General features: G+C 43.0%; 3 protein-coding genes, 1 long non-coding RNA gene, 4 other non-coding genes and 1 pseudogene across 12 annotated transcripts; 6 read left to right on the forward strand and 3 right to left on the reverse strand.

Moving 5' to 3' along the window:
• Positions 1-3291: 3291 nt before the first annotated feature.
• On the reverse strand, positions 3292-5414 carry LOC132364372 (putative uncharacterized protein MSANTD5; annotated as a pseudogene).
• An 842-nt stretch (positions 5415-6256) lies between these two features.
• Positions 6257-10364, reverse strand: LOC132364709 (uncharacterized). Its single transcript, XR_009502885.1, has 4 exons — positions 9374-10364; positions 8263-8369; positions 7593-7654; positions 6257-6520 (listed from the first exon to the last, which is right to left on the reverse strand). It is a non-coding gene; the product is annotated as an uncharacterized LOC132364709 (long non-coding RNA).
• Positions 9950-16278, forward strand: EIF4A2 (eukaryotic translation initiation factor 4A2). 3 transcript variants are annotated; one of them, XR_009502884.1, is made up of 12 exons: positions 9957-10058; positions 10867-10915; positions 11008-11140; positions 11432-11571; positions 12321-12489; positions 12588-12697; positions 12944-13087; positions 13404-13541; positions 13789-13878; positions 14101-14180; positions 14632-14742; positions 15492-15582. XR_009502884.1 is itself a non-coding variant. In XM_059920742.1 (11 exons), exons 1-11 carry the CDS (start codon positions 10030-10032, stop codon positions 15634-15636), a joined length of 1224 nt encoding a protein of 407 aa, XP_059776725.1. In that variant the 5' UTR covers positions 9950-10029; the 3' UTR covers positions 15637-16278. The 3 variants fall into 3 exon arrangements, 2 of the variants coding, with proteins under 2 accessions (XP_059776725.1, XP_059776724.1); XM_059920742.1 differs by lacking the exon at positions 14632-14742 and having other exon boundaries at positions 9950-10058; positions 10870-10915; positions 15492-16278; XM_059920741.1 differs by lacking the exon at positions 14632-14742 and having other exon boundaries at positions 9958-10058; positions 15492-16278.
• LOC132365640 (small nucleolar RNA SNORD2) lies at positions 11262-11330 on the forward strand. Its single transcript, XR_009503165.1, has one exon. It is a non-coding gene; the product is annotated as a small nucleolar RNA SNORD2 (small nucleolar RNA).
• On the forward strand, positions 13134-13312 carry LOC132365636 (small nucleolar RNA SNORA81). The gene has a single exon (XR_009503161.1). It is a non-coding gene; the product is annotated as a small nucleolar RNA SNORA81 (small nucleolar RNA).
• LOC132365603 (small nucleolar RNA SNORA63) lies at positions 13593-13724 on the forward strand. The gene has a single exon (XR_009503133.1). It is a non-coding gene; the product is annotated as a small nucleolar RNA SNORA63 (small nucleolar RNA).
• Positions 13905-14044, forward strand: LOC132365617 (small nucleolar RNA SNORA4). Its single transcript, XR_009503145.1, has one exon. It is a non-coding gene; the product is annotated as a small nucleolar RNA SNORA4 (small nucleolar RNA).
• Positions 16279-16283: 5 nt separating the features above from the next.
• On the reverse strand, positions 16284-43125 carry RFC4 (replication factor C subunit 4). 3 transcript variants are annotated; one of them, XM_059920746.1, is made up of 12 exons: positions 42858-43125; positions 40211-40239; positions 27277-27419; positions 25686-25764; positions 22334-22413; positions 20309-20428; positions 18743-18886; positions 18429-18549; positions 17721-17846; positions 16708-16788; positions 16511-16627; positions 16284-16429 (listed from the first exon to the last, which is right to left on the reverse strand). In XM_059920746.1, the coding sequence occupies exons 3-12, from the start codon at positions 27405-27407 to the stop codon at positions 16334-16336; spliced, it is 1095 nt and encodes a 364-aa protein (XP_059776729.1). In that variant the 5' UTR covers positions 27408-27419; positions 40211-40239; positions 42858-43125; the 3' UTR covers positions 16284-16333. The 3 variants fall into 3 exon arrangements, with proteins under 3 accessions (XP_059776729.1, XP_059776728.1, XP_059776727.1); XM_059920745.1 differs by having other exon boundaries at positions 40211-40334; positions 42453-43125; XM_059920744.1 differs by lacking the exons at positions 40211-40239; positions 42858-43125 and adding an exon at positions 28788-29039.
• Positions 43126-64711: 21586 nt separating this feature from the next.
• On the forward strand, positions 64712-66347 carry ADIPOQ (adiponectin, C1Q and collagen domain containing). Its single transcript, XM_059922069.1, has 2 exons — positions 64712-64922; positions 65827-66347. The coding sequence occupies exons 1-2, from the start codon at positions 64712-64714 to the stop codon at positions 66345-66347; spliced, it is 732 nt and encodes a 243-aa protein (XP_059778052.1).
• Positions 66348-69974: the final 3627 nt, after the last annotated feature.

Here is a 69974-nt window from a genome sequence, read left to right on the forward strand (position 1 = left end):
AGCACTAGGGAAATAAGAGATGTGTATCATGATCTGTAGCCAATCACATCAATTCTTTCAAAATCTGTTGCCGACTAGTCACCGTGCATTTGTTATTCAGTATGCAGTTGCTGCTTTGTCTTCTAGTGATAAAGCCCACCTGACATTTTACAAAAATGAATGACTGAAAGAATTGTCCAAGAAAGATTAAAGTGCAGCACACACACACAAAAAAAGTAAAAGTGATATCGCTAGAAGTGAAGTGAAATTGGAAGTGACTAGAAGATACCGCTGGGGGAATGTTGACACCGCTGCCATTCTTGAGAGTCCAGGCATGCAGCCAGGGGAACTTTGTGAAGGTGAAATTAGCGACATAAATGAGGAAAGCGGTTGTGACACCAAGGATGAAGATGTGCCAGTGGAAGTGATGTCTGCAAAATCCTTCATGTTGAAGAATCCTCAGAGAGATTTCGTAACATAGAAATCACAAAAGATAAAATCTTGGAAGCAAAAATAAGTTGTCAAATTGTACTCCCCTGAGAGGGGGGAGCTATATAAGTGGATTGGTGGACTTTCAGGGAATTAGGAGCTGAAAAATTGTGTAGTAAGTTGGTAATATTTTAGTTCAGAGATTGTTGTTGTATCTCGTATAAGTTACTTTTGCTGATGGAAAATCAAGTCACAATCAAGCTAAGAAGAGGATTATAACCCGGGACACAGATTCGCAGAAGCTCTGACAACTGTTCCACTGGTCAAGAGTTAGAGGTGCAGTTTTATACATTCCTGAGACAGAATTTATGTATCACATTTACAGGTTAGCATTGTACGTCAAGTTCATCAGAGATGTTTTGGTCGGTTATGTGTGTACAGAGTGAGCCTTTGGTCAATGTGACCCCCTGTATGGGATGAGAAAGAAATATTAATCTTAAAATTACCATGCTGGTGTCTGAAGAAAAGGACCGTTTCTCTCAACAGTTGATTATATCGTCCTGGTTTGAGGAGGTCTGGTTAATGTATCACGCTGATGCACATTGCGCATTGGGAAAGGCCCACCGCAAAGAGGGGCGTTTTTCTTTCCATCTTAGTTTGATTGTCTTGTCATAGAAAATTTATGATTTTTCCTCATCACCTTTATTATCTAAAGTTTGATTTCTTTCTGGTTGTCATTCTCAGTAAGTTACTGGTCTGGTAATAAGTAATTATTGTCTTTTTTTTTCTGAAAGATATAAATACTTGTGAATTTTCTTTAGTAAGCTAGAATAGGATTTTTGGCTCTTCTCCCACATTTATGGTGGTTAAAAAGAAGGAAGGGGAGGAGAAAAAGGAGAGGACAAGGGAGGGGAGAGAGGGGGAGACTGGAGAAGAAGAGGTGCTCTGTTCACCCACCCATCCATCCCCCTTCCAGATTATTCTTTTATGGTATTTTGTCTTTTTCTTAGGTATTCAGTTATTCAATGTCTTAGTCATTTTAAATGTTCTATTTTGTGTTCTCTTTCAGATAGTCTTTCTAATACCAGAAGTTCATGGCCACTGAGTCCTACTGCTTGTTTTAAGTGCTGACTCTCAACAGGGTGAGTTGTTTCCACGTATGTTTCGATTATGATCAAAACATATGATCTGTAGCAGGGCTTGCTTTTTCCTGAGAGAAACCATTGTGCCCTGGGTGAAGAAGAGTCCTGGCAGATCCATTCTCTGTTGACTTCCAACAAGAGTCTTGGGATGTCACTGGGCTTGGACACATTTTTATATTAAATTCCCACCTTGGGGTTGGGGGACTTCATTGGTAAAAGAAATTCAATCTCCAAACCTCTATGAGAAACTGGACTCTAAGATGTTAACAATGGGGGAAACTGGGTAAGGGGTATATGGAGGAACTCTGTGTACTATCTTTGCAACTTTTCTGCAAACCTAAAATTATTCCAAAATAAAAAGGTGATTTTTCAGAAGGGAAGCCCCTAGGTTAGACCCTTAGGTAGCCATGGAGTCAGCTTGCATGCCTCCTGGTCCTGTGTTCATTTCCATCTTCATTCTGTGTGTCTGCAATATCCCTTTTGCCTTGCAAGTTCAGCTATGAATTTAAAATAATTTTGTTGTAATTCATCTAGCATATCTGAGAGTTATTACAGGTAGATTTTCAGATCATATCAGTCCACTGCACATGGAACTTAATTTCCTATTTTCTCTTTAATCCACACAAATTAGGCTTTTATCCCCACCAGTGAAACTGGTCCAGTCAACCTTACCAATAACATTCATCTTGCAAACCCAGTGGTAAATTCTTAGTAGTCAGATACTCAGTCTTTTGTTAGCATTTGAACAGTTGAGCATGCCTTCCTTGAAACCCTTTATTCTCTTGGTTTGTCACACCTTTCTCTTGTTTCTCGTACTTCAGTGGCCTCTCCTCAGACTTTTTTGTGGTCTCTCTCCTTTGCTGACCTTCAGATGTTGAGTGCCTCTGGACTCAGTCTTCCACTCAGTCTCCTATAATTCTGCACTCACTCCATGGGTGATATTATCCAGTACAGTGATTTTAAATATTCATATGCCACAACTCTCAAATTGAGATCTTAGGACCTGATGACCTGATTTCTTCTCCTACTCCTGCCCCCCTGCTTCAGGTCCCCAGACTCATTTATACAACTGCCTACTCAATATCCCTGCTTAATGTCAAATTTAATAAAGCCCAAACAGAACTCTCCATCTGGTGCCAAAAATAAGATATGTTGTTCGGTATATGCCTGTGGTAGGCCTTAACCAGGTCTGGCGATGTAGCAGCAAATAGAAAAGTAAATCACCATGGCATAGCAAAACCTCTTTATGGGGACTTCCCTGGCGGTCCACTGTTGAAGACTCCGTGCTCCCAATGCAGGGGCATGGGTTCGATCCCTGGTCAGGGAACTAAGATCTCGCATGCCGCAAAAAAAAAAAACCTCTTTATGGAGTAGTAGGTAGACCTTTGAGTGGGAACATGGCCCTTCCCCAATAATAGTATGAGATGGTAAAATCACAGTTCTCTACATTGACCACCAAATTTCAAGTATACCTTCATGAGGGCCTTCAATCCAGAGATCTACTATTTTATCAATACTATCTTTGGAGAGTAAACTTCTAGACTAGCCAGAGTAAAGGAGAGAAAGTTGCCTAACTACATGGCGTAGGGGAGGAATTCCTGAAGTCTGCTTTTTCTTTTTTCTTTTTTTCTCATTTAATTTCACATTTATTCTCATTGCACTGGGCTGGGAAAGGAAGGAGTTGTGAGTGTATAGAATTGCACTATTGCACTGTCTTTCAGACAGAATTGGGATCCAGGTTCTAACTTCCTTTGAGTTCAGGATCTGAATCAGAGTCAGAGGAGGTTGACTGCAGCTGGAGGCTGGGGGCTGCTAGGAAAAAGGCAGGGATCAGGAATGTACTTGACCTCTGAGAATTCCTGTTCCAGGGCTCCCATCCAGGTACCTGAGGATCCTTCATGTAGATCACATGTTGGGGTGGTGGGCACAGCAGCTCCCCAAAGGGAATATGACTGGCACAGGCCTGGGACTGGTATTCAGGAGGTGGGAGACTGGTCACATGTGCACAGGGAGGACCTGAGAAGACATTGTCCAACCATCTGTATCCCAGGATCCTGTGAAGGGGCCTCTCCATAAGGACAAGGCCAGGGCTTGCTCCTTGACCTCTGGTTGGCCTCATGAATAGTGGAGCATAAGTCATGCAAATTTATAAGCATTTGGAGACATTGTTGCCACTCTTCTTTATGCCCCTGTGCTTGCGACCCTGGGCAATTGCTTTTGGCTGTACATGAGTCTTCTTCTCACCACTTCACATTCAAGGAATTCCCATTCTTGTAGGAAACTTCTGATTTCCTGGTCACTCTAAGGTTTAATTAACTGGCCTGTTGGCTTTTCTGATCCCTGGGTTTATTTTTCCTTCTTTACTTCCTGGGGGGTTGCCAATGATTTCAGCCTGAAGTGTCTATTTTTTATTCCTGAGTTTTCTCTACAGCCACGGGGTTCTAATTCAGGGTCAGCAAAGAGCTGGTGTCCAGGGTCATTTGAGCATGGGCCACTGCCTGTACTCCTTGCTTGGCCCTTGCAGTAAACCTTTCTCTGCTCCAAACCCCGATGTTTCAGTTTGTTTGGCTTCACTGTGCATTGTGCACATGAACCTGGGTTCGGCAACACAGGCACTTACTCTGGCATGCTGGAATTCAGCAGAGCCTGGACGTGCCCGAGTATAGAAATGTGTTTGCTCCTCTCTGCTCTGGCAGTTTCTAACTGCTTTTTCAACAGACTTTCAACCAGTGTTCATGTTTTAATCTCACATCCCTACATCCAAAAAAACATGGTCCTACCAATTTCTGACTCTTTTGGTTGTTCTGCAATACAAATGAGGTTGCTTATCAGCTTTCCCCACTCTGAATTTAGGACTAAGCTTTCTCCCATCTGCTAATTTTCTCATCATTTTCTCATTTGCTTTCCAATTTAAGTTTTGTGAGCTGTTGTTTCTTTTCCAATTTTCTTGAGTGTTTAAGTCTTTTCAGCAAGACTTTTTACCATTATTTTAGTGGGCTTTCAAGAGATGGCAGAGGTTTAATATCAACCTTCTAACTTTAACCAAAATCAAGACTTTAATACATAGGGACAAAGGTCCCTATTTGAAGGAGGAGGGTGGGATGGAGCAAAGGCGGGGCCACTGATACCCTTAGGAACCTAACAATCCACCTAGATCCACAAACTATTCAGAGTTGCCTGGGAAGCTTTGAAACCTCAGTTCACACTAGTTAGCCCAGGGGGAATTCTCATCACAATTCTCTCAAGGAATGCATTCAAATGCAAGCATTTTGAAGTAAATCATTTAATCTCTATACAATCTCTGTACAATCTGTACAAATCTCTGTATAACCCCTCCACAGTTTTTTACCTCTAGGAACCAGGGTCACTGCAAAGAAGGAAGGCAACCCAAATTGGAAAATAGGTGCCCCAAAGGAAGACGTAGTACCTATTCCTCAATCTGTATTCTGTTGAGAGTCTAGCCCCTCAGTGATTCCCACCATCCACAAGTATCCATCTATCTTATCAGACAGCCTTTGGGCTGATTAATCTAAACTCATATAGAAATGCACTCCCTGACTCTACTTTTTAGCCTCAGAACTTCATTTAGTTCGTTTGATAGATTTTCCTTTCTTTGTCTGCTTCAGTGAGTCTAACAGATTGAACAGCTAATTCCAAATTCGAGAGAGCAGGAAAAACAGGAAGCTTCCCATTCAAGGCCCCAAAGGATCTTCTGCCTTTCCCCTCCTTGGGCAAGACAGGGAGCTCAGGCCCAAGCGTCTCCTTGCCTTCTGGAAGGAGTTTGCCAGCTGGCTTTACCATAGCACCACCTTGTCCAGGAACCAAGTTTTGAGGTGTGTTTAGAGTTAAATCTATTAGAATCATCTTTTGTGTTTTTGGTTTTTTTTACTTGCAGAGCCAGCAGAAAGACAGCTAAACACAGGGTCTGGGGTTTTTTCATCAACTAACAGACATCACCTTATAGAGAAAGATAGGTCATATAAAATCAAGGCTGTTAAAGTCAACTACAATTTAAGTGAACAAATTACATTTTCTACTGCAAACTCATTCTGCAGATTAAAGGAACACTGCAAAGTTATATTTGTTTTGCAATAGAAGGGAGTTTAAACATGAATGATCAGCTCAGGAAAAACAGCTAGTAGCAGTGGACATCTCAGGAAAATTTTCGGTGTTTCTATTGAACATCACAAGAGACAGAGCCTTACAAATTATAATTAAATTTATTTATTTATTTATTTATTTATTTATTTATTTTTGGCTGTGTTGGGTCTTTGTTTCTGTGCGAGGGCTTTCTCTAGATGCGGCGAGCGGGGGCCACTCTTCATCGCGGTGCGCGTGCCTCTCGCTATCGCGGCCTCTTTTGTTGCGGAGCACAGGCTCCAGACGCGCAGGCTCAGTAGTTGTGGCTCACGGGCCCAGTTGCTCCGCGGCATGTGGGATCTTCCCAGACCAGGGCTCGAACCCGTGTCCCCTGCATTGGCAGGCAGATTCTCAACCACTGCGCCACCAGGGAAGCCCTACAAATTATAATTAAATAAGACTTTTCCTCCACTGGTCTGGGCTGCTTATTCCTGATATCACCAGAGTGTACATATTCCTGGTTCTTGACTTCTGAGCTTACTGTGGAGGATAATACTTTGAAAATTTCAAGTATTTAACGTAATAGGTTTCTTGACCACCGCCCCCCGCCAAAAAATGACATTACAGCCCATATAATTTCTTTTATTTGGGTCAATTGTGAGTATAAAATTTTAAAGTTACTTTTCAAAGGAATTTTAAAGGAAAATAAAAATAGAAGCCTCTAGCAAGCAAAGGGGCACTATGCCTTGACCATCTTCTCTCTTCAGACACGAAGGCTTTCCCAAACAGAGGCAGTCTCAGGGAACACCAGCTAGTTATGCATCACCTCAGCCTTTCTACGGGAGTCAGGAAGATGGCAGAGTGCCCACCCCCTTTATTTTTTCGAAGTCCTATTAATATAATAAAAAAAAAGTTTTCATCAGAAACAACTGACAATATTTAGTTGGTTATTCACAGACTTTAGTTGGCCTATCATTCAGAATTCAGAACTGGAAACCAAGATCTAATTTGCCTCTGCCCTGGTCTGGCTAATGACTACAGATTTAGTAGGCCTACAATCCATCTGAAACAGTGTATCCCAAACAGAAAAGTTCAGATGAGCTATATTGACACACAGTATTTATTTTCATTTTTTTCGGTAATTACTTTAATCAGTATTAGAAAATACAAGAAATTAAACCTACGATTTCACTCAAGCGAAGTAAATGCAAATTGACTTAAAAATTAGGTAAATAATTCAGGTGGTACGATTTAGGTATGGCAAAAATCATGAAGCCTGAATAGTTGAAGAATGGCTGGATTTATTCCAAGGAAATGAGGTCCATAAACTGCCACTTCACTTCTACGTCTACTGCACCCCAGTTTCAGATGCAAGGAGTGGACCTAAGGACCACCACCACCCAGCCTATGCTCCAGGCCCACTTTCAAATGTGGGCAAATTCACCAAACAAAATTCACAAACAGCAACAGCAGAAGTAACAATACCAAAGCAACTGATGGAGCAGTGAAGAGGAGGAAAATGCTGAGCTTTTTTCCTTAATGTAGTAGGGTTAGGAGAAATTTTATTTTTAAAATGCCCTTTATTGTTTTTAAAGTATTGTTTGTGCAACAAAAAAGATAAAATCTTGCAAGTAGAACTCATTTTGTTTTACAGTCCAGACAGTCTAAAACAGCTTCTTCTTAAAAGTAGTACCTTTATGTAAATCGTCACTGTTTCAGTAAGTAAATGCAGGCCTACAAGTCCAGGGGATAAAAATGGTCACATAAGCTGAAGGGGACATCGGGATGTGTCCTTTTTTGAATATGAATAGCAGGAGTAGTTTTACTCTTTAAAAGAAATTAAAACAGCATATCAACAGTACAACTCACTGTAGGAAATAGATAATATCCCTTCATCTTTGTAGTTTTACTATTTATTCTTCTAGTTATTCACTCATTCATTCAAAACATTTAAGGGCTTACTATATGTCTAAGGAATTACTGCCAGCAGTGAAAAAATTCTTTTCCTCATCAGTCTGTTTGACCTAAGAATAAAAGAAGCAAAAACATCATTTTGCCATTTTTGGATTAAAATTCACAACTTCCTAGAAGCTATTCTGGATCAACTCTACTCTATGCTAACAATGCCTTTACTGTCTCTTCTTGGTTCTTACTTTATACACTATTCAACAAAGTTGATTGGTTGCTGTGGCAGGCAGAATAATGTTCCCCCCAAATAGGTTGGCTTACAATCGCTAGATGGCTTTACAATTGTCAGCGGAGGCTACTGGAGAGTAAAACTAAACTAGGTGGTCACACAGGGAAAGAAGCAGAGTTTTAGCATCATTTGCAGTATAAATGGCCTCACATGTTCCAGGTTAGCAAAGAAGCATTGTAGTTGACTTAGAGATGGCCATCTAATTTTAGATCTCAGGTAAGTGGAAAAGTTTCACAGTATGCTCTGTGTTGATATGCAAAACTTTGTTAATGTGTATGTTTTGTTTGGATCTTTATCTCATTTTTTACTTACTAATGCTATTTAGTAAGCACTTGAGAATGTGGTAAGCACAGCATTTATTAGAAATACATGGTAGAGTTGCTGGCAATGTGGGTCTGGATTTTTGCTGAATTTTGGATTAGGAAACTTTCTTACCTTGAAACCCCTTGAGCAATTGTGACTTCAACCAGAGTTTAGCCCTTGATTATTTCCTGTTAAGGGACTCTGGAAATCCTCCACAGCATGTAACAGTAGTGCTAAACCTAAAGAAAACACTCAACAATTAGGTGGTGTTGATTGATTTCACCCTATGGTTCATTGATTTCACCCTGTAGACTCAAGTGAGACTAAATTGTTGGCCATTTTTCTCATTTAGTATTTTCTTCAGTTTCCTGGATCCCGGGAGATTTTTAGTAGGTTTTGGACGAGCCAACAAGGATCTCTGACCTCCATTCTCAGAAAATGTCTGGCATTACCGCAAATCTGGATTTGAACATTATAAAGGGTAAATAGGGAGCATCATCACTAGACTGAGGGCCAAGTACACTGTCATCTTGGTATTAGTTTTTGTCACAGTTCCTAGCGTGATCATTTTCAAATAAATAAATGATTTTTGGAAAAAAATGTAGTATTTAGAACCAGATATCATGTTGAATACACAAATATAGAAAATTAAGTCATTTTTTCCCCGTTATCAGACTTTAGGTTGGCCTTCTGAATTAAGGAGAAAATGTTTTCTTGAGTATTCGTGTTATCTTGCAGGGTGGGTAGGACTGTATTTTAAAGTTAAATGACTAAAAATACTATTTTTGATTTTTATTAACGAGCCTGGGTTAGGGCTACAGTTGAAAACCTCTGGAGCTTTACGAATCATGCAGTTTATTTAAGCAGCAAGGGTTGTATTGCTCTCAATTTCAATAAATCAACATTCATTATGTATAAACAAAGCGCAAAAAGCCTTTAAAAAAAAAAAAAAAGACCATAACCCAAACCTGTGTAGTCCCAAAGCAGCATGGAGCTGTACAGGCCGGAAGCATCCATTTAAATTCCTGAGTTACAAGGCACATTACCCCTACATTAGCAAAAGTTTACAATGATTTTATCAGGCATTTCTCACACCTGTTAAAATTATAAGCATTAATTTAAAAAGAGAGCGAGAGAAGACCAGAAGCAACATGAGAATGGAGTTGGCTACTCCAGAGACATCTGCAGAGGACATTACATATTTCTTCTCGCCCTGCACGTTGGACGGTAAACCGGATCTTACGGGACTTGCTGGGTAGCCGACATTTTCCGTAGCAGGAGTTTCACTGTCAAGGTCTGAAGGATGTTAAACGCTCGTGCCAAAGGCCAGGCGGCTCTCTACCGTCAAGATAAGTAGCGGTGGGAACGAGCGGAACAGACCGATTCCCCTCCAGTGCAGAGTGTGGACGTGCCTACCCCTCCGGCACCGAGCACTGCGGGACCGGCGAGCCTGGTCCCACTCGCCGGCGGGAAAGCCAGAGCTGCCAACCGTCCGGCGCGCCCCAGCCTTCCGCCTCCCGGTCCAGCCCGGCGGCCCGGCCGCCTCTGCTTCGGGGACGCGGAAACCCCGTAGGAGCAGGGCGGGCGGGGAACGCGGGTCTGCCCACCGCTTGCTGCAATATTCTTCCGCCGCAGAGCAAAGAGTCCCAACATCCCCCCCCAGGGTCTTGGGATGTTCAGCAACGCTGTAAGATCGACAGATAACTAAATTTGGGTTTTCCCACCGATTTGCTTAGGATATTTTCTGAGATAAGCACCCCACGATCACAATTTTGTGGCTTGTCGTAGAACGACGGGAAAATTCCTCCGCAGAAAACGGGTCCCGGCCGCGAGCCTATAAAAAACGGGTGGTGCGGCTCCTCTGTCTTTCCAGTCGGGCACTGAGTGGTTTTTTGGATCATGTCTGGTAGCTCCGCGGATTATAACAGGTATGCCGCTTTTTCGGTGGTGGTGGTGCTCTGTGGCACAGGTTCTAAGGCGCCGGAGGAGGTTGTAATAGATGGAGAGGAGGCAGGGAACCCCGGGTTCATAGGCGTGGCTTTGGGGTACAGTACTCCTGTGTTTTTCGAGAATCTTCCATGATAGGTAGGGCCCGGATTGTGGGGAGACGGGTAAGAAAACGGGCTGGTGAAAGAGTGTGTTTTCCCGAAGACGCCTTGAAATCGCGGCCGCTTCTCCTGCCCGTACGGAGCCCGGCATTTAGTGGCAGCCGTGGCGCAGTCCGCAGTCGGTACGGTGTAACTGGGTTGTCTAAAGCTTTATTCGCGGCCAGCGGCGCGGTTTGGGAGCGCTAGGCAGTAGGTTGGGTGGGGGCAGGACGGCAGCGGCGGCCGGAGGCCGGATGGGGCCGGGCCGGCAACGGGGTCCCGGTGAACCGTTGGCAAGGCCTCGCCGGGCCTAGGCCCGCGTCAATCACTACGGCTTGCGCATTGTTAGGGGCGGAGCTCGGCGCGTGGAGTTCTCGCGAGACGGTGCACTGCCGAGAGGGGAGCGCCTGGCGCTCAGGCTTGGGGGGAAGGGCCGGCGTCCGTGAGGTCTTTCCGGGCGTCCCCGGTTCCTAACCTTTGAGCGGCGGCGCAGTACATCGTGTGCCCTGCGGCACCAGCTGCCTTTGCTCGTTTGGGAAGTGTACACGTGCGGGGGAGAGCGACCGGATGAGAAAGGGCTTCTCTCCCCCTCAATGTGCAATTGCAGGGGTTTGGGGAAGGGACGTTCTAACAGCAGTATTTTTGTCAGCAGAGAACATGGCGGCCCAGAGGGAATGGAGCCCGATGGTGTCATCGAGGTAAGAAATGGGAGTGGAATTTGGAACTTTGGAAAGGTGAGTTTGTTCATCCGTTTATTCCTTTTTTTTTTTTTTTTTTTTTAAACTTTCAGAGCAACTGGAATGAAATTGTTGATAACTTTGATGATATGAATTTAAAGGAGTCTCTTCTTCGAGGCATCTATGCTTATGGTTTTGAGAAGCCATCAGCTATTCAGCAGAGAGCTATTATCCCGTGTATTAAAGGTAAAAGAACTCGTTGGCGCCTCTTAAAAGTGAATTCCCTGTTCTGCATAGACCTGCCCCTTTTTCTCTTTAATATGGGAAAATTACCTTCTGGGGGACTAGTACCTATTTGTATTCCTTAAAGTGAAATGATGGCAATCATCTTTCGGGACTGACCTGAAATGAAGAGAATACTCATTGCTGATCACTTGATTATTTGGGCGTAATTCACGTTCCAAATGGAATACGTGGTGTAAACTAGAAGTGGCGGTTTGATGTGGGATCGGTAAATGTGTATCCTACTTTTTTTAGGGTATGATGTGATTGCTCAAGCTCAGTCAGGTACTGGCAAGACAGCCACATTTGCTATTTCCATCCTGCAACAGTTGGAGATTGAGTTCAAGGAGACCCAAGCACTAGTATTGGCCCCCACCAGAGAACTGGCTCAACAGGTATTGATAGTGTAGTTCACAAAAACTGCTTGCGTGTTGTACAGGTTTCAGGTTTCACAATTGTGAAGAATTTAAAGCTTAGTATAAATTTGTCCTACAGAGCCTTCTTTTTAACTGTCCGTGCATGCAGGGAGTTTCTGTTGAAAGCTAAACAGTCAAACGGGAACTGGGTGTGCAGGTATGGTTTGCAGGGTTGTGTAACAGATTGAGAAACTGAAGTTTTTGTTCAGGGTGGACTAGACCTGTTCTCATTTTCAAGTTTGAATGCAGTTGTGCAACATGAAAACTGCAGTGACATGTTATTTGACTGTCTTAGTAGTTTGTGCTGTATCTGTTCATGCTGTGTTTTCAGAGCTCACTGCCATATTGGTTTGAAGGAAAACCTTGCTAATACATCTGTAGGGTTTATTAAAGCCAAGATTATATACGTCGCAGCACTGCGGGAAAAATTACTGTTTTTACCACTGTTTACACTTTTCTACACAATGAAGAATAACAGTAGGAAATGTTTTTAGTTACGTAGCTGGTACCTGGGGCAATAGGATCTCAAGTTTGATAAGGCACAAGATGTTTTCAGGGAAGTTTATCTTGAGGCATTTAGATTGGTCTGCATTTTAAGCTCGGAAGTAGTTAAGTGCTCTGCATGCATTGAAGCTGTTTGTAGACCAGATATTTGCCATTATGCTTTGGAAGTTAAGTCACAGAACCAGTAATTCTGCTGGATAATAATTAAGGCTTTTGGCTTTCAGATCCAAAAGGTAATTCTGGCACTTGGAGACTATATGGGGGCAACTTGTCATGCCTGCATTGGTGGAACCAATGTTCGAAATGAAATGCAAAAACTTCAGGCTGAAGCACCACATATTGTTGTTGGTACACCAGGGAGAGTGTTTGATATGTTAAACAGAAGATACCTGTGTAAGTATTGCTGTTGAGTATAGTTTGGTTTTACTATTATAAATAAAGTAGCATGCCTGCGAACCTAGAGATGATAGTATGACTTTATTTTTAAACAGCTCCAAAATGGATCAAAATGTTTGTTTTGGATGAAGCAGATGAAATGCTGAGCCGAGGGTTTAAGGATCAAATCTATGAGATTTTCCAAAAATTAAATACAAGTATTCAGGTGAGCTTTGTTTCACTCCCACTCTTAAAATAGCTGGAGGTTAGGTTTAATGCAGGTAATATTACAACACAACTGAAGTGTTCTATTGCCGTTCCCCCTGCTTAAATCAAAAGCAACTGATGCATAACTCTCTGTCACAATTCCATGCTCAGACAGAGACGCTTGGCCTCAAAGATTTTTTGTCCTCGAGTATTGTGCAGGTTGTGCTGTGTGATGTGTGACACCATAATCAATTTTTTTTTTAAGGTGGTGTTGCTTTCTGCCACAATGCCAACGGATGTGTTGGAAGTGACCAAAAAATTCATGAGAGATCCCATTCGAATTCTGGTGAAAAAGGAAGAATTGACCCTTGAAGGAATTAAACAGTTTTATATTAATGTTGAAAGAGAGGTAATTTGTCTAATTGTCAAACCTAAAAATGTAGCCAGGTTTTTTTACCTTCTTGTATAAGCACTGTGCTAAAATTACAGAAACTAGGATCACATCTTGGTTTTTGTAATAATGCTAGCAGAGTACACACAAGAAGAAGAGTAACTGCACTAGGTTGTAAAGGACTGGGGTGGACCTCTTTCTTAATGTCCAATGTCCTTTGTCTTAAGACTTGGTGCAATATGTCTTTAGACCAATCTTATAATGAGTTTCTAATGAATGTAAGTTGGAAACAATCATGTTAATTACTGTTACCTTTCTCTTTGAAATACTGTAGGAATGGAAGTTGGATACACTTTGTGACTTGTATGAGACACTGACGATTACACAGGCTGTTATTTTTCTCAATACAAGGCGTAAGGTGGACTGGCTCACTGAGAAAATGCATGCCAGGGATTTCACAGTTTCTGCTCTGGTAAGAGGTATTCTAATCTAGTAATGGTAACTGAAGTTTGTACCTTAATTAAAGCAGGATTTAGACTACAATATAGCTGCTAAGTGCTGTGTTGTCGTTCCCCCTGCTCAAAATAAAGTTGTTTCTTAACTATACCTGTCTGCTGTACTCCTGTAGCAGCCAGGGACGCTTGGTCTCATACATGCTGATAAAATTAAATGTTGATTTGATTGGTGATTCTTGAATTAATAGGTTTGTTCCTTCGCAGCATGGTGACATGGACCAGAAGGAAAGAGATGTTATCATGAGGGAATTCCGATCAGGGTCAAGCCGTGTTCTGATCACTACCGACTTGTTGGTGAGTCTCTCACTGCTCTTCTTAATTCACCAAAAGTTTGTTTGGGGGGAAGGTTTTTTAATAACCTTTACCAATTTTGGGCTATTTGGGAGAATAAAGAAAAGACCACACTCCACAGTGAGCTATACCACTTAGTATAGTTCATTACTATTTTGTGGCCTACATTACATAGGTGTCTAGTTTTTCAATTAGAATTTGAACATCGTCGTCATTGTATTTCAGGCTCGTGGGATTGATGTGCAACAAGTGTCATTGGTTATAAACTATGATCTACCTACCAATCGTGAAAACTATATTCACAGGTAAGTAAATGGCATCTTGACTTTACTGGACTGGTAAAATTCATATTTTGCTTTTCTACTGACTGATTTGTCTGAAAGGTAACCTCAAATCAGGGAATTGAGTAATATGACATAGTAACTTGGTAGGGTGTAATTAAAATTGTACTTGGGAAGATTGGTCATACACAGTGGGAAAACAGTTGTGAATGTTGCCCAAATTGTGGACTCTATACATACAGATATGGTTGTTTTAGATCGGTTGGTCTTAGCTTATTGTTGAGCTGTATTTTTTAGTGATGCTCGTGTCCGTGTCCATGCGCTTTCTTGGTGATTCCTCTATAGTTGGGATTTTCTTGGTGTCATCTGGTAGCAATTTGAGCAGTCCCTGGTTTAGTTATAGTGGCTTTATCCCTAAATAAATTGAATTGTACTTTGTTATATGATGTAAAAAAAGACTTTTTAAAAAATACAGGGGTCGATAGCAGCAGTTGATGACGAGATGGCGCTCAGAAACGGCGTTGACGTTATTTAGGACGTGGAATCATAAGCGAAACAGCACACTGTTTGAATAAAGAGCGAGTCGGTATTTATATTTGTTTTTCTTTTGTCATGATTATTTGATATTTTAAGATGCTCCAGCCAAGGCATTTTGTATACTAGCCTATTAGGTGGTTTGTATTGTCTGGTTTCTATCAGGAAGGTTAGAAAGCTGTTTTTGGAGGTAAACACGTTTGAGTAATTTGAGTTATATAACGTGTGAAACTGAGCAAAAAAGCAGTGATGAGTTTGGGTCACCATACCAAATATTTGTTTTCCCACTGGAAAAAGTTGTAAGTTTTAGACAATAGTTAACCTTGCAGCATTTGTATTTGCAGTTTACAGTTCCAGAAGTGCGTCGAAATGGATTACATAACTGTTCTTTTTGTTTTATCCCTGGTGTTTTACATCTGTCCCAGGCTGACATCTGCTCTTGGCTGGCCCACTTTGGTATGGGCTTTAAATTCACTACCCCAAACACAATACTGTCATCTGCTTTAAAAAAACAAAACAAAAAAAAACACAATACTGTCATCTGCTTTAAAAAAAAGAAAATAAATAATGCTCAAGATACTTGATAAAATCTCATTTTGCAGCCAGACAAGCCTTGAATCCTTTTGGCACTAACTGCAAAGGAAGATTTTTTTCTCTAGATATTGATTAGCAGCTAGTGCTCCAATTAGAAGCACGAACTATAACCTTGATAAGTAAACAGCAGCTGATGGTTAACAAGTGGATCATCATGCAGCATGTGAAGTAGTATATTCTAATTGCTGATTTCTTTTTCTTACACAGAATTGGCAGAGGGGGTCGATTTGGGAGGAAAGGTGTGGCTATAAACTTTGTTACTGAAGAAGACAAGAGGATTCTTCGTGACATTGAGACTTTCTACAATACTACAGTGGAGGAAATGCCAATGAATGTGGCTGACCTTATTTAATTCCTGGGATGAGATAGTTTTGAATGCAGTGCTCGCTGTTGCTGAATAGGCGATCACAACGTGCATTGTGCTTCTTTCTTTGGGAATATTTGAATCTTGTCTCAATGCTCATAACGGATCAGAAATACAGATTTTGATAGCAGAGCGACATTAGTCGTGAGCTCTTGTGAGGAAAGTCGTTGGCTTTATCCTCTTTAGAGTTAGACTGTTGGGGTGGGTATAAAAGATGGGGTCTGTAAAATCTTTCTTTCTTAGAAATTTATTTCCTAGTTCTGTAGAAATGGTTGTATTAGATGTTCTCTATCATTTAATAATATACTTGTGGACTAAAAGATATAAGTGCTGTATAAAATCAGCCAATTATGTTAAACTAGCATATCTGCCTTTATTGTGTTTGTCATTAGCCTGAATAGAAAGGCCTTTAAAATTGATTTTTTTAGAAAGCATTTGAATGCATTTTGTTTGGTATTATATTTATTCAATAAAGTATTTAATTAGTGCTAAGTGTGAACTGGACCCTGTTGCTAAGCCCCAGCAAGCAATCATCCTAGATAGGGTTAAACGTTTACCCCAGTAAAATTGCCATATTGCACATGTCTTAATGAAGTTTGAATGTTAAATAAATTGTATATTCACTTTAAAGGTGCTTTAGTCATTTTATTTTAAATTGTTCACAAAAATACATACTGAATATATTTTAACAGTTCTGAGTTAACTGCTGCATGACAGTTGCACAGAGGCCGATCAGCTGTAGATGTTCATCAGCACCATCTGCTAAGCATTTATCAACTTCCTACGAGAAAATGAAAGATTAGTAAGTAATTTCCCTTTCAGGTGTGTATGCTGTGCTGAAATGTAGAAGATGTCTACTTACAGCAAGTTTTTCTGTAATAACAGACTTCTGTTTATCAGAAAGGTTATCATTTTCTACAACCCCATCATGAAGTTGATTTACAAGCTGAGTTGCTGCATGACCCTCATCTATTAAGTCCTGTAGCAGAAAAAAAAAAAAAAGATTTTGGTATGATTTCCATCCCTCCCCGCCACCCCAGGTTAGTAAAGTGTCTTTACCTTTACCACAGCTTCTAGTTTGTCAAAAGAGCCACTCTGACATGCAGCAAATACTCCATCAATTGTTTCAGCTGGTATTACCTAAAATAAAGAATTAAAGAATTAATAAAGAATAAAAATAAAGTTTCTGGGTGAAGACGGTTGACTTGTTTCTCTGCCAAGCCTGTGCAAACTCCCTGGTGGTCTGTGCTACAGGACATGTGCCACTTCAAGTGTGGAACTGTTACCTGATGCTGAATCCACACATACAGAGTTGGGAGGGCAAAGAACTGAAAAAGGGTCAGCTTTAAGCCTTATGCTCATCTGGTCTCCAGATACGTGATGCAGAAAGCTACTGGACCTGAAACAAACTCTGGAAACATCCTATTTCTAAGATGCCACTAACAAAATGCAGAGATTGGTTGGTTTATGTTTCATTACAATACAAAATGAAATCTGAAGACAAGGGTGTGGCACAAGAGAATTCCTTTAATGATTTAATTATAAGTTGGATATGACCCTTTTTCCTTTATAAGAAAAGGGGTATCTGTTACCTATTTTAACTGCCACATCCCTGCCTGCCTGAAGCATTCTGATACTCCCAGAATGGTATAAATGTTTATATTCCCTCAAAATTCATGTTAAAAATCCCTAATGTATTTGGAGGTGGCACCTTTGGCAGGTGATAGGAGAGTGGAGCCCTCATGAATGGGATTAGTGCCCTTATAAAAGGCTCAGAAAGCTTTTTGCCACAGGACGGTGCAGGGAGGTAAAGGCCATCCGTGAACTAGGAGTCTACTCAACTAGGAAGTGTGTCCTCAGGCGCTGAATCTGGGGGCACCTTGATCTTGGATTCCCAGCCTCTAGAACTGTGATATTTTTGTTTATAAGCCACGCAGCCTATGGCATTTGTTAACAGCAGCCTGAATGGGACTAAGCACATAATAAGCATTCCATATATATATCTGAATTAAAAATTTTCTAGAAGCCACAAAAGAGCCAACTAAAAATTTAAGAATATCCAGTGCTCTTACCCCAGCAATGTCTGTGATCACCTTTCCTGTGACCTCCTTTCCACCTGTTAATCGAGTAGCACTTTGAAGAAATGTAATGGCTTTCCTTAAGTCTCCTTCTGACACTTTAACAAGATGAGCTAGTCCCTGAAGAGAGAAAAGTTCTTTAACCTGTTATGGCCAATTAAGGCTGACTTTAATAAAAAATGAAAAGCACTGTGTTAGCCTAGAGTTATGGGGAAAAACAAAATCTATTTCCATTTTTGAGGGAATGTCAGTTCTATAGTGGCAGAATTCATGGAGACAGCCTTGATTACATACAGCAAGGAGAATTCAAATTAGTTAAGTTCTGTTATAATGAATAAGGGCCTATACATTCTATCACTGTGCCAGAATTTCATCATACCAAATTAGTCCTTGCAGTGGAGTATGGGTAATGACAAGTGGAGTACGCTGTCGTGCAGAGATTGGCTGTTGCAGAATTTGCATCCTAACATGAAATCTGCCTCAGCTTTGGGTCTCTGAAGTATTGACAGATAATAAACTTCTAATAGCAACAGAAAGGCTGAACCAGTAATTCCTAGACATTCTGTTTATTTAGCTTAACTTTGCCTGAAGAATCGGCATCAGAAATTGAAGCAACACAAATTTGACTTTCGGGAAGGGCCTCTTCATAGGCATTCATCAAAGGAATTAGTAATTTACAATAATTGTAATAATAGTGATTACCTCATTGCTGATTTTGATATGTTCTTTATCAGCGATGTCTAGTAATCGCTGCTGTTGAACTTTATCTGACAGAGGTTTGAAGCGGAATTTAGAACATCTAGAGGTCAGAGGTTCAATTATTCTGTAAAATATTGGAAAAAACAAGTCAGTGGCTAAAGAAGAAACTCCCCCGAAGAACTCATTTTTGTCAAGGACAAATCAAGATTTTGATGGAGAAACTAATGTAGCCTTGAAACATTAAAATTTTTTCTCTCCCTATTTGGGGCTATCAAAATAAGGGTGCCTAGCATCCACCTTCAGGGCGTTACACATACCGACTGACGTAGTTACAGATGAGACAGAATCGGGTGGTTTTAGACTCTTTCTCCATGGTACGTCTTAAAGCTGCCTGAGCAGCTGAGGTCATAGAATCTGCTTCATCCAGGATCACAATTTTAAAAGGAGGACATGGCTTCCCGCTGATTCAGAGAAACACAAAGGAGTTATAATTCACACATCATTATCACAATCTAATTTTTAGAACATTCTCATCACCCCAAAAGGAAGCCCTGTGACCCTTAGGAGTCATTTCTTTTTTCTCTCCCAACTGTCCCAGCCGTAGGCAATCAGGAATCTACTTTCTGTTTCCACAGATTTGTCTATTCTGGACACTTCATATAAATGGAACCACATGTTGTCAACTTAATACATTGTCTTTTGTGATTGGCTTCTTTCGCTTAATGTAATGTTTTTAAGGTTCATCCATGTTGTAGTATATCATTACTTCATTTCTTTTTATTGTCAAATACTATGGCAAATGGATGGATATACTACGTTTCATCCATTCTTTAGTTGATGGATGTTGGGTTGTTTCCATGTTTTGACTACTATGAATAATGCTGCTATGAACATTTGTGTACATGTATGTATGTTTTCATTTCTTGTCAGTATATATTCTAGGACTGGAATTGCTGGGTCATATGGTAACTCATAGGGGAACTGCCAAACTGTTTTCAAGATGGCTGCACCATTTTACATTCCAACCAGCGATGTATAAGGGTTCCAATTTCTCCACATCCGTGCTAATACTTATTTTCTGTCTTTTTGCATCCTAGTGGGTATAAAGTGGTATTTTCATCATGGGTTTGATTTGCGTTTCTCTAATGGCTCATGATGTTGATGAGCATGTTTTGATATGCTTATTGACCACTTGTGTATTTTCCTTAGAGTAATGTCTATTCAGATCCTTTGCCCATTTTTAAATTGGGTTGTCTTATTATTATTGAGTTGTAAGGGTTCTTTATTCTTGATCTAAGTCCCTTATCATGTATGTGATTTATATACATTGTCAATCCAAGGTGGATATCAAAAATTGAATTATTCACTTTCTACAAATCCCTAAGTGTGCTCTGATATAAATTTAAATATATGCCAGGTACCAAAAATTTAACCTTGGAACTTTGCCACCTAAGGAGTATACACAGTTGCGTAAACATCCTTATTGAATTATTATTAGTAACAACTCCTTTTTCACTCTAAAAGTGTCCCAGTTTGGATAAGGTTTTACATTGTCACCAACTATGAAATATACTGAAGCTTAAGATATATGATAGGACTTCTAAAAAATAATATAATAGCAAAAATCAGGATTTTTATTATGAGTGTACGACCAAACCATCACATTTGATTAATAAATACTCCTTAGACAAATATCGATTAAAAACCCTTGACAGCTAAACAACTTAAAATTAGTTACTATAATGGAAAGGTCATTTCTAGGTTTAAATAATTTAGATAAAAATACAATCTAACATGAAAAAGAAGTTGAAAATCTGGCAGAAACATGTTTTTTAAACAAATACAATGACATGGTATAGAGAAGGGAAGGTGAGCTTACTTACTCTGAACGGCTTCCTGTCACAGTTAACTGGGCAAAATTCTTCACTTTCTCTCTAACTACTTGTATTCCACGTTCATCAGATGCATTTAACTCAAGAACTCTTAATCGAAAAAGTTCAGGCCTATGTCAAAATGGAAAAAAATTATGAAACATCATAGAGCATAAAGTAACCCAGGTTTAAACCATATTTTAACATTTGTACATTTTTCAGTAGTTTAAAATACACCTAGTAAACAATATGAATAGAAGGTATACAATTCATTCTGTATTTTCTCTTTTGCAAAGGCATACAGTTAACATTCTGGCTTTTTCCCATGCATTTAAAAAAAAAGGTAGATGATACCACATAATGTACTAAATTTTAAATCAATTTTCCACTTTGGACTGTATCATAAGCATCTTGCCATGTCATGATAAACACTGTAAAAAACCATTTTAATAGCTATATGACTTTCTAACCTAAGATTGTACCATCATTTACTTAGCATCCTTCTGTTGTTAGACATTTAGATAGTTTTAGAGATGTTACAATTTTAAATAATGCTGCAATGTAGCATATTTTGAATTATTTCCATAAAGTAGTTTGCTATAAGGAAAATTACTGGATCAAAAATGAACAGTTAATTTTTAAGTGAGTTTTTTAAAAAAATTATTAAAAGTAACTCTCTGTAGGAAAATCTGAGAACTCAAAAGAAAATAAAAATACCTGGCACACACTGCCAAACCCTGTTTTGAAGACTTCCTTCTAGTTATTTTTTTATATATGTGTGTATATTTTTTTTAATAGAAAAAAAACAAGAGTTGGGATTTCGTCTTTATTTTTCCTAAATAGCATGATATCCTACGCATTTTTCTACGGGCATAAACATCTAGAAAGCTCTGTGCATGTATTTTCTATTTTAAAACCACATATTACTATTAAAGGTGGAATTTATAGTTAAGTCCTTTTAGGTCTATCAAGACAAACATTATTTAAAAAAAATATTTTACAAGTTATATAATTTGGACTAACCTACTGTAGAACAACTAATAATAAACTATACTTAACAGTTTCATGATGACTACATTGCTAAGGATGATTCAGACTGGATCTGATTGAGTTGTAAAATAATCAAAAAAGCTCTCTTAAAATTTCCTTGGGAAAATGAAAGTTGCTGTCAAATAAAATCCTCGGTTCAGAGCAGCTTCCTCTTTTGTCCTCCACATTTCAACAGAACTGATTATCCTCATATATTTGGTGGTTTCAGAGGCATCTAATTATCTTCATGTGTAGGATTTCAGATGTACCCTTAGGCCATATGCCTGATATTAAAATTCTGGATTAATTAAAGATAGCCTTTGTTATGTTGGTGCATGTTGCATAGATATCAGACATGGCTGATACGTATCTTTTAACCTTAAGTAAAGGGTTCCTCTACTACAACAGTTGGCTAAGCAGAGACAGTCAGTCTAGGACTGACTAAGAAGGTGGCTCACAGAGATTTTCTGCTGTACCTGGAATCATACTGCCTCAACTACTACACACTCTGTTTATACTCAGGATACTTGAGGGCAAGGAGCTGGCCCAGCCACTCCAGAGGCAGGCCCTGGCAAGTCCAGAGCAAGAAGGAACTCAAGAAGGGGTGGTGTGCGTCAGTAGCATCAAACAGCAAATTCTATGACAGATGTGAACACGACCATTAAAAGTCATGAAACTATCAGCATGACCGGAGATAGGGTCTTCTGGTTTCCAAAATCATAATGAAAGAGTTAAAAGTGATGAAAAAAAATCACAAGGCTCCTTGTAGTACATTCAAACATTTGAACAAGGTTCAGAATAAAGGTTACAAAAGATAACAGGCAAGCTAATTTATTAGAGGGGAGGAACTGGAAATGGGCCAGCTGGATTATTAAAAAATTCAGAACAAAAATAAACCCAACAACCTCACAGAAAAATCAAATGCAAAGTTTTAGAGAATGAAAAGCAGTACCAGAGATTCTTAGTGTCAAGTCTTTAAAAAAGAGAGAGAGAGAGGTTTCAACTTACCCAAAGAGTTCCCTAGCTGCTGCCAAAATAGTGGATGTTTTTCCAGTTCCAGGTGGCCCGTAAAACAAGAGATTAGGGAGCTGTAGAAGTTAAATTTTATTTTTTTAAAAATTGTATTCTGGCACAAATAGGTGAAAGTGACTGAAAATGTCTATGGAATAGTGCAATGACTTCCCTAATAGGGCATATATATCTGAATACAAGGATTTCTTAATATAACTGCTATCATAGTAATAACAGTACTAAATCCTGCTTTTTCACAAACACTATCATTTTTCCCTAAGAGGTCTTTCTAATATCTTAAGCTGAATCAATATTTATGATTGTTCTACACCTAATCTAATACTTAGGTGGGATTTTCAAAGCTGGAATTAAAACCCTCTTATTTCTGAAGGGAATACTAGGCTTCTGTCAGTTCCCTATCCCACACCTAGGCTCAGGACTGGGCAAGATTTTATATTTTATAAAGATGTCAGTTGCTTCAAAAGGGACACAGACCAAATTGGATTTGGCCAATACTGAGGAAAAAGGAGTGAAAATGGCATACTGGGGCTTTGCATGAGCTAAAGTTCTAAGAACAGAAATATTAAAAAAACCAAGCATCTTTTAAGTGCCAGGCCGTGGTCCACATCATGATTACGTACCCTGCCTGTAGGGATACCCGCATGTATCAGGGAGATTTCATCAGTGGAAGACAGGATAAGATTAAATACCTAGTTATCTTCTTTTATACCTTAAGTCTAGCTGGCTTGGTGCCTACCAAATAGGCAACTGATCTGTGGTACAGATTAACAAATGTACTAAACTCTAATGAGCACTGTTATGAAACTGTACATTCTTTTTTCTTTTTATTTCATATTGGAGTACAGCTGATTTACAATGTTGTGTTAATTTCAGGTGTACAGCAGAGTGATTCAGTTATACATATATCTATTCTTTTTCAAATTCTTTTCCCATTTAGGTTATTACAGAGTATTGAGCAGAGTTCCTTATGCTATACAGCACGTCCTTGTTGGTTATCTATTTTAAACATAGCAATGTGTACATGTCAACCCTAAACTCCCAATCTATCCCCCAACAACGCTTCCCCCCTGGTAACCATTAAGTTTGTTCACTAATTCTGTGAGTCTGTTTCTGTTTTGTAAATAAGTTCATTTGTATCATTTTCTTTCAGATAACGAATATAAGCGATATATATTTGTCTTTCTCCGTGAAACTATACATTTCTTTCATGTACGGAAATCACTGCACATAGGAAACTAAGCAGTATGATTTATTTGCTTCCACTCTTGCCTAACCTTCCCCCTTCCCATCCATTCATTCTTCACCCAAATCAGATGCCACTCTGCTTGCTACTTAAAGCTATTCACTGTATTCATACTCCACTTAGAAAAACAAAACAGACAAAAAAAATCACCCTGCTTACCATAACCTACAAGGATGTCCATGATCTGCTCACCACCTCTCTCACTTTCTAGGTTCCAACTTAGAATGGCCTCCAACAGCTAAGAACTTTCTGGCCTGCACGTATGCTGTCCCCCATGAGCTGGGGTCTGACTCCATTCTTCTGTTTGGCAACTCCTACTGCATTACAAGTCAGAAGCCTTCCCTGACCACCCAATCTAAAGAGGGTCTCCTCTGTTATCCTCTCACTGGTCTTTGTTGCACTTGATATAATTTCCAATTATTTATTGTTATTTATGTAACTGTTGGGTTTAATTGTAAAATACCCATTCACCTCACTATATGAGAAGCTTGAGAAGATCAAGAACCTTATTTGTTCTATTCACATCTATATTCTCAGCATCTCCCACAGTACTCAGTATGCACCAAGTAAATAAACCAACATATAAATGTATTAGTTAAAAGACTACTACTGTTACACTGGTAACATACAGCTTAGGATACAAACTATGAGATACACTATTTAAAAACAAAAGCAAAAGCAAAACCTCCTAGGCTTCTTCATTTTTAAGGTTGTAACTGTTATTTTGATCCAACTACCTCAGTAGTTGTAATGATTCATCCAGTCAACTATTACAATAATTTAAATTCTTTAAAACATGGTTAAATTACTCAACCCTACATTATGTAACAGTCTGATATATATATATATATATATATATATATATATATATATATATATATATATGCATTCAAGAACTGTACATGGACCAGCAGTTCTAAAAATTGATTTCTGAAAAATCTCTTATAATTCTACTGTAAAACCCTTTAATATAAATGAAGGAATGAATTTTTTCCTTTACTCTTTAGAGTTAAAAAAATTACTTCAACTTTAAGTTTCAAAAAGTTTAAGTCTGAAAAGAAACAAGTCATTAAACAAGTGGATAAATAAGAAAGTTCTTAGTTCAGCCTCATAAATTAGATGGTATAAAGTAAAGAACTGGATCATTATCCCACTACATTTGCCTAAAGAGTTGAGAATCCCAGCAATTAAAATACATCATGTCCTGCAATCTGTGTAAATATTACCATGCAATTTAAATTGTATAGTATTATAAAATTAAAAGCTAAAGATATTTGGATCAAATCAAAACAAATACTGGTAAAGAAAAAGATTTTCAACACTTTTATAAATATAACTTCTTTCAAACTATATACTGTTTCAGTGTAATTCCAGGAAGAGACCAATGGCAGCAAAAACCAAAGAACCTCTAATTCAAAGCAGCCAGGTTGAGAGGAGGGAAGAAAATCTTGGGAATAAAGTAAAAACCACATCCCACTTTCACCTGCAACTGTTTCCTTTCCTCCACTAAGCTCTTAAAACACTTTATCATATACAATTTTAAATTGCTAATTCTTCATATGGTTTGTCTCTGAATTAATCTAAAATGCAAGTCACTCAAGGACATTTTATCCCACATATCACAGCAGGCGACATGATGCCAAAAGCAGAACTAAAGGCTCAATTTTTTTTTTGTATTGTAGTTCAAACCACATCCTAAAATTAGGTGAGCAATCATACGGTCAAAGAATCTTTGACTCTCCCTTATAGTGCCTATCATTATCTATAATTCTCATATTTATTTTGCTTACATGTTTATTCTTCTGTGTCTCTCCCCACCAAAATAAAAGCTCACGAGCAAAGGGACCTAGCCTGTCTTGCTCAATGATCTCCACTTGAGTACCATATAACAATCCCATAGGACAGAAAAGGAGATGCACAACAAATATTTGTTGAACTAATCATCCATTGTACAAATAGTAATCAAGAGCCTACTGTATATACAGGATAGTATTTAAAGGGGGCCGGAGGCTATAAAGGAAGGAAGAGGGTGAATAAATTAAGTCTTAAATCTCCCAATGACTTTAGACAGCATCTGCTACTCACATCAGCTCCTTCTAAAGACTTTTTTAGCACTGCAACCACTTCTTCCTGGAAAGCAACTTCATCCACATATTTTGGCCGACTGGAGAAAAAGAAAAGAGAGAAGTTATTCAGTGTATTATAGTAGCCACAGAAGTCTCTCCCTTTGCTAAAATACCAATGATAACTCTCTCATATCAGTAATGAAATGAGAAACTTTCATAATTGGATGTGGAAACCCCATCTATATTTACTTTAGGCAAATATATACTGAGGAATGAATAATTTTTCACTTTTCCAGATGCACTGCTTGTATCTGTTGTGCTTACAAAAACTATGCAAAAGGATTTTCTAACATCACAGATGCCAACTGGTTCAAAATGTAAAATGAACATTTGCCTAGAAAGTAATATTATGTTTTGACAACATGCCCCTAAACTGAAAAGGGAGACCTATTTAGCAACCTCAAGATAGGTAACAAAGTTACATATATGTTACATGTTGTTAATTGGTTAATATCAATTTCTCCTATCACCTAACTGCACAAAAAAATGCATACCTATTCACTTCATTGAGGGTTAACAAAATAACAAGCTTAACCAATATGGAGTATAATTTTTGTCTTACACTGTTAACTAATGATGTTAAACGAAGTTATACTCCCAACCCTAAGTTAGGCTCTGTGCTTAGCTAACTAAACAGAAGTTTTTCTTTGATTTATACTTTTCTAACTAATCAGGCCAACACCAGGCAGATATTTTATGTCAGATAATGTTATCTTGGAAAACCAGTGTATATTATAAACCAGGGTTTCATATTCAAATACCTGCAGAGTCCAGGCAGATAACAAGAGTGAAGAATTCGAGTGTAAGACAAGAGACACTAGTAGGGACTATGGTGAAGTGAGGAACATATGACCTTTCCAAAATGAGTAGTACACACATCCATCTAAGTGTTTTCAGGTGAGAACTTGAATCTAGTGCTGCCTAGTCTCCTGAGTCTGAAAATCTAGGTTTCCCCCCTTGTCTAATTTATTTAATGAAAAGTTTCTAGACTTTTATGTGAAATTTCCCATTTTTAAAAGCATTGTTGGTGCCAAACAAAACTTATGAGGGCCTTACTTGGCTTATAAGTAATCTGCAATCCTTTGGTAATAACTGAGGGTACACCAGGGGTTCCGACTACTTGTTATAATATCACTTAGCTGACTGAAATTCAAGAGCCACTTCAGGTGCTGTTTTTGCCAAAAATGTATAAACAAAAACTCAACAATTTTCAGCTATCAGTAATGAAAAGAGGAACAGATTATTTGGACTTAAGTCGAACTCCTAAGAGCTTATAGAAACTCTGTTTTCTTCACTGCTGTATTCCAGCCCCCAAAACCGTAGACCTGAGTTACAGAGAAGGCTGTAGTTCATTCAGAAAATACGTGAATTCAACTAGATTATTCTAGGTACATTTCAGTTCCAAGGTTCTATGACTTATATAATTGGGTGATTTTTAAGGCAACATTTAAACAGGCAAATCATCCTCCTCTTAAAAAAAAAAAAGGTGATCAAAACTGGTCAGAGAGATAATTTATTAACTATTTCAACAAAAACAAAAGCATTCTTACTATTTTTCCACCCACGGAACAGGTTTGGCTTTCTTGTTCTCTCCACTACTTCTGGCAGTGGCGGCTACTCCTCGATCCTTAGTCAATGGTGGTTTACTGCTGATAGATGTGCCTTTTAGAAATGCCTGCATGGTTACTTCACCCTGACCAGGTGCAAGACAGAAACGGAAAAGCTCTTTTGAAACCATCATGAGGAAGTACAGCCTGAAAGCACACTTAACCTTATGCAAAGATGTTCAAAAAATATTAAATGAAGGACATCACCCCATGGCCTAGCATCCTCTGAATGCATTCTACTGAGGCCTACAGGGACATAAAAGAGGCCAAAGTGCTGAAGGAGCTTAAAATGTACTTATAGGGACTTCCCTGGTGGCACAGTGGGTAAGACCCCGAGCTCCCAATGCAGGGGGCCCGGGTTCGAACCCTGGTCGGGGAATTCGATCCCGCATGCATGCCACGAGCCAAAGATCCTGTGCCAAAGATCCTGTGCGCTGCAACGAAGATCCTGCGTGCTGCAACTAAGACCCGGCACAGCCAAAATCTATAAATAAATATTTTTAAAAAATCTACTTATAGTGAGGGACTTACAGAACAAAGTTCTATAACTTTAACAAGCTTTTTGATAAATATGATGGCATTAATGCCCAAACTGTACATGGGTCTCAACAGTCTCTTCCGTCATGGGCCTAACTCTAGCTCAGACCCTGGAATGGACTCAGCAATTAGGAGGAGTACTAGGACCACAAATGAGAACCTCCACTTCTCTTGGGCCTAGAGCTCCACTGGAGAGCCTATTTTATGGGCAGAGCCCGTGCCTGCCTTCAGACAGAAGCTTCTGTGGGGAGGGGAAGGCGGGGGGAGGCGAGACACTTGTTAAAATGGAAACAACTGTTTTTCTCATAGCATGCTCATTTGAAGAAACCAAAACAATTCGGAAAAGCATGAGTAGTTTTAAAAATTCAAAATCTCACCCAGAAGATAAGCACTATTAACATTCACGTAAACATTCTCCCAGGCAAGAAAAGGCTGTTTTTAGGGATAGTTTGTCTGAAAATCCCCAGCATTAATGGCAATTCTATTTTTTCACTGCTGTGTCTCCAGTGCCTGGTACAGGATAGATGCTCCATAAGATTTGGTGACTGAATTACCACTTATCAGACTCAGTTTCGCCTTCTGTAAAAGAAGCTAAGGCCCATTTCATAAGGCAACTGGGTCAAATAAAAGAATCGTGCAAACACACAGCTCTGTGCTTGGCATATGGGTATAATCAATAAATAAAATAAACTGTTAACGTCTGTAAACAACTAAGGTTTTTAACGTTATTGGATTACTCAATCCCTGCCACAGGCTGCCAAACAATAATACCGCCCAAAGCAGGACTCTGAAGGATGCTGGATTGAGCCACCCGTACACCAAGGGGTGCGCAAGAGGTGAAAGACATCACAGGGGCATCGAGGGCACAGGAGGAGAGGAAAGCGAAGGCAGCCCTCGCAATTTCTCCGGCTGGTCACCTGTTCTCCCCGGCTCCCCGCGTGTGTCCCCGGGCACTGCCTGGGCCTTTTAGCCGCTCGTCTTGAGAGCTAGGACGCCACCGGCTCGTTCCTGAGGTTTCCGCGGCAGGGAAAGGGCGAGGTGGTCGCGAAGTCTTAGCCCCGTTCCCCAAGCGGAGACTCTCAGGCCCACGAAGCCCCGAGCCGCCAAAAGGGGAGGGAACCGTTAAGGTAGCCGCGGTCAACAAGCAACCCGAGTTCCCGCCACCGAACAGCGGCGAAGGGCAGGGCGGGAACACGCCGCACGTCAAACGTCACTTCCGCTCCGCTGCGCGCGCCCCGCCTTAAGGGAGCCGTATCCTCCTATTCTGTGGTGTTTAAGCTGATGAGACACGCGGACTTTCGGGGATGCTGGGGCTGGATGGGAATGAGTCCGGAGGTGTAAATAAAGCTCCATCCTGTCCCGACGTAGCCCTCCGACTAGAGGCTGCGGAGCAAGGGAACTTGAGAGCGGCCGTCTGTAGGAGAGGCTGGGGCCGAGGACACGCGTGCTCAGCGGACAGGGGCGGGGAGGGCTCCGCGAGCGCTGACCCGCTAGGGAGGTTGAGGAGGGGCTTGTGGGCCTCGAATCGCGGAGGTCCGCTCTCTTTTGTAGGTACGAGCCTGCAGAACCTGTAATTCATTGGCAGTCATGGGCATGTCACTGGCATTTCTGCGGCGACACAATTCGGCTTGTAACCTGCTTCACCCCAAAGAAGGCCGGGGATTGGGGAGGGTGGAGTCTATCCTTCGCCAGAAGAGGGCGCCGTGAAGATCCCTGTCCTCTCCCTGCGGCTTGGTCGTCGCGGAGCAAACCGTGTGTGCTTTAAGGGCGGAGACGTCGGAAGAAGATGACTTTCCTTGCCCTTTTGGGTGCATGTGGCTTATATCTCTATTAGTGTCTGCCCGTTGGTGAGAGGGAGGGCCTTGCCGCGCAGCTATGGTCAGCTAATCTCAGGGCCCTGTCCAGAAATCTGGTGGTGCAGACGCTCAATAAAAGTTACAAGATTGATAATGTTAACGCCACCAGGGTACATGCAATGTGTGCTCTAGGCAAGTGTTTGAGGCCACCCTTTTAATCTTTACCCACTGCTTGTCTTAGCTCTGGATTTTTCCTAAATGTTATTGAAATCTGAGCCTTTTGAAATGCTGCCTTCGCTGCAGACCTTTACTAATTACCCTAACCCACAGGGTTGATCTGGGTCTTCTCCAGATGAATGACTTTGATTTGGCACATACTCATCATGATACTCATTGTTAACTTTACATGTTCATTTGTCTTTCAACGAATGCTTATGGAGTGCCCATACCTACACTGCGAGGTGCTGGGGATACGGCAGAGAACAAGCTGGAAGGTCTTGCCCTCAGGAGAGTGACAGTGTGATTTGTTATGCAGAGGAAGTAGGGGCTCTGAATATATACATCCCAGGCCTAAACTAATCCAGGGGTTAATCAGATTAAGGGTGCTTTGTGCTACTTTGTAACTCCCACAGGCAGGGCCTGGTACAATCTCTGGACAGTATAAAAAGCACACAGTTTACCTATCTGGTCACTGGTTTACATTGTCAAAACTCATCACAGTGTACATTTAATGTTTGTACATTTTATGTAAATTATACCTAAATAAAGTTGATAAAACAAAGATCTGTGAAGGTAGGTGGCATTCATTTGCTACCTGAACACCACAACCACACAGAGGGAGATATAATCCCATTTTACAAAGGAGACTCAACCTTAGATGGATAAGGTTAACAGCAAATAAGCAGCAAAGCCAGAATCCACATCTAGGACTGTCTGACTCTGGAGTTAAAGCTTGTAATTAGTCACGAGGCAGGTCCAAGGCTGGCATAGAGGTGCCTTTATCCTAAGTAGAAAAAAAGAGACCTGAATGGTAGCCTGTTAGGGCAATTGGTTTAGAAAAAGTCCCACGTTCCTTCAGTATAGTCAGCCCTATGATGGGGTGAAAGTCTTGGTGATTAGAGGTTGGGCTGGATTTCGGCCTCCACTTGCTGTTCCATTCAGCTGGCCGTTCCATTCTTTTTTTTTTTTTTCTTTTTCTTTTTTTTCTAATTTAGGGAAGGCTCTTTTATTTATTTATTTATTTTTATATTTATTTTTGGCTGTGTTGGGTCCTCGTTTCTGTGCGAGGGCTTCCTCTAGTTGCGGCAAGCGGGGGCCACTCTTCATCGCGGTGCGCGGGCCTCTTCACTATCGCGGCCTCTCTTGTTGCGGAGCACAGGCTCCAGACGCGCAGGCTCAGTAGTTGTGGCTCACGGGCCCAGTTGCTCCGCGGCATGTGGGATCCTCCCAGACCAGGGCTCGAACCCGTGTCCCCTGCATTAGCAGGCAGATTCTCAACCACTGCGCCACCAGGGAAGCCCCCGTTCCATTCTTGAACACAACTATAGGTAGCATCCTAATCCAGGTATTTCGTGAGTTTATGTGTGCACCAAGTACTGTCTCTGTCACCAGAACAAGAAATGTCATTATATAAATACATAACATTTTTTTGTATTATACATGGGTGCTCATGTGATCAAACCAGTTACTAAATTTATAATAGCTTTTATTATTTTTAAATGGATATTCATTTAGTTACTATTATGGTACTATAATGTGGAAATTTGTGAAGTTTTTCAATGTTAAAAGAGGGCTTTCAAAATTTGAGTACAACTCTACTTAGTATGTTGCCAAGACAGTACTGTACCTGGATTATGATTTATGGGTCCATTAGAAAAGAAAAAGACTTGGATGGAAATTAAGATTGCTGTCAGGTGTGGGAAGAACTAGACAGTGGATGGCCGTGTCAATTTTAAAATCAGGAAATGCAGGTGTAGTGGATGTTCTGGTGTGCCACCTTTCAGGACTGAGACACTCACTCCTGTAGTTGCTTTGAGTGTCAACAGCTGACAGCTCTCAGCTGAGTCCTCTCCAGCAATTGTCCTCAGCCAAACACAGCCACTTTGCCCAGAGTCACTTTCCTTCCTTGGGGCAGCCCACCTCCAAGGACAAATCTAGGAGAGTTATAAAGGCTAAGCCATTTTGCCTTATGTGGCACAACTCATGGATTGTCCCAGCCCCAGATCTCTGTGCACTTGCATCACAGTACAGCCTCTGCCCAGTCCTGCTTCCCTGACCCCTCTCAGGTGTTGGTCTCTAGAGTACCACTTAATTAAAAACCTACATGCAAGTCTCAGAATCTGTCTTCCTAAGGAATTCAACCCATATGGTTGCTACAAAAAGTAGTCCTAGAAAAAGATCCTAAGATGAAATTTTGAAGTTGGATCACCTTCCAGCCTTCTGGTAATGAGAACCCCATCTCCAGTGATAGTGGGGACTGATAGCCCCTGGAATGGTATGGCAATTGTTAAAATTTTCACCAGTGGAAGACTGGAATGGGATGCCAGTGGAAGGGAATGTACCAACAGAGGCAAAATCCCAGATGTTTTAGGGAAAAGCAATTATAAGAACTTTGGAGTTGGATGGCCACTGGGCGATGGGGGGCTCGTTAATTTATTAAATGAAAGACTGATGGTGATTAATTGCCAATTTCAGCCCAAGTGAGAAAGCCAGAGGATCTATTTGACAGCTTATAAAATGATTCACATATCCTGCAGCCAGAGGGCAAAAAAATCTGGGGCCGGACCAAAAAACTAAATTTTAGGAGTATCAGAGTTCCAGAGAAGTTTAAATTCTCAGCCTCACCAAGTCTGCTACACTAAGGTCAAGGCATTGACTGGGAGAAAAATGGGATGCTGATACTTGAAATGAAGTCACCTGGGTTGATGCATTTGAAAATCTTAAATTTCCCTATTTCCCTGAATGTTTTTGATCTATAGAAGTAGCTCATTCTTCCCTGTTAGAGGCTGATGCTAGTCTCTTGGGGATGTCTGTATATGCTTGATGATGTAGAGGCTTCTGCCTTGTACACGTCTGCCCTTACCCCCAACCATCTATTCCACTTTCCACTCGCAACCACCAGAATGATAGCCAGGATTAAGTCACAGTGTAGCCCACCTGGGGAAATGCTGTGACGGCTCAAGGTAGAAAAGGACCATATGGAGGAGCTGCAGGACTGCAACGTGAACTGGCAAAGCAGGAGAGCATATATGGGACCGCGCTGGATGAAGAGGAACAGAATACACAGTTGGAAAAGGGAGATAAACCTACAACACAGGATTTAATAGCTTGGCAAAGACCCCAGGTAATAGTATTTGGTTGGCCCTTGGAAGCTTGGAAAAAGAAACAGCCCACACTAAATAGGTAGAAATGCCAGAACTACAGTGGGAAACACTGGGGGAAGAGGTCAAAAGACTCACAGAAGTAGGATATACTATGTAAGGCCAAAAAACCACTAGCCAACTCAGTTCTTGGGATATAGTGTTCTTGTCCAAAGTGATAAGGATCGTGCTGATGAGGAGGCCTCCAGCGTCGTAAAGAAGCTCAGTGGTGGGCTGTCCTCTGTAGGCCAAGGCTGCTGGTAGCAGATGCTGGGACAGAGCAGGATTTTCTGATAGCCATGGAGACAATAGACTTCCAAAATAACAGAGGCCAGATGGCAATGCTTAACTCTCAAAAACAAGATAGGTGCAATTGTCATCATGAGTGGCGAGGTCAGAGGCAGTCAGGGAGTTCTGACTCACAGAGAGCTCGGGAGGTGGTTGATACAGCACCACATCCCAAGGGACATGACAGATGGGCAGCAAATGAGACTATTGCTCAGTCTATACAACCAAAGCAAGGAGGCTGAATGCAGCCACGATAATAAAAAGTCATGATCACTTTCTAAGTTTCCAGACCTGAGCCAGTTCTCTGACCCAAATTCCACTGACTGATGGAGAAACAAGGTCCTTATGAATCGCGGCATGCGTGTAACTGAGCAGGACCGTTTGAGGTCTTCCCAGAATAGACCCCCACCCATGTCCTCCGCCTGCATTTTGTCTGCAGAAAAACTTTAGTTAAAGAATAAATTTAATCAAAGAAGTGAGGAAATGCAGAAAGAAAGGAAAACAGTCAAGCAAGACAAAATAATAATACTTTAGCCATTAAACAAAGTCAAGGACTTTAGTTCTTAAGGACTATAGATAATATTCTGAGCCATGTCCTTTGAGCTGTTTTGCAAATACTGAAACCCCTACCAGGTGGAAGAAGTTAACTGTATGCTGCCCACAAGCATGTAGACCCCAGACCAGTTGGAAAGAGAAGGTTGATGTTGGCTCCCAAATACTTCACCTCCAGCCAATCAGCAGAATGTCCACGAGCTGATCGTGCCCTGCTTCTTGAACACTATGAGACTGCCCACTATCCCCTCCAGGGTGGGACACACAGTCCTGAGGGCATTAGTCCATTGTGGCCCCCTTTGCCTGGCAAAGCAATAAAGCTATTTCTTTCTACTTCACCCAAAACTCTGTCTCCAAGATTTAATCCACCGCCTGTGTACGGAGGCCGAATTTCGGCAACCTGAGTAGAGGTTTCTTCAGTCCTTGCCCAAAGCCATTTATTCATGAGACTATACACTGGGGGGGAAAGAAGGATACAAAAACCTTTCAAGGACAGTTGGATACAAGGTGTGAGTTGAGGAATCCAGGGACCCAACGCATCCTCATAACTCCCTTGTTGGAATGGGTGGATAAGGGGTCAGGTAGTAAATGGAGTTTGGACTCAGGTCTGGCTCATGGTAGGTCACTGGCTCCACAGACACACTCACTGATCATTTCTTGGTTCTCAAAGGAATAACTGGACTAGCCATACTTAGGTACTGGCAATAACCACATCGGTTCCTTGTCCTGTGCAGTACGGGCTAGTAGCGAAAACCAAGTAGAAGCCTTTGAAACCCCCTTACCCTCCCCAGCCAAGATGGTAAATCCAAAACAATACCATATGAAGTATATGGCAAATATTAGCGCCACCCCACCCCCACTTAAACACCAGAGTCGGCAGGAATGGTGGTCCTCATCACACGCCTTTTCTATTCATCAGTATGGCCCCTATAAAAACTAGATATATCCTGGAGGATAGCAGTGGGTTACCATAAACTCAACCAAGTAGTAGTCTCCCAATTACAGCTGTGAGCTAGATATTGTATCTTTGCTAGATCAGGTTAAAATGGCCTTAAATATATAGTATACGGCCATCAATCTGATAAACGTATTCTTTTCCATCCTTATCAGAGGACCGAAGCAGTTCACATCCTCATAGGACAGGACACAGTATCAACTCACAGTGTTGCCTGGAAGCTAAATCTGCCCTTTGCCCTAATATAGTCTTAAGGACCTGGGCCATCTGGACACTCTGCAGAAGATCACATTGTTTACTATATTAAATGGTCAAATGAGAAAGAAGTGGCAAATGCACTGGAAGACTGGATAAGACACATGCATTCCGGAGGGCAGAATAAAGGCTAGATGAAGATTCAGGGGGTCACGACTTCAGTGAAGTTTTTAGAGATCCAGTGGTTTGGGGCAAGCTGGAACATATCCTCCCATCCCCACCGCATTAGGACAAATCGTTATCTCATATCTCACACAACTAAGAAGAAAGCACGATGCCTGGCAGGCCTTTTGGATTCTGGAGGCAGCATGTTCCATATTTAGAAATACTGCTCTCACTTATTTCCTTAGTGACAAGGAAAACTGCCAACAGGAACGGGTTGTGTAGCAGATCTAGGCTGAGATGCAAGCATCCCTGCTCCTGGGGAATTCAACCAGTGGGCTACACAACCAGGTAGACTCTATGGGACTAGAGTTATCTGGGGTGAGAAAAGATGCCATGTGGAGGAGAGCAGAATCACAGCATAAGGCCCTGGGGTCCTGACGCAAATCTATGCCATCTGCGGCGAAGAATCATTCAGAAAAGAGATGCTTCTCTGCTAATGGGCCCTGGTAGAGATTATGCACCTAACCATGGGACATGAAGTGACCGAGTGTCCAGATTTGCCATCAGGAGCTGGGTTCTGTCACATTCACCAGGCTTTAAGGCCCAGGAGGAGTCTGCAGCATTCCATCACAAGGTGGAGGTGGAGGTGGAGGTGGAGGTCTGGGAACAGCCATGCATAGGACCAGAGAATACAAGCAAGCTGCATGAGCAGGTGGCCCAGGCTCCCGTGTCACCTACACTTTGTACCAGTGCCTGTCTCTCAGCTCATATGTATGATTGTGTATTGGTTTTCTATTGCTGCATAGCAATATTATAAACTTAGCAGCTTACATTAGTACGTACTTACTACTTCCCAGTTTTTGTGGGTCAGGACTCGGGCATGACTTAGTTGGCTCCTCCAGGTTCTCACAAAGCTGCAATTGAGACATTGACTGGGGCTGTGATATTATCTGAGGATCACCTGGGGAGCTATTCACTCCCAGCCTCATGTGCTTATTGTCAGAATCCAGTTCCTTGCCCATGGCCACATTGAGGGGTTTAGTTTCTTGTTGTCTGTTGGAGAGATGCCCCCTTCAGCTCCTGGTTCCCGGTTCCTTTCCATATGGCAGCTCATAACACAGTCACTTGGTTCTTCAAAGCAAACAAGTCACGGGGAGTGCCCTTGTGAGATGGGCCCTACCATCTTATGTCATGTATCATGTACACATTCTCATGTTCATCCCATCACCTTTGCCATATTCCACTGATGAGAAGCAAGTCAGAGAACCTTCCCACACTGAAGAGGAGGGGATTACCTAAGAGAGTGAACACCAGAAGGCAGGGGTCCTGGGGGCCGCTCTAGAATCTGCCTGCCTCAGACCGCATGAAGACAAGCTGACAGAGGAGGAAAAGCTAAGCTTGGTTCACAGATGGGTCAGTTGGTATGTGGGTGCAAGACAAAAATGGATTGCAACTGCTCTGCACCCTCACTTGGGGTGGCTCCTTTGGCCTGCAGGAGACAGTTTCCTCCTAACGACAGCTACAGGCAGTGCCTCTGGTCATCCACTTGGTGAAGAAAGAGACGATGCCTGGGGCAAGGATGCCCAGAGACTCATGGGCGGTGGTCATGCTGGCTGGTTGGCCAGAGACTTGAAAGGAGAAAGACGGGAAGACTGGGGATGAAGGTGTCTGGGGAAGAGGTGTGTGGCAATGTGGACCAAAGCAGTGGGCTTGGAATGTGAACATCTTTGTAATATATGTTAACACCCAGCAGGGAGCATCTCCCACGGGAGAGGCACTAATCAACCAAACAGAGTGACTTCCAGGGGTCCTGAGCCAGCCTCTGCCCTTGGCCACCCTAGCGTTGGCACAATAATTTCATGAACAGAGAGGACACGGTGGCAGAGATGTAGGCTATGCATGAGTCCAGCAGCATGGGCTGTTCTAGCTTCTGCACTGCTCGAAGTCCAGCCTGACGTTTACAGAAACCAACGCGCACGCCTCTCCGCTCAAGCACCGCCTCTCAAGGATGCCTACCACCCTGTTCCTCATAAAGAAAGAAAACGTCACAGAAACAAATTTCTACTCTCTAGATTGTCCTGGAGATCCTTTCTCCCTAGAGTAATGTTTCTCAGGACCATAGCTTCAGAATTACTTGGGCTTGTCACTACTGTGGATTTCCAGACCCCACCCAACCTACTGAAACAGAATCTCTAGATTGGGTGCCTGGGAATCTGCATTTGTGGAATATGGAGGGTTTAGTCAGTGGCCTTTGACTACAATTCAGTATCCTAGCTAAATTTCTCCCAGAAAACAATCCAATTGTTATGAGATGGGGAAAGAAAATATAAGCTTAGGAGTGTCAAATTGAAAAATCACTTCACCATATTAGTAGGACAAACCCGTTATTCAGTCGCCAATTTAGAAACACATTTATAGGGTCCCTCTGAGCCTGGAACTGTGCTCTAGGTTGTGGTGGGAACGAAGAGCATAAAGTTCAGATAAGAAGGAAAACGTCTACACACATAAAACCTCAGAATTGGAGGACAGCCCCAGAGGTGTGGTCCCAGCCCCTTCCTTTCACAGGCAGGCCAACTGAGGGTCAATTTCACACAGCTTTCCTGCAGCAGGACCAGGTCTCCTGAGCCTGGCTCACCAAGCAGGGTCTGATGAAATGTCACTGCGAGTGATGCCCACAGCAAGGGCTCTAGGAATTCAGAAGGGCCTCCGCGCCCTGTGGGTGAGTGAGCGGGAGCGGGGCCTTGGGCTGGTCCCCGAGAGATGAGACTCCAGGGCAGAACGCAGACTCAGGGGCATCAGGCGACAGGGGAGGGAGGCTTCAGAGGTTGCCAGATCAGGAGCATCAGGACCTCACCTCTGCCCAGCACTCACACAGCTCTGACACCCACGCATTATCGCCCCAGTTCATTCCTACACCGCCCGACCCCACCTTCAGCCACCGGGACTGCTGGGCACGATAACTCCGGGACCTCTGGGAAAGGCCTCCGGGCCCCCAGCGACGAGGGCCTCTAAGGCGACAGGACGGGCCCTGGGAGCCGCTGAGGGGGTGGAGACAGGGCCTCTGGAGACAGCCAGGCAGAAGGGGCCTGTGCCCAGAGGCAGTTACAGAGTCAGAGAGGCTCTGGGCTGGGAAGAGAAGAGCGTAACCCGACGCGTGGGACATGGCGGTGCAAGTCAAGGAGGGCGGCAGGCCCTGTGGCTTGGGACAGCCTCCTCCCGTGTGGCCTGACCCCATGTGACAGGGAGGCCTAGGGACACTGGGAGATGAGGCTCACCGGGCAGGGGCTCTGGCGGCAGGCGGCTTCGCAGGGGCAGCACGGCGCGTGGTACAAGGCAAAGCCCCTTTGTGGCACAAGGCATCGTACAAGGCCGCAGGCCCATCCTAGCAACTGGGCAGCTCGTGCCGTCACATGCGTAATAAAGGTGGACCCACGAACCTTTGAAATCACCGAGCTGCCGTCAAGGGAGCATGTTCAGTGATGACTTGGAGCCTGGCTTGAGAGGTTCATGGGTAGAGTGGAAGGAAATGAGGTTGAGAGAGAAGGAGGTAAGCCTCGAGCATCAGGCTGAGGTGGACAACACCTGAACAGAGAACGTGATCACTGACCCAGGGATGTTTAAGTTTGCCCCACCAACTTACACAGTTTGGGCTCATCTATGTTCTCTTTTGGTACACATAGGGAAGAATGGAGCATGGTGGGAGCACTGCTATTACTTATTCAGTATTAACAGAGCTAACTGTCACAACTTGGAAGGACCGAGAGTCAAGGCATGCAGGGAACACAGCAGGATGGGCTGAGAAGTGGGAGAGGATGCCAGGACCAAGTGAGCCAGGACTGTAGAAATGTCTTCTGAATGTATGAGAGGAAGAAAAGATCAAATGCATGCATTCATATACATTTAAGTCTGTGGTTATAATGTTTTATGTGTGTGGTGGCCTTGTTCCTTTAATACTTGCTTACCCGTATGTGTGTGTGCATGTGTGTGTGTGTGTAAAATAAATGAAAACTGGCTTCACTGCATAGAACAGGGAGATCAGCTCAGTGCTTTGCGACCATCTAGAGGGGTGGGATAGAGGGGGTGAGAGGGAGACGCAAGAGGGAGGAGATATGGGCATATATGTATATGTATAGTTGATTCACTTTGTTATAAAGCAGAAACTAACACACCATTGTAAAGCAATTATACTCCAATAAAGATGTTAAAAAAACCCAAACACTGGCTTCAATTTGAGTGCCGATTTTTTTTTCTTTCAGCCTGAAATCAGCTTCTGTATGAAGCATGCAAAAAATTGCTGGCTTGGGTAAATACTATTTTTATATTTAAAAGAAGTATCATATTTTGAGAGTTCATGTTGATTACTGATTTTCTTAGCTTACTGCAAGGAATTTTTGATGTTTATAAGAACGATACCAATGCCCTCTCAGTGATTATTAGTAACTCTGATTCCTCTTGGTTCTACACTGGTTTGAAAAGGAAATACACACTTCAGAGATATACTGGTCTAAATGTACAAGCTTAAACTCTGGTTTGCAGAGCAAAACTTTGCAAAAGGTCCTAACCTAGCCTAGTAACCTACACTCATCCTGAGACTCCTTCCTTCCTGAGATCTAGGTACTATTAGGGCAGATTAGGCAGAAACTAGCCCTGTGAGTTAACACCCACCGGGCAGCAGTCACTTAGGTGGCAGTATCACAGGGTTAAGTGCAAGTGCTCAAGCCAGCTCTGCTCCTTTGGTCAAGTTAACTAATCTCAACGTGCCTTAAATTCTTAATCTTTAATTTTACAAAATGGGGGGGGACACCTTGCAGTCTCCCTGTGAAGATTCAGGGAGATGGAGCTCTTAGCACAGCACCTGGCTCAGGTAGTACTTACCTTCACATTATCACAATGGTACCGTCCAATATTTCTTTCTCCAAAGGCAGGGAAGCAAGTTCCCGGGCTTCTTTAAGGCAACTCCAGCCCCCTAGTCAAAATGACTCTGTTGATATGCTAGAAACGGTACTAAATTTTGCATATACAATGCTTACCTTCCTTTTCCATTAGACAAAAGAAAAATCTGGAAGGAACCAAAACATAGTTTAACCATTTAAAATCTGTGCAGGAAGAGCTGCCTCCCAACCAGCAGGATCCAGAGTGGTTTCGTTCTGCCATCTAGAGGACAGGAAGGGAAAAGAGAAATTTCAAACAAAATAATTGCTCTTAGATTTTTGTTGTCAACATCCGTAATTTACCAAAAAAGTATTTTCTTTCGTCTTTTTTTAACTATAAAACATAATAGTTAGCATTTTTTAAAGGCTTACAGTCTGCCAGAGGCATGCTGAAATCTTTATAGGTATTTCGCTTATCACTACATTAACCCCATGAAATATTGATAGGTCCCATATCTCATTCCTATTTTGGAAATTAGGTAAGAGAGGAACAGAGAGGTGAAGGAACTTGCCCCAAATTATACAGTAAGAAGTGGAAGAATAAAAAAGTGTTTTCTGAATAGTGTAACTTAAACTCTCTTCTGAGTTCACTTATCAATAAATTCATTTAACTTTTTAAAAGCAAAACAACAACCCAGTATTCTAAACATTAGGCATTAAAACTAAGTCCCCCCAAATGTTCATATTTACAAAGTGTGAGTTTCAACTATTGTCTGTGGAAGGAAGAGAATGCTCTCAAGTTCTTATCATCGTGAATTTTTCTGGCCACCGTTCCCATTTATTAGACCCATTTCTGCAAAGCACTCTGCATTTATTTTGGCACACAGACTGGGAGTAGCCCAGAGCCTCTGAGGTTTATGTCTTTCCCAAAATACTGGGTGAAATCAGTGGGGAAATAAAATAGTTCCATTCATGTAAAAAATGTACACTAACATAAAATGTTGGTGTAACCAAGACGAATATTTGTTAAGGCCCGTGTGTTTGAATTAGTTTTTTGCTGGTGTATGTATGCACAAATTTCCTGTTTTTATTTCTAAAGTCATTTCCTTAGGTGTCTATGAGGATTTCTATCTTGTCTGGGATGAAGACGTTGGCAGCCAAACTGCCCCCAAAATTTAGTGACAGCAGCATACCTGAAGTGGCCGGTGCTGTTCCGAGACTGTTTTTCACTCCTGTTACTACTAACAATAATAGCAGGTGCTATTTACTAAGCTTCTATGATGTGTCAGGCACCATTCTTGATGGATATACATAATGCTAATCCTCCCACTAAACCTCTAAAGTAAATATTGTTGTCTTCACTTTGGATGAAAAACTGATGCTTGTGACCCGCCATGAGCAAATCCTGACTGTGCCCAGGGCCTGACTGTAGTGAATAATCACTGACTGGCTGGCTGACCCTTCGAGGTCAGTTTCTTCCCCTGGAAAATGAGAAGATTTGACTAAGAGATGTTCTCTCAGGTTTTGCCTGATTCTAAAGAATTCCTCTGTTAGGAGCTGTGGGGTTTTCAGAAGTGAAAAGATTTTGTCCCTGCCACCAAGTAGCCCAGGGTCCAATGAAGTGCTGAGGGCACACACACAGTGGGATGTTGTGTAAGAGCAGATGGCCTCAAAAGGACATCATGGCAGGCATCTGTGTGACCTCCCACCACCTCTCACACACCCCCTTCTTCATTCTGTCCTCGTCTTCTTTCTCTGTTCTTCCTTTCCTGTGTCCCTACCATTTCCCTTCTGCTCCTCTTTCTTTTCTTTCTCCCTCTGCCTTGCCCTAGAAAGGTGTTTTTCTCACTGTGGGTTTTAACTCATTAGTAGATCATAAAATCAACTCAGCGGGTCTGGACCAGCATTAATAAAAATGAATGAACACGATACAAAACTGTTAAAGAGTATCAATCACAGTGAGGGTAATAGTGTGTATAACTTGTTTTAACCTGTCTGTCTGCACGTGCGTGTACACTGTATCAAGATGTAAACTTTACATCTTATTTTACCACATTAGGAAAACCCTGCTCTAGACTAAAATGGGGGCCCCCACCCCCAGCTGTGCCCTCTCCAGTGAGGAGCCCACGTGCACTGACGGTCCCCAGCAGGGAGGTGGCATCTGGGTCTTGATATTGCTCGGAGGATTGGTCCTCTTTCCAGCTCAGGCAGATCCTTACCTGGAGGCAGGGGATGATAGCCTGGCTGACCCTGAAATAATGCAGTCAACGCGTGGCCAAGTGTGTGAGGGCCCCTCTGTGCCAGCCCTGTGCCTGGCTGAAGGCCCTCACCCTCCCCATCCTGCAGGGTCCACAGGAGAGAGGGGAAAGCAGCCCCGGCACCAGGTCATCATTTCACTTACCTCGAGGAATGGCTGGAACTCGTCCTCACGTCTTTCAGTTCCCACGTTGCCACCCGCCCCACTACCACCCCGGGCTCCTCCCAGCGGGCGGCTCTGGGGTCCCTGGCACCCGGCATTGCCTGGGGCACTGAGGCCACGGCCCCTGGAGACGCAGCTCTTCTATTCACGCAGGGGGTGGTCAAGGGCGCAACTGCTCCTGCTCTGTTCCTCCCTAAGAGCCTTCCAGCAAGACCGCCATCCCTCCGTCCTCACTGTCTGCTCCTGGTCTAAGGGGACCCACGCTGGATGACCGCCCTAAAGGGGCGTCTCTGGGGGTTACTGCGGATGCCCCGCGGTCACATCTGGAGGAGGGCGGTGGGGGGCGCCTCCCAGGGCCACTTTCTCCTCCACGCTCCCTCCGCTCACCCCACCACGTCCCAGGAGCAGGAATTAAACCAGGCTTCGCCCCTGCGTCGTCCGGCGGGGTCTCCGGAGGCCTCCAGGAAGCGGCCGCCCGGCTGCTCCCCGTCGTGCTCGCACAGCCCTCCCTGCCCTGCTCCGGGAGGACCCCGGGCCCCGAACGCAGCTTGGCGGGAGCCTCTGGGCGGCAGGTCGGGAGCTCCCTCTTGCGGGCTGCCTGCTCCCGGAGATACTATGCCCCCCCCACCGCAACTGCAGGCTCCTTCCGCTCCGCTCCGCTCCTGCGCCCGTCCTCTGCCCACAAGGCCCCTCCCCCTGCAGTCTCACCGGAACTGAAACTCTCTCCTGCGCTCAGATTCCTGCGGGATGGATTGGATTCAGCTGACGCTCCACCTGGGGCTCCCTCAGGTGGGATCTTTCTGCAGATGCTCGCCTCCCTTACCCGATTTGGGAGGCCACGCCTTTAGTGTGGGGTAGATTCCAGCTGCGGTGTTTACAGGCCAAGGGAACTTGGCCAAGTGATTAATCCTCTCTCATGTGAGTTTCTCGTCTGTAAAATGGGGCTGAGGTCCTTACACAGTTGTGTGAGGCTTAACTTTTGACAAATAACTGACATCCTAGCGGGCACAGAGCAGGGTCGGAATTTGGTGGGCGTTGCTGTTCCCCACAGTGTCTTTAACAGCCCTGGCGCGTGACAGGTGCACAATGGTGTGACTGATTAATTAATCAATTCATTGTTGAGAGAGGCACGGGGTATTCATCCCTCTGATTTTCCCACGGGGAGAGCAGTGACTTCTGGCAGAGGCTGCCAAGGAAATGGGAAATGGGCAGTAATCAGGGGAGAGAAGGACGTAAGGAAGAAAGGAGGGCGGGAAGGAGGGAAGACAGGAAGGTCGTCAAGCACAAAAAGACAATCACCGTTTTCTTGGAGGACGAGGAGGTAGGACTGTGAACACCACGTGGACATGTCTTCTCACAGTTACAGAATTTTGAGCTGGAAAAGGGAACCCGGAGATCACAGGCCCCCTCCTCCCGGCTCAGGTGAAGCAGTGCAGTCCTGGGAGAGGAGGGAGAGATGGCGAGAATGGGTTCCTGGGGACCGGTGAAGCCCATTCCGTCCCGCCATAGGCTGCGTGGCCTGTCCTCCCACGCCCTCTCCCCCACGGCCGGCCAAATTCTTCCTTTCTTTCCCTAAGGTTGCTCCAGTAGGGAGTTTATCTCCATGGAAACCTTTAATGATAGTGAAAGTGCAGAAGATATGGAAAAGGAGAGCAGTGCTCTGAGTGTAAATTTATTTCCTTTTTTTAAAATTAATTTTTATTGGAGTATAGTTGATTTACAATGTTGTGTTAGTTTCTGCTATACAGCAAAGTGAATCAGTTATACATACACATATATCCACTCTTTCTTAGATTCTTTTCTCATGTAGGTCATTACAGAGTACTGAGTAGAGTTCCCTGTGCTATACGGTAGGTTATTATTAGTTATTTTATATATAGTAGGGTGTATATGTCAATCCCAATCTCCCAATTTATCCCTCCCCCTTTTCCCCCCTGGTAACCATAAGTTTGTTTTCTACATCTGTGATTCTATTTCTGTTTTGTAAATAAGTTCATTTCTACCATTTTTTTTAGATTCCACATACAAGCGATATCATATATTTGTCTTTGACTTCACTCAGTGTGACAATCTCTAGATCCATCCATGTCGCTGCAAATGTCGTAATTTCATTCTTTTTTGTGGCTGAGTAATAGTCCATTGCATATATGTACCACATCTTCTTTATTCATTCATCCATAGATGGTCATTTAGGTTGCTTCCATGTCCTGCCTATTGTAAGTAGTGCTGCAACGAATCCTTCTTACCTCTTTGCATATTTTCCCTCATTCCTGTTCATCAGCTTCTCCTGTCCTCTCTTCCTCTCCTCCTTCCCTCTCCCTCCTTTTCATGATTCTCAGGAAAGAATCATGAAACCATCCAGGGAGAGAAAGAGCGAAGCGAAGAGAAGGACACGTGAGTTAGAAGCGGAAAGAAAAGTAAGCGAACTTGTTAGCCACTGCTCGTCTTTCTTCTTGGAATTTCAGGGCCACAAACAAAACTGAGGAGAGCCCTGGGATGTCCGCTGGCTTGCTCGTCCCCAGTGGGGAGACCGGTTTTCGAGTAGAGGCAGTGCGGGCGCGGGAAGGGGGCCTGAGGCCGCCCTCCGCAGAGAACTGATACTCATTGCAGACAACCCAGCCGCCCCGGCCGCCTGCATTCCCGGGAGCCGCTGCTGTGGATGCGGAGGCCGGCCCGCCCTTAAGCAGAAGCAGCAAAGGGGCCCTGGAGCCTGGGGATCCGCTGCCCTGCCCGGGGGCGACTAGGCCGTCCTAGTGGAGCCTGAGGATCGGTCCACGTCCGCCACGGAGCCCACGCCTCCCGCTACAGCTCCGCGGCGAACCTCGCTCTGTCCTACCTGCGCGAGCGCGAGCGCAGGGAGTCGGCGCAGACGTCGCGCGGAACCCGGAGGTATTGACGCGCTCCTGCGCAGGGCAGGCGACGCGGCTGCAGACCCCGCGGAGGCCGCGCCCGGGAGGAACCCGAACTGGCTCCCGACGGCAGCAGGCGATCCCGCCAGACTGTTTTTTCATTTCTATTTAGCTGTTTCGTTTTCTAGTTATTTGACTTCGTAGTTTTCACTGTATTTTCAAAGTTATTTTTTTTCAAAGTTCGTTTTCAGTTACTTATATTCAGTTATTTTCGAATTAGCTTTGAGAATTATTTACTTAATGTTATTTATTTTTAGACTGGGTGTCTGAGTTTTTCAGTTACTCTTCAGTTGTAATTTTGAGTTATTTATTTTTAGTTTTGTTTTATCTATTTGTGTTATTTAACTTTTGACTTATTTAATTTTGTTATTTGTTTTCAGTGTGACTTGTTTAGTTACTGTAATTTTAGCTATATAGTTTTACATTTATTTAGATTTGAATGATTTAGTTTTTAGTTATTTATTTTTGAATTATTTTCAGACTTTTAAAGTTTTTTTTTATTTTCTCAAAATTTGGTCATATTTAGTTTTAAGTTATCTTCAGAGCTATTTATTGTCAATTTCTTAACTTTTTTAATTAAATTTTTTTCTGTTCTTTATTTTTACTTAATTAGTTTTAAAGTTTATTTATTTTAAAAATTGCTTAGTTTAAGAGTTACTGTCAGGGTCCAAACACTGATAGAGACACAATACTGATAATAAAGAAAAAAATTTAAAATAAGGAATTGTTACTTGGCTATTGGAGAACGAAAAAGGCAAAAAAAAAAAAACAAAAAAAAAACCCCAAAATATTGGAGTATAATGGAAATTTTAACTGCAAGAAGCAGCTACCAGCCCAAGGGCTGAGGGAACAAAGGGAAGAGGTTGGTGGCCCCATATGGCTGGGGGTAGCCCTCTGAGGGGGTGGCACTGCCCAATGGGACAGGTGCCCCAGGAACTCAAAGGCGAGCCCGGGAACTGGATACAGAACTCTGGGGGGGGTGCGGCGCTGCCAGCTGGTGCTAGAGGAAGGGGCGTGATGAGGCTGGTTATGGAAGTGTTGGGAAAATGGTAAATTGCAGCTCCTGGAACCCACTGGGGCTCTCGGGGTGAAGGCCAGTTGCTAGGGCAATGCTGAAGGGAACCCAGGCACACAGGGAGGAGCAAAGCCCTCTCCCCTCTGCCAGCCTCTGCTCCTCTGCCCTATTGGCCCAGGCTGACAGGGAGCAGCTGGCAAAGGAGGCGAATGGCCCCAACCACAAAGCAGAGAGCAGAAGGGCGGGCAGGGAGCTGAGCGATCATGGCTAATAACCAGCACCCTGAGCTCTGGAGTTGTTTAGTTTTAGAGTTAGTTTTGGATTTACTTAGTTTGGGAATTGTTAAGATGATTTGATTTTAACTTTTCACTGGACAAGGGATCTGGCTGAGTCTTCCGTCCCCTGATTCGTTCCTGGAATGGAGTAGGTCAGCAGGCACCTGGGGAGTGTCTCCCATGAGACTCAGGAACATCATTGTAGAATTCAAGAAAACCAAAATAGTGTGTCCACAAAGAAGCCCTTTGTGTGGCCAAAAAAGGGCAGAGACTGAGGGACACACCGTCAGGGAGGGGCTCCTTGGCACGACTGTCCAACAGAGTGTTCTTCTTTGAAATTATTCAGAAAGTTAAGCTATGTGTGGGTCCACGCTCTCATGCCCCCTTTCCTAACAACAAAGTATCTGTCTTGGTAGAGTGTTTCAGATTGGTAGGATACAATATTTATTATTTGCACACTAAAATAAAGTTCTCCCCAAATCTTTGGGAAATTTTATTTCCTTCTACCCGCATTATTTTCCAATCCACATTGTTCCATTTTGACCATAAGAATATTTATTTATTTACATACATATTCACTCATTTAATTCAACATCTATTTCCTGGGCACCCCCATCCTAAGGAAGGTGCTGGCACCAGGAGAGACCAGAGAGGTATAAAGATGAGTGAGAAGTTCTCAGTCCAGTTGGCGGGAGACAAATGTGGAAACAGATCATCATAACGTGGTATGACAAATACTGTGGGGACACAGCACTGTGCCACTGACTCTTCCTGATGTAGTCAAGGAAGGGGTGATATCTGAGCTCGGTCTCCTGGAGCAAGCATTTTCTCCAGGTGGAGAGGAAGGAGAAGGACATCCTGTGCACAGGCACAGAGAAGTGATGCGCAGCAGGGAGGATGCATTGGCAGAGGCTGCTGGGCCACAGGGTTCAGAAAGGCACTAACATTAAGGGCTGGCCCCAGTGCTTGACAGATATGGCCTCCTTTGGTCCTCATAGCCAGTCTGCAAGAGGCTAGGAGGCAACCCCACAGCCAGTGCTCTTCCTGACCTTACTGTTCCAACCACAGTTTACAAGACCCTCTGACTTGCCATGTCTGGAATTCTCCAGCTCATTCCTTGGTCCATTCACTCCTTCCCACTCACTCTCGGGGGTGAGTCCCTCCCCCTCCACCTTTGGATTGCTGCTTCTTAAACATCTGCGGGGAAGGAGGAGGGTTGAGACCAGTCAGCTGTGAAGTGCAGCTGCAGAAGAGGCAGAGCAGAGCAGAGTGACCTGCAGCGGGATCTCAGGGGAGTTCTGCAGACCAAGATGGTGGGAGCGGACTCTTGGCGAACCAATCCTAACATCCTCCACCTGCATTCAGAAACCCTTGAAAGGTTGTGTGGAGTCCTTTCCCAAAGGGGGGGACCTGTTTTAGATCCAATCCAAGCTTGTGGATCAAGAGATAGGGATTTTTCTAAGCACGCAGAGCCCTTTGCTGCATTAACAGCATTGGACATGTCTAATCTACCAAGTCAATCTACCAGGTCAAAAGAAGGTGTAGTCCTGCATAATCTATGATGGTATGTTTTCACACTTTTTATTTATTTATTTTTAAAATTTATTTTATTTTATTATTTTTATTATTATTTTTTAAATTTTTATTTATTTATGGCTGTGTTGGGTCTTCGTTTCTGTGCGAGGGCTTTCTCTAGTTGTGGCAAGCGGGGGCCACTCTTCATCGCGGTGCGCGGGCCTCTCACTATCGCGGCCTCTCTTGTTGCGGAGCACAAGCTCCAGACGCGCAGGCTCAGTAATTGTGGCTCACGGGCCCAGCTACTCCGCGGCACGTGGGATCTTCCCAGACCAGGGCTCGAACCCGTGTCCCCTGCATTGGCAGGCAGATTATCAACCACTGCGCCACCAGGGAAGCCCCACACTTTTTATAATACACATTCAGGTAGTCAGTCTTGAACATACAGATTTCCCAGCGGACTTCTCTGCTTTGGTCTCTCCAGTTATCTTATCAATCACGATAATACATTTCTCAATGAGAATATGTAAGAACTACACCTGGACAGAAGAATCTTCAGGATTCTGACTAGTAGCCTTAGGAAACACATCACTTGGATCCCCTCAAATACTCTTGATCACTGACTGGCCAGTTGCCTATTACAGAAATAGCCCCAAACTTTCTCAGTCTTTTGCACCTCAGTCATTTTATGAATCTACAAAAATGGCCACACTTGATGGTGCTGGCAGAATGCAAAGTGCTCAAACCTCCGAGGCCTCCCAGGAAGAACCTCTCCACAAACTCCTGGGCTGCCAGAGGAGCCATTTCAATACCAGTCATCACTGCCGATGTTCGAGGATGCTGTCCCCAGGTGTTCTGGGACAGGTCCATTCTGTCCTTCCACTGTTCCCCGTGGGCACTGTGCCTGCTTTTCCAGGGCTTAAACACAGTAGCCACGAACTGTGGTTGCAGTACCTTTTTCGAGCCCTTTGAAAGTAAGACCAAAAAAACCAAAAAAAAACAAAAAAACCCCAAACTCCTCTGTGGGTAAAACATTTGTCATCTTTCCATTTGATTAGATGAGAAAGAATACAAAACAATGAGATCAAAATCTCCTAAAACTTTTTTTCCTAAAACTTTTGGAAGAATTATTCATATTCTCTATGGTTTTATAATATTGCCTGTTGTGCCTAGAGATAACATGCTCTGACTGAAGTAGTTGGACTAAAGGCAGCCTTGATTCTGTAAAATTTGGTGGTGTTCTGAATGCGTACTAACTAACACTGGCCATGCATTATGCAATATTTAGAGAAAATAGAAATCATCTAAATCAGCATTTTCCAGATGTGCTTTTCAGAAACAGTAAGAGAATACAAGAGATCAGCAATTTTCTCCCTCAAGCTGTGATACATATGAGAAAAGGAAACATTTATCCAGGTGCAGAGAAGTCCTATAGGAAGAGAACCTGCATACTTTTAGTACACCCTTTATTTCCCAGACTCTTTGCAGAACTGTTTTCTTTGTGGGATACCATATGCCAAGTAGAATAGTAAGCTGTTGCAACAAAGACCCAACAATATAATGACTTGATAGACTTATTTCTATCTCAAGTAACAGTCCAGGGCAGGTTGGAAGACTACTCTGCTCCACACAGCCATTCAGGACTCCCAGGTTTCTTTCCTCTGGTTTTTCCACCGTCCTCTGGAACATCATCTTTGTATGATCAAAACTGGGTCACAAAAAAAACGCTTCCCCCCAAAAAACTGGGTCACAGGCATATCTGCACTCCTGTTCACAGGGAAGAAATTGAAAGATCACATGTGTAGTATTTTAAGACTCAGCCTGGAATCGCTTAGTCTCTCATATTTTATAGGTGAAAACTTTGTCCTATGGTAACTCCTAGCTTTAAGGAGTGATAGGAATTATAGTCCCCAACATTGGAGGCCATTTCCCAGCTATCAGGCCATTAATATGTAGCATGGTCACCCAACCAGCCTGCAGTGAAGCAGAGACTGGAATCCAGGTCTTCCAACTCCTGGTCCAGAGTCCTCATTGCCACACTAGCATTTCTGGACTCAGCCAACATATATGAAGTCCTCCTGTATGCCAGGTTCCATGTCAGAGTACGAGGTTGGAAAATTTTATTAAATACAGTCTCCCAATTACATATTTACTCTTGTATCAAGCTTTATAAATGGATAAACTTTCAGATATGACTTTAATACTTATATCTTAGAGCTTTGCATCATGCTGCTTTTGTTGGCCAAGAGGATACTTACTCCTGATGAGGAATAAACACACACAATGAACAGTGTAGAGAATCCTGAAATAGACTGCCCCCCCATGCATTTGAAAAGTATATGAAAAAGACATTTAAAATGAGAATTTAAAAGATAAATATGTATTAAAATGGGTGCTGGGTTCAGTAAGAATACAGAAAAAAAAAAAAAAAAAGCTGGATTTTATCTTATTTTTTAAAACATGAATTGCTAATGTAAGACTCCAAAGCCAAGGACCAGATTTTCTTTCAGGTGAAGCAGAATAACCCATATGACCCTACCCAGCCTGGAAAGCCCCCACTTATGTACAGGTAGATAGTGGACCAATTGAAGACTGCCAAATGTACTTGAAAGCCAATCAGAAAGCTTCCCACACTTTCAAAAAATCCCACCCTGCTAGAATTAGAAAATCCCATCCTAAAAGAACACTCACCAAAGACTGTCTTAGGACTTCCTCCTTTCAGTCTATAAAATTCACTCTCCTTTCAACCCCCTTCCAATCTCTGCTGGAATGAAAGTGATGGTAGTGACCCCCTTAACAATAGTAAGATTTGAATAAACAGCCCTGGATTAACTCTATAGGTGGTCTTTGTCCTTTTGACAAAATAATTACAGGTTGGTCAAATAGCGAATTAAAAGGAAAAGAAATCATGAACATTCTAGAAGAAAACATATTTTAAAGAATACCTTTAAAATGGGAGGAATCTTTCAGGCAACACAGAAAAATCTAGAGGCCAAAAGGAAAATGTTAACAAATTAGGCTAACCAAAAAGGAAGCAAAAATTTTTGTATAAAACATTTTTTAAAAGGCAAGAGCTAAATAAAATTTCAAAAGGATTAATTTCCTTGATATACAAAGAACTTTAAAAAATTAATAAAAATGACTAAGTAGGAAAAATAGACAAATAGAAATAAGCACACAATTCACAGGAACATAAATACAAATAACCAATAAATATTTGAAAAGATATCCTCCTCACACGTAATCAAAGAGATAACTTTAAAAAATCTATTAGAAAGCCAAATATTTAAATATTTGACAGTATCCAATATTGGTGAGGGTATAGGGAAACAGGTACTCTCATACCATTTTTGGAGCACTATAAATTATTGTTGAATTTTTGAAAGTCAATTTACAACAACTATCAAAATTTAAGATGTGCATACCTCTTGATCCTACAGTTCCACTTCTAGAAATTTACCCTTAATATTTACTCACACAAATGAGCAAAGGTATATATGTACATGAATATTCAGGTTTTTATGTATAGGCTTTTGTTTGGACATAGTTTTCATTTCTTTGGGATAAATGTTCAGGAGTGTGACTGCTGCTTAATTTTTTAAGAAACTGCCAAACTATTTTCCAGAGTAGCTGTACCATTTTCCATTTCTACTGGCAAATTATGAGTGATCCATTTTCATTGTCTCTTCCAAATTTAGTATTCTCACTATTTTTTTGATTTTTAAAAAATTTTGTGCTATTTTCCCCACCTTTAAAAAAATCATCCAAAGTCCATAGTTTATATTAGGGTTCACCCTTGGTGTTGTACATTCTATAGGTTTTGACAAATGTATAATGACGTGTATCCACCATTATATTAGTATTTCCTACTGTTTTTAATTTTAGCCATTCTAGTAGATGTGTAGTGATATCTCACTGTGGTTTTAATTTACATCTCTGTAATGGCTAATAATGTTGAACGTTTTTTCATGTGTTTATTTGCCATCCATATATCCTATTTCATGAAATATCTTTCCTGTCTGTTGCCCACTTTCTTTTTTTAAATTTTTTTTAAAATTTTTTATTTTTTTAATGCTATTCTTGTCTGCTTACATTCTTTTTATGTATGTATGTATGTATGTATGTATGTATGTATGTATGGCTGTGTTGCGTCTTCGTTTCTGTGCGAGGGCTTTCTCTAGTTGTGGCAAGCGGGGGCCACTCTTCATCGCAGTGCGGGGGCCACTCTTCATCGCGGTGCGCGGGCCTCTCACTATCGCGGCCTCTCTTGTTGCGGAGCACAGGCTCCAGACGCGCAGGCTCAGTAACTGTGACTCACGGGCCGAGTTGCTCTGCAGCATGTGGGATCTTCCCAGACCAGGGCTCGAACCCGCGTCCCCTGCATTGGCAGGCAGATTCTCAACCACTGCGCCACCAGGGAAGCCCTGTTGCCCACTTTCTACTTGGGTTTGTTTGTTCTTTGTTTTACTGTTTAGTTTTGAGAGTTTGTTATATAATCTAAATACAAATCCTTTGTCAGATGTATGGTTTGCAAATATTTTCTCCCAGTCTGTAGCTCTAAACAGGGTCTTTCATAGAGCAACAGTTTTAATTTTGATGAAGTCTTATTTACCATGCTTTTTCTTTCATGGATCATGCCTTTGATGCCGTGTGTAAGAACTCTTTGCCTAGCTCTAATTCCCCACGTTAGTTTCCTAGGGCTGCCATAACAAATCACCACAAACTTGATAACTTAAAGAAGAGAAAATTATTTTCATCTCCTACTGTGGCAGAATATCCATTAATTATTTTCACATATGTTCTTTCCTGTCCTCTCTCTAAATATAATAATTATACTTATTTTAAAGTTTTGCTCCCACCCCCCCCCCCTTTTTTTTTTCTGTTAGCTTTGCTTCCTTGGGTGTGAATTCTTCTATTTATTAAAGTTGTGGCCTATGTCTGATCATGTCTATTGATACTTAGCCCTATACTCACTTTTCTATAATCCCCTTTGTACTCCTGAAACTGGTGTCTGAAATGACATATCCTAGACTCCCTTACTGGATAAGTTCCAGTTAGCTTCTGCAAAAGTGAGACAATGGTGCAAGATTGAAGGGGGATGATGGGAGAAGCTATTGTGTTTCAGGCAGTGCCCCTGGCAGTGTCAGTAGCCCGGCTTCTTTTCAGGGCAGTGAGTGCAGGCTTTTAGGCTAGAGCCCAGGGGCAGTAACCACTTCCTGATCTCTGAGCAACACCATCTCCATCTCTTTGTTTCTCCAGCCTTTCCAAAATGATTGTGGGAAATTCTTTGACTAATACAGTATTTTGGTATGAGGAGTGGTCGAAGGATACGGGCTCTCAAAGATATGAATCTAGGGTTGCTTATCTGAACTGGCCTCCTTGCCAGTGGAAGTGGATTGCTGTTAGTCCAAAGAATGAGTGACAAAACAGATTCTTATATTTGTATCTGAGGTTGCCTTAGATAAAGTGCAATTGTAGTCGAGTCTTTGGAAGAGATAAAGGAATTAAAACATTTTTTTTGCCGTTTCTAGGAATTTGGGGATGGAGTGGAAGGAAGGCTGCAGGGTGTGTTTCCTCTATGTCTTGCTCTAATCTTCTAGATTATTTTTCAAAACACACGGATTATACTTAGTTATTTCAATTAAGATTTTTAAAAAAAAATCACAATAAAGCAGAAATATATGGCAATACTTGAACATATTTACAGGAAGGAAATCATGTGACCTGCTGTTTCAATATCCCAGTTCCCATGCTGACAGGGGATTGACAGTAGCCATGATACCTTGGAGGAAACGATGACGTTTATTTATTTATTTATTTTTTTAAATATTTATTTATTTTTGGCTGCATTGGGTCTTCGTTGCTGTGAATGGGCTTTCTCTAGTTGCTGTGAGCTGGGGCTTCTCTTCGTTGTGGTGCACGAGCTTCTCATTGAGGTGGCTTCTCTTGTTGTGGAGCACAGGCTCTAGGCACGCAGGCTTCAGCAGTTGTGGCCCGCGGGCTCTAGAGCACAGTCTCAGTAGTGGCGCACGGGCTTACTTGCTCCGCGGCATGTGGGATCTTCCCGGACCAGGGCTCGAACCCGTGTCGCCTGCATTGGCAGGCGGATTCTTAACCACTGCGCCACCAGGGAAGTCCGATGACGTTTATTTGATTATTTTATTTTAGATAGCAACAGTTCTATCCTGGGAAGTAAATCTAGTCTCAAGGCATCTCTGGCTGAATGTTTTTCAGTTGCAGTCTCTAAACCAGTATGCCACAGAATTGCTTCTTTCCACATGATGACCTTTGTGGTGAATGGCAGATTTCCCTGAGGCCTCTAAATGACAGGCTTTCACAGTGTCACTGGCAGACGGCCAGACCAGCACAGTCTTCGTGTGATTTTGGAGCTAAAGTCATTCCACCTTGTGCAATAGTTAAAGCCTGCTGTAACCAGCTGTATTCCCATATGATCAGAAGAAACTACTTTTTATGCCAACCCCAAAGCTACCCTGAAGTACATGCATGAATCTTAGGGTATTATAGTCCATCAGGAGGGGTGAGAGACGTAAGGTACTAGAAAGCAAACAGGTTTTATAGCCAGACAGACTGGGTTCAAGTCTTGGATCTGTGCCTTGGACAAATCACTCAACCTCACTGAACTGAAGACACTTGATCTGTAAACTGGGAGACAGTCAGAGCTATCTCCAAGGGGAAGATTAAATATGATCACTCCCTTATTTTTGATTCAGCAATGATCATTGCCCACCTTATACCAGATCTTATTCTAAGGGCTTGGGGATAAAACATTGAACAGGCAAGGCACCTGCTCTCATGAAGTTTACATTCTAGTAAGGAGAGACAGATAGTAACACAAACCCAAAATCAATAAAAGATGCCACAATAAAAATAAAATACCAAAGTAATTGAGGGTTGCTGTAGTTTCTCTGTGTTTTCTCCTTGGTCCAACCTATTTAGTAAACCAGAACCTCATTTTCATAAGCCCCTTACCTAAGTCAGTGGGCCCTTGGGAAGAGACTCATGACTCCAATCTCAAAGGCCTAATGTAACTTCTCTAGAAATATTTGCATATTAGTAAGAGGTTAAGCCTTAGATCAGATTTGTGCTTTACTTTGCTGGTGGGCTTTTAGGCTCTTTGTGGCCAGGAGAGGTGGTATTTAGGGCCAGGTAGATACTTGCCCAGGCTCTGCCTGAGAACATTCTGTTTCTGTATGTCTTGCAGAAGTTATTGCTGGGATCCTGAGCCCTTGCTCGGGTCATGATTTAATGCATCAGAATTTGTGGCTAGCAGGAACTGGCCCTGATCCTGCCCTTCAAAAACAAAAGGTGGGTTTGCCAAGAAAGAGTCCAAGGTGATGAGCATTGCCACTTTTAGCCTAAGCCTTCTAGGAACACCTCTGTGGGTTACAGCCGCTCCAGGCCACTCCTAGCCTGGAGCAGTGTTCACCAGTAGGTGCATTAGGCACACGTTTAAGGTGCTGGCAAAATGACTCACACATACATAAAAAGTTAGTTTTCAAAAACTTAAGCCAGAATTTTGAAACCACAAAATCCTTGAAAGATGGTATTCTCTCTTAGTTAATATGTTTTCTGATATACTGAATTTGAATCACATACAGGTGGGGACTTCAAAATCATTTGGGATTCAAGGCCTTTAACGGTCTTAATCTGCCCTACACCAGCCCAGAAATGTCCCCTCACCTCATTTCTCAAAATTAGCATGCAAAGTCTTTCCCCAGTCTGGGGTTCAGGCCAGAGAGCCGAGGATGTGTCATATTTCTTGTTATACTGCAGTTCCCTGTCGTGCAGAGTGAGCAGGAGGTGATGGTGGTAATTGGTGCCCCGGACTTACTAGGGCAAATCTCCGGGAAGACGAAGGTCTCCTGGACCATGGGGTAATTCATCTTACATAAGGAAATATCTTGTTTTCTTGCTTCTGGTCTTGACCCTTGGCCCCGTCTTCTGTCACCGTTGTAAGAGGCAAAAATAAGAGCCAAAGCCTGGAGACAAGAGTGTGGTGACTGAAGCTCCACTTGGCTTCACAAGCCCAAGCTGGTTGCACCACTTCCCCAGGGTGGGCCTGAGGCAGTTGCCAGGGGCACATGCCTGCCCATTGGTCTCTGACCCTCGCCATGCTGGCCAATAGGAAAAGAGAGCTGTGAGGTGGGGACCGCCTGCCCCCATGAGTACCAGGCTGCTGAGACTGGCCCATCTCCTCCTCACTTCCATCCTGACTGAAGTCTGTGGCTCTGATTCCACACCTGAGGGTAAGGACAATCGGTTCAAGTTCTAGGCTGGAGGTGAAGTGGCTGACGTGCCGTGGAGCCCCTGGCTGCGGTGTGCCCACGCTGTCCTGTTAGCAGGGTAGGGAGGGATACAGGCAAAACCCTGGCCAGGGCAGCACTGGCGGATGCAGACAGGCCTTGGGCTTCTTCCTCGATTCTCCCACGGCTCCAAGAGAAAAGGGACTGTTCCTTCTGGTCCAAATGCCTGGGACCATCCTGAATTTTGCCCAATTCACTCTGCGGTAAGATGCCTAACCAAAGAGAAGTTTGGGGTCAGTGAAGTTGGAGGGATGGTCCAGTGATAAAGTCCAATTAGATAAGAGGAGAAAGGGACAAATCACTTAGCTTGACCAGGTAGGGCGGAGAAAGAAGCACATGGAGAGGCAGCTTGGGGAAAGCCTGAGCTCCGATCTCAGACTGAGTTTGGAATCCAACTCCAACACTGGCTTCTACTCAGCAATATTTATTGAGCAGATTCCACGGGCCAGACACTGGGTAGTGTTCGTGAGGTACAAAGATGGGTGAGGCATGGTCGGTATCTGTAGATTTGGGGGTATCTGTAAATATGGGAGTATCTACACCACTGTGGGGATATCTCACAGGATGATGGAGAAGTGCAAATGAGGTAAAGTGAGCAAGGGGCCTGGCATATACTGGCAGCTTATGAAAAATCTTATTTTTAGCAGACATCTTCTGACAGAGACAACTGGATCTACCTGGCCTTTGTCAAGCCCAATCCTGCTTGCCCCAGTGAGTACTGCACGTGAGGCCTCCTGGTTGTTTCCAGCCGTAGATGCAGAGGCCGGAGTGGCAGGGATTTTAGAGGTCAGGCCAGCCCTTGTCTGAGGATGTGGGTCCCTGGTCTGGGGAGGTTCTGGTTTTCAGATCAAGCCTTACGAGGGGTGCAGCTACCTCACTCCTGGTGACTCCTGCCACTGAAGGTAAGGCCACCTCCTCCTGACAAGGTTGGAAACAGGGAGGCCTTGATGCTGGCAGAATATGCCCAAAGGAGCACGAGGGTGTCAGCTTTGTTCCTGAAGTTGAGCAGTGGAAAGGGAGCCTGCAGCTTAATTGGCTGTCCTTGTTGCCTCCCTCCTTTCATTCTTGAGGAGTTGTAAAGAGGGCCACAGGACTTGCTTCTTGTCCTTTCAAAGGTGGCTGTGGGGACAGACTTCCCTCCTACTCCTTGTCAAGCTGGGGACCTGTGGCCCCAGATACTTTGCTGAGGTCAGGAGGTAGAAGCTTTGGAGCCTAGAAGCTTTCAGTCAGGAATTCCTTCAAGTGGAGAGAGACTGATGCCAAAAATGTGTGTGTGTGTGTGTGTGTGAGAGAGAGAGAGAGGGGTACAGTGTGTGTGTGTGTGTGTGAGTGTGTGTGTGTGTGTGTGTGTGTGTGTGTGTTGGGCACGAGGAAGCTGAACAAAAGCTTTCATGTCATCCTCCTGGGAGCCAGACAGAGCCTAGCTGATTCCTGGTTCTGCCATTTATCATTAGGTTGTACCATGTGAAATTGCCAATACTCTACCATTTTCGACCTTTAAAAATGGCAATTTCATTTAATTCAACCCAAGAGTTGCATGATCTTAAGCCAGCATCTTGGTCTCTTTGAGTCTCAGATTCTTCTAGAGAGTGGAGTCAAAAGCAGGGCTACGAGGAGGATTAAACAAAATACAGTTTGAAACTGCCTGATGCAATTTATACTGCAAAGAACCCTTACCAATTTCAAAGTGTTCTCATGTTCCTCGTGATCTCATGTAGCAGATTATGAAGCTGAGCCTGAGAAGCTTTTTTCGAGGCAGTGTAATGTGATGGGAATCTCTCACGGATGTTCTCCTTAATCTCTCAGTTTCCCCATCTCTACAGTGGGGGTTATTTTCCTTGCTTCATGGAGTTCTTGTAAAGATTAAAATAAGTAACAAATAGCATAAGTAATGCGTAAAAGCTCCTAGTGTGAGAGCTGGTTTCTATGAGGATCCAATAAATGCACCCCTTTCCTCCCCCTTAGCCTCCCATTTGTAAAAGCAGGGCAGGGGTGAAATGATTTCTGGGGTACCTTTCAGCTCTCTGGGACGCTGCGATCTATGCTTTAATGTCCTTTCCTGCTGGAGGAATTGGCACCGGGTTTGGTGACCTCTTTCCCCCATCCCACTCTGTCTCCTGCCTGTCCCAGAGGAGACCCCATCCTTGCATTTCACAAGATTCTGCTGTTGTTACTGTAATTCCAGCAGGTCAAAGTGGAATTTCTCATACACTTAACAAATGAAAATGAGAGATTGTAATATGGCCCTTTAGGATCCAGAGATCATCATGGTCATCCCCTTGCATTATTTTGAAAGCAAGCGGAGCCATGCCTGTACACAGTGCACCATGAAAGTACGGTAGAAAGAACTCAGGTTTTGGATTTCAAATTTCACCTCTGCACTCTTTTACTTGTGATCCTTGAGCAGAAATTACTAAACCTCTTTGGTCCTCGGATTTCTCTTGTGGGAACTGAGTCCTAACCCCCAGGAACTGTGGAGGTTAAATGAGATTAAAGGGGTGGCGAGTGTACAGTGGGGTCCACAGCAAGTCGTCCATAAATATTTGCTTGCTTCTCTTCACTTATATGTGTGGAACACTTCATAAGTTTTAAAAATACTTCTTCATAATTTTAGTCTACTGGTTCTCACAACAATATTATGAAATAGGCTAAGAATAAATTCATTAATAATCACCTTTGGGGAATTCCCCAGTGGTCCAGTGGTTAGGACTCTGCGCTTCCACTGCAAGGGGGCATGGGTTCGATCCCTGGTCGGGGAACTAAGATCCCGCAAGCTGCATGTGGTGCCGCCAAAAAAAAAAAAAAAAAAAAAAGTTAAAAAAAAGAAATAATCACCTTTGCCTGCAAAGAGCATGAGGTCTGGAAAGTGGGTGGGGACAGGTGAGTCACCCAGTAAGTTACTGGTGGAGCCCAGACTAGAAGCCAGGTCACTGCATCATAGTCTGGAGGTTTCTTCACATTATTTTCTCTTCTATCCCCCATCCTATGGAGTGGAATATTAAGAGGCAGATGTGTGACCTTGATGCTGCTTTCCTTTTTTGGGATATGCCTAAGGGTCCATTGTTGGGTTTCAGAAAACTGGAATTTGATTTCCAGCTCCTCTACATTTAGCTCTGGGATCTTGGACAAGTCACTTAACCACCCTGAAACCCACTTTTCTCATCTCTAGAATGAGTACAGTCATACAATAGATGACATTTATTGAGCGCTGACACATGCCTGGCACTGTTTTAAGTATTTTACGTGGATTGTGCATTTTAATCCTCCAACAAACATATGACTGAAACATGTTACAAGGAAGAACAAATTACTTTCACCCAACCACTGAGGTCATAGAACCTGTGCTCTGTATTCTACCTCAACCTGTCCCTCAAAATTGTGAGAATTAGGTGGGATATTAAGTGAGGTGAGGACTCTACAAATGGCATTCTACAAAGACAAGGAATTATAGGTGGTACTTGGGATTAGCTTCATGACCCATGTAAATTGTTTCTTTATAGGCACGATTGAGTCTTAGAATATAGTTCTAGATTACAGTTTTACTTAATAATGTTTTCCCCTTTAGAAAGAGAGTTCTTTCAAAACCAAAATGTAATAATTGCTATATCTAAACAGAGAGCACAGATAATTTTGGAATAAATTATTTGAAAATTCGGCATCTCTGCACTGACCTTCAATTATTATCAATTGCTAATTTTTCCATCCAGAACTTGGTTAGACGACAACCTTCTTCTTCAATCAGAATCGCTTCTTAGCATCAGAAACATCCTAGGATTGTGTGCCCATCTGCCCCCAATCCCTCCTTCCATTACTGTCACCTCATGTTACTGTCATGGAACCCAGACTGGTTGCCCCTATGAATGGAGAGATCTGTCCGTAACACTGTAGTGTTGAGCACAGAATGCCTTTCCTTGGGCTGGGAAAATAGAATCGCTTTTTTTCAAATTTATTTATTTTATTTTATTTATTTTTGGCTGTGTTGGGTCTTCATTGCTACGCACGGGCTATCTCTAGTTGCGGCGAGCGGGGGCTACTCTTCGTTGTGGTGCGCAGGCTTCTCATTGCGGTGGCTTCCCTTGTTGCGGCGCACAGGCTCCAGAGCGCAGGCTCGGTAGTTGTGGTGCATGGGCTTAATTGCTCCGCGGTATGTGGTATCTTCCCGAACCAGGGCTAGAACCCATGTCCCCTGCACTGGCAGGCGGATTCTTAACCACTGCACCACCAAGGAAGCCCAGGAAAATAGAATCTTGATTTTTAAAAGAGGAGGGGGAACCAGAGAACTCTAGAGACCTGACTTTTCACTCCTTCTAATGGTTTGGAGGAAGCCCCCAGTCACCCTTCTTTGGGGCCCTCTGTAGCTGCCTTCACTGGTTCTCATATTCTGGATTCTCCCCTTCTGTTTCCCTGTGGAAAAGAGCATAGCCCTCCTCATTTCTGGAAAAAGCAAACACAGAGCCTCTCGGTGGTCTTCTTAGGAGTTTTACTGCTAACCCCATAGAGGTGGGGTTAGCAAAGGAGGTGACAAATTGTGGGAAGGTTGAATGACATATAAAGTCTTGAAAATCTCAGAACAAGTATTCTCCTTAAACACAAAAGGGGCTTGGCTGGTCTTTTCTCCTTGACTTTTCGTCTAACTCCACTCTTTCTTCTCATCTTGGGACAAGCCAAGCTTAAACTATCTCTCATTTTCATTTTATTTCCGGCTGTTATTGAGAACACCCCTTGAGACCTCCAATTCCAGTAGAGGGGGACAAAGGTACATGTTAATGGTAAAAGAGAACCTTGACTAAGGACTCATGGCCACCAGGGGGCAGCATCTATCGCTATCGGCACCTGTCTCAGTTGTGTTGCCTGTCTCTCCTCTGTCTGCTGGTCTTATTCTCAATTCTCACTCTACTTATAAGATGATATTAGAACTTGATATTTGATAAATGATGCATCAGACCAACAGAGAGAAAAAAGGTTAATTTAATTAAATGTCTTTTAAACAATTTTCAACTAGGAAGAAATCATTTGAGTGTCTTAGATCACAGCTTACACCAACACAAAATATCAGATGGATTAAAGAGTAAAATTTAAAATACACCAAACAATAGAAGAAAATAAAGTACTCACTAAACTCTAGTATGGAGAAGGACCGTTTAACACTTAAAAGCAAAAAAAAAAAAAAAAACAAACCAACAGAGTTGGCTATATAAAAACTAAAACTTCTGTCACCTAAAAATCAGGATAAGCAAGACAAAAGAATAATCTTTACACTAGAGTTAATAGTCATAGCACATATGACAAAATGTTGGCATAAAGAGCTCACACAAATTAATTCAAAAAGCACGTTGTGTCCCTAATAAATTAACTGATAAAGAACACTAACAGAGATATCAAAAATGAAGAAATTAAATTAGGAAATAGGCCTTTAATAAAATGTACAACTCACTAATGATCAAATGCTCACTAAACTAAGAACAACAAAAATGTTTGTAATCATTATATCCAAAGCTGGTGAGGGTAGCTAAGACAGGCTCTTTATATACACACTGACGCACTACCAGGGAACAGCATGACAAACTGTAATTTGGGAATATCCATCATGAGCCTTAAAAATTTTCATACCTTTTGGTCCAGAAATTTTACTTCTGGGAATATGTCATAGCAGAACAATAATTTGAGGATAAACTATGTGCCTAAGGATGTTTGTTACAGATTTAAAATGTTTTAAAATGAAAATATTTTCAAAGTTCAATAGAATGGGAATGTTGACATATATCTTGGCTATATCCACTTGATGGACTAGCGCACACACACTTATTTAAAAAAAAATTAATTAATTAATTTATTTTTGGCTGTGTTGGGTCTTCGTTTCTGTGCGAGGGCTTTCTCTAGTTGCAGCGAGCGGGGGCCACTCTTCATCGCGGTGCGCGGGCCTCTCACTATCGCGGCCTCTCTTGTTGCGGAGCACAGGCTCCAGACGCGCAGGCTCAGTAGTTGTGGCTCACGAGCCCAGTTGTTCCGCAGCATGTGGGATCTTCCCAGACCAGGGCTCAAACCCGTGTCCCCTGCATTGGCAGGCAGATTCTCAACCACTGCGCCACCAGGGAAGCCCCGCACACGCTTTTAAAATGACGATTATAAAAATTAGAAGATTGCGAGGCAAAAATTGGGGAATAAAATTTCTATGTAAAGTATTATTTCCACTATGTTTAAAAATAAACAGATGGATTCTTGGGAGTGGGGATTGTTTTGTTTTCTGTAGTTTTCAAAGTATTTATCTTACTATTTTTCTTTCTTGGCTGCGCCTCATGGCTTGTGGGATTCCGTGACCAGGGATTGAAGCCGTGCCCCCTGCAGTGGAAGCTCAGAGTCCGTTAACCACTGGACTGCCAGGGAATTCTCTCTCTTACTATTTTTAATGAACACACACGTGTGTGTGCATGAAAGATGAGCATATACATATATAAATACAGTAAACATATATAAGTTTATATATAACTTATATGTAAACTTACCATATATATATGATAAGTTTCACATATACATATGAAAGGTGAGTGGGTTGTGTCACATGGAGGGGGCATTATAGAGCCCCAGGCAATGGACCATAGGGGTGGGATTCCAGGCACCATGTATGTCTTTGGGGTAAGATTTCTAATCAGGGTCTTTTCTCCATCCTTCACAGAGGAAATGTCTCCTGAAGCCAAACTCAATTCTGGAGGCTTTGTGAAATCTATGAGACAAGCAAACTGATGAAAAATAGTGAGTGTTTAGGGTAAAAAAATACATATGGACCATGTTTTATTTAGAATCAAGTTCTTGGGATTAGCTACCTTTCAAACTCCACAGAGGGTCTTAGTGATGCCTGTGATCCAGGATCCTAAGCCCTGTTCCCCTCTGTGGTGCTTTCTCTCCACTCCCTGGTGAGAGAGGGGTGGGGAGACTAACACCCTGGCAATCAGAGGTGGGGGGCTAAGATCACCTAATAACAGAGGCAGGGACGGATGGGGACCAGAGTCCCTGTGCATGTAAAGGACTGTCTTCCGGGAGGGGATATGGAGGGCCAGTTCTGAGACAGGGAGTCCCTTGGCCATCTGTGCCCCTTGAGCTTTTTGCTAGGGCTCCCAGAATATATATTCTAAACGTACTCCATCCTCTTTCCGTCATTCCCCCTTCCTTTCTCTTTTCCTTCCTCCTTCCCTTATCTCTCTGGCTCTCTTGCTCTTTTTTTTTTCTACAGAACTATTTATTTAGTTCCTACTTTGTGCTGGTAGTGGGTTAGACTTTGCCCCATGGTGCTTGTAGATTAATGGCTGAAATGGGTGAGCAAGTCAGGAATTATAGTATGGTGTAAGATGTGCCATGCTAGAGATAAGCGAGGGCACTGGGGGAGCACAGAGGAGGGACAGCAGACCAGATTGCGGAAGGAGGACTGGGAAGACTTCCTAAAAGAGAGGACAGCCCACTGTGTCCTGAAGGCTGCGTAGGGATCAGGCATGTGACGAGGTGCAGCTAAGTGTGGCCCAGGCAGCGGTCAGTGGATATTCTCCTGGGACAGTGTGTCGCTCATTGTCTGACTGTGTGTGTATGCGCGCGTGTGCATTGTGCATGTGTGTGTATGGGTGTACATGTGTATATGTGTGTATGTGAGCATGTGTGTGTGCACGTGCATAATATACCAAATGGTCTAACATGTGGCCCAGGGAATGGGGAGAGGAAGAAAGAGAATGGGAAAGAAAGGAGGAGGAACAGACATAGAAAATGAGGAAAAGGGAAGTAGAGAAGAAAAAGGAAGGAGCCGGAGAGAGGGAGGTTGGTTAGAGTTGAATAATGGGATGATCTGAATCATCATTCTTGGACAATTCAAGGGATAGGCTCATGACAAGTTGACTCTTGGAGCCTTCCCTGTGCCTCGTACTGTGCTTAGATATGAGGAATTGGAGTAGTGTTGTCTCACCATCACTGATGGTGGAAGAAAGGAGATCACACACACGAAGAATAATGCTAAATACTGCAAATTTCAGGGCAGAGAGAAATCAAGGTGGGCTGAAAGAGTCAGAAGAGTCTCTCTGGAAGAGGTGAGTATTGAGAGAGCAGGTCTCAGAGGCAGACTCTGCGGAGCTGGCCAGAGTCCTGCTCGGGTCCTGACTGGGTGAGCCATGTGGGGTCCACTCTTCTGTGTCTGACAGCACAGATCTGGGTTCCAGGGCTCAGGATGCTGCTTCTGGGAGCTGTTCTACTGCTACTAGCCCTGCCCAGTCATGGCCAGGAAACCATTGAAGGGCCTGAAGTCCTTCTTCCCGTGCCCAAGGGGGCCTGTGCAGGGTGGATGGCGGGCATCCCAGGGCATCCTGGCCACAACGGGACCCCAGGCCGTGATGGCAGAGATGGCACCCCTGGCGAGAAGGGTGAGAAAGGAGATCCAGGTAAGAATAAGGTCTTTAGTCTCCTCTGTCACAGACTTCTCCTGGGTAGAAGAGGGCTTCTAGAACTGTAGGAGGGCAATAGTAATTAACTAAGGTCTACACACAGGGAAGAAACAAAACTTTTTAATGTGACCCATAAGCAACATGAAGTGGATTTTGGATTGGCCTTTCAAAGGTAAACACATGTGGTACCTTTAAAACCAAGTACCCTTGACTCTGCTCTACCCACACCACCTTCCCCATCCTCTTTCCATCCCCGCCCTCATCCATCCCACTCCCAGTCTGCTCATATTCCTGTTTCCCTTTTAATTCCCATTCCATCCAGTGGCATTCAGCCATACTTCCTGGTACCTCCTGCAGGTCACAGTTCTTCTCTTGGAGAACTCTTGCTCTAGTGCACAGGACTGTTAGAGGTTACTACAAGAGAGTCTACTCCAAACATGCTGAAGTGAACGTGGACAAGTGCCTAAACAGTGGAATAGAAAGAAAATGCCCTCAATGCAGACCGGGGTTAGCAATGAAGGCTTTCAGGAGGAGGTGGGGCTTGAGCGAGGCCTTGAAAGATGTGTAGACAGAATAAAGGAGGGAGGGCAGCCTAGATGGAGGGCAGAGAAAAGCAGACATGTAGTTGGTTGAGCTGGCACATAAAGTGTTGGCAGGGTGGAGCACTGGTGATGGAGATGTATAGGAGAGAAGGTTGGAGGTGAATTTATGGGAGCCTGCTGTGGGGCAGGGGATGTGGAGGAGGAAGTGACAGCTGTCCCCTTTGGGAGCTCTCCTTGGTTCCTTGCTCTGTAAGTCAAGCAGTTTGTAGGTAGGGGGCCACAGGGACAGTGATTTATGCTGGAACCAACCTAAACAGGAGTTCTGTTTTTGTGGTCGCTAAGGTCTTCTCGTTCTCTAGGTTTTGCTGGTCCTAAGGGTGACACAGGTGAAACTGGAGTGACTGGGGTTGAAGGTTCCCGAGGCTTTCCAGGAATCCCAGGCAGAAAAGGAGAACCTGGAGAAAGTGCCTATGTATACCGCTCAGCATTCAGTGTGGGACTGGAGACCCGGGTCACCATTCCCAACATTCCCATTCGCTTTACCAAGATCTTCTACAATCAGCAAAACCACTATGATGACACCACTGGCAAATTCTACTGCAACATTCCCGGGCTGTACTACTTCTCCTACCACATCACAGTTTACTTGAAGGATGTGAAGGTCAGCCTCTACAAGAAGGACAAGGCCATGCTCTTCACCTATGACCAGTTCCAGGACAAGAACGTGGACCAGGCCTCTGGCTCTGTGCTCCTCTATCTGGAGAAGGGTGACCAGGTCTGGCTCCAGGTGTATGGGGATGGAGAGAACAATGGGGTCTATGCAGATAATGTCCATGACTCCACCTTCACAGGCTTCCTTCTCTACCATGACATTGAATGAGCACCACTAACTCAGAGCTTCAACTGGGCCAAGCAGCCCGAAGTCAAAGAACAGGCCACAGGTCTTCAATGTAGTTAGGAGACTGATTTTATTATCTAGTTGGAGGACTCTGAACATTATTCATTCATTCATGCATCAAGTACCTTTTCAAAAAATCATATACTGTGTTCCCAGACAGTCCTGAAGAAGACACATCCCTTGACCTCAAAAATCTATTACGTAGTGGTAATACTAGAAGGATGGTAACATTTACTGGGGAGTTTCACAAACATGACAAGATAACCAACTACAAGAAAGTATTTGACAGTGCTATTCTGTACCCACTGATTTTCCTTATGTTCATGCCAATCCTGTGAAGTACACAGGAAAGATGCTATTCTCCTCTTTTTACACTTGGGGTCCTGAGGATGAGAGAGTTAAGTGAATGCCTAAAGTCACACAGGCATTTAGTGGCAGAGTTAGAAATCCAACCCAGGGCCGTGGGCCTTTTCCAGGATACAGTGCCCGTTTTAAGGAGTGTATGGCCTTTTGGAGGGTATTGGTAGGGGTCTCTCACCCAGCTTGCCTGAGGGCCTTTGGATTGGCCTTCACCATGCGTTAAGCCTTTCCCCATTAGCGCTCCCGCAGAGGAGGTGGTTCTATGACTACGTCCCTTTCCAACTGGGCTACTCAGCGGCTCCTGCACTGCTCCGTACTTCCTCTTCTCTGTGTCTTTCCTCAGGCTCTTCTCTCTGGCCCAGAAAGTTGACTCCATCTCCACATGTTGACATCTTCCCTGTTTCTCAGGTCCACCTGGTCGGGAAGCTTCTCTGACATGATGTCTCTTTCCTGCAAGTCTTCCTCACACCTGTGCCCGTCTACATGTTACCCTGGATAAGAGTCCTAGGTCTGTGAAACACCCTCCCACAGGCCAGGGACAACTGCCTAGAAAGGACTGTGCTTCCTTCACCCCAAGTCCCCTTGCAGGTCCTTGATAAATGCCTCATGAAGAGCAAACACTGGAACCTCATATCTACCCAGAGTTAACTCCATTTCAGTCTCTCCGTATAACTAATACCTATCTAAAAAAACAGTTTCATTTTAGGAACTCCTTGATTTTAAACACCCAATCTTTGTTCCACTGGACAGTTTGAATCTTTTCCACCGAGGTTCAGGATGACTGTGCTTTCCAGAACACTTAAAGAATTTTCCCTCAAGGAAGTAGCTTGAGCCTTCAATGCAAAACCCATGAAGGAATTTGGAAACCATTCTTTCTTTGAGCACCAACAGGGCCTGGGAAGACCTGGGCTTCCTGAATCTACTTTTGTTCTTTAAGAATTATAAAGAAAGAAAGAAAAGGAAAAAAGAAAATGATAACTGTCTGAGGTGCTAGATATGTTAATTAGCTCGATTGTGGTGAATATTTCACAATGTATATCTGTATCAAATCATCAAAGTGTACACCTTAAATATACACATTCTTAATTGTCAAATATTCCTCGAAACAAAAGGGGGGGGGGCTTCTCTGGTGGCACAGTGGTTGAGAATCTGCCTGCCAATGCAGGGGACACGGGTTCGAGCCCTGGTCTGGGAAGATCCCACATGCCGCGGAGCAACTGGGCCCGTGAGCCGCAACTACTGAGCCTGCGCGTTTGGAGCCTGTGCTCTGCAACAGGGGAGGCCGTGATAGTGAGAGGCCCGCGCACCGCGATGAAGAGTGGCCCCCGCTTGCCACAACTAGAGAAAGCGCTCGCACAGAAACGAAGACCCAACACAGCCATAAATAAATTAATTAATTAATTGAAAAAAAAAAAGGGGGGAGGGATTACAGATGGTTGATGGTGGTAAACATCCTCTCAGGAGACAATAGCTTGAGAGATGCTCTTCAAAGATTTTAGCCAAAGCAGAGCTAATACCATTCTGTATAAATGGAAAACTTAGTTTTTTGCTTCCAGTTTTAAATTCTGAATGATTTCCTTTTATATGTGTATGGCTATTCCTTAGGTGATTATTATTTCTACCTCTAAAGCTTTGTTTTTTAAAATGTTTGTATATCATTATTTTCTACAAGTAAAGATACTGTTGTTCAGCATTAAAAGTAGAAGCACCTGTATCACGTGGCTTTTGTTTTCATTTTTGGAGAAATACGTGGGATTTAGAGAGGGATGAAGGGGTAAACTTTGTGTTAATCAGGACTCTATTTTGTGAATGATGAATGAGATTTCCTTGCATCTCATTGGCTCTGGCTGGATTGCATGATCATCTCTGACCAATCACTGGAGTCAGGAGGATGGAATATATTTATTGACTTAATTGATTATGGCTAAGCTAGAGAAGGGGTATTTTCCTTAAATCAAAATCTGGACACAGTTACCAGAGTGGGAGAATGGATGATGAATGCAAAAACAACTGTCCACAACAAACTTTTAATGTTATGTTTGAATTTTCTCAGGTTTCTCAGAGAGGCATTGCTGGAAAATTGCTACCGATTTTTTCTAAAATTTCAACAAATAGCTAATGTCTGGCCATACTCACAGTCCCACATCTGACTAGGGTGGGATCCTCACAGCACTGGACACAGTGTCACACATACTCTAAGCTCTCTGGAACAGGGGTTGGCTTAAGTTCAGACTACAAGTTTTGTCTCACCTTCTCAGGGTGGTAATTCCAATGTTAACTCAGTTTTCAAGACTTTGCTATGCTATTGGGTCTATCTGTCACATGCACCACTCAGAGTTTGGTTTGGGACTTTAGTAGTTTAATTCTTGAAGCCTTTGCTATGTTTCTTTGGGTCTGTTCTGCATGTGTGCACTGGGGGTTCAGTCTGGGACTTACGCAGGGTCCCGAACAGAATTAGAAGATGTCCTTTCCCAGCTCTTTCCTCTCTGGCATGTCCCTATATTCTCCAGCCCCCAGGGACCCTCCTTTTCTTGATTCTTAATGCCAGGAAGCTAGCGTTCTCTCTGAGTTTTATTTTCTTGCACTATTGTGCTGTCCTGTGTGACTGGGGCTGTCTTTGGGGATACAGCAGCAAGAGAAAAGAAAGAAAAAAAAAATAACAGGGATCACCCACACTATTTGAACAGCGTGGTCCATTTCACTGGTTTCTCTGGTCAGAGAGAGAGATTTTGCGGGGGGTGAATTTTAGATGCTCGTGTTGCCGCTACTTCTGTGGCAATGCAGCCCAGTGCTTGGGGCTGATCTCAGGGCAGAGCTGGGAGAGAACAGAGAAAAGAAAGCATGTTAAAAAAAGAAGTGGGATTTCTCTTACACATCTGTCATTCAGGAATTGCTGTTCCTGGTCTTCTGGTTAGCAAGACGTGATTTCACCCAGGCTATGAGTTGCTATTCACGTTTTGACTTTAGTCCTCAACCTGCCTGCTGTTATTTACTTTTTAGACTCTTCAGGTATTTATTTTTTGCATTTTGTCTAGAGTTTTTGGTTGTAATCAGTGGGAAAGGTAGACTGTGGTTAGTTTAGTTTGGCTAGTACCAGGCACCCCATGTCCCATGATAGTCCTGAAGAAGGATAAAGGGAAGGAATTGAGGGATAGCAGGAGGCCCAGGAAGGCACATACATTACGCTGAAGTTGATGGAAGTCAAAGAAAATAAGTCCAATCTTGAGACAGACCATTGTTGAAGAAAGA

The sequence above is a fragment of the Balaenoptera ricei genome, chromosome 4, assembly GCF_028023285.1.
Source record: "Balaenoptera ricei isolate mBalRic1 chromosome 4, mBalRic1.hap2, whole genome shotgun sequence".
NCBI lineage: Eukaryota > Metazoa > Chordata > Mammalia > Artiodactyla > Balaenopteridae > Balaenoptera > Balaenoptera ricei.

Bases quoted from the DNA above. Each gene is read 5' to 3' on its own strand.
- EIF4A2 (XM_059920741.1), top strand. From the start codon at position 10,030: ATGTCTGGTAGCTCCGCGGATTATAACAG. The intron at 10,916-11,007 runs GTAAGAAATGGG...TTAAACTTTCAG, and splicing joins AGCCCGATGGTGTCATCGAG to AGCAACTGGAATGAAATTGT. The intron at 13,088-13,403 runs GTAATTTGTCTA...GAAATACTGTAG, and splicing joins ATATTAATGTTGAAAGAGAG to GAATGGAAGTTGGATACACT.
- RFC4 (XM_059920746.1), bottom strand. From the start codon at position 27,407: ATGCAGGCATTTCTAAAAGGCACATCTATCAGCAGTAAACCACCATTG. The intron at 22,414-25,685 runs GTGAGTAGCAGA...TAACTTCTACAG, and splicing joins AGTCTTTAGAAGGAGCTGAT to CTCCCTAATCTCTTGTTTTA. The intron at 16,430-16,510 runs GTAAGTAGACAT...ATTTTCTCGTAG, and splicing joins TTATTACAGAAAAACTTGCT to GAAGTTGATAAATGCTTAGC.
- ADIPOQ (XM_059922069.1), top strand. From the start codon at position 64,712: ATGCTGCTTCTGGGAGCTGTTCTACTGCTACTAGCCCTGCCCAGTCAT. The intron at 64,923-65,826 runs GTAAGAATAAGG...CTCGTTCTCTAG, and splicing joins GGGTGAGAAAGGAGATCCAG to GTTTTGCTGGTCCTAAGGGT.